Source organism: Rhinolophus sinicus, chromosome 16, assembly GCF_057876585.1.
Source record: "Rhinolophus sinicus isolate RSI-liver-muscle chromosome 16, RSI-T2T, whole genome shotgun sequence".
Taxonomy (NCBI): domain Eukaryota; kingdom Metazoa; phylum Chordata; class Mammalia; order Chiroptera; family Rhinolophidae; genus Rhinolophus; species Rhinolophus sinicus.
In genome coordinates, this window is record NC_142516.1 from 100,984,517 (window position 1) to 101,056,605 (window position 72,089).

The following is a 72,089-nucleotide window of genomic DNA, read 5'->3' on the forward strand; positions in this document are numbered from 1 at the left end:
TCCTTGCCAGAGCAATCAGGCAAGAGAAAGAAATAAAAGGCATCCAAATTGGGAATGAAGAAATTAAATTATCATTCTTTGCAGATGACATGATGCTATGTATAGAAAACCCTAAAGACTCCACCAAAAAGCTATCAGAAACAATCAACGAATACAGTAAAGTTGCTGGCTACAAAATCAACGTACAAAAGTCCATTGCTTTCCTATATACTAACAATGAAATCTCAGAAAAAGAAATACAAAAAACAATTCCTTTTGCAATTGCAACAAAAAGAATAAAATACCTAGGAATAAAGTTAACCAAGGATGTGAAGGACCTGTATGCTGAAAACTATAAGACATTTTTGAAAGAAATTGACGACACAAAGAAATGGAAAGACATTATGTGCTCATGGATTAGAAGAATCAACATAGTTAAAATGGCCATATTACCCAAAACAATATACAGATTTAATGCAATCCCCATCAAAATCCCAATGGCATTTTTTAAAGAAATAGAACAAAAAATCATCAGATTTGTTTGGAACCACAAAAAACCCCAAATAGCCAAAGCAATCTTAAGGAAAAAGAACAATACTGGAGGTATCACACTCCCTGACTTTAGATTGTACTACAGGGCAACAATAATCAAAACAGCATGATATTGGCAGAAAAGCAGACACATAGAACAATGGAATAGAATTGAGAACCCATAAATAAAACCACATAAATATGGATAATTTTTGACAAAGAAGCTAAAAACATACAATGGAGGAAAGACAGCCTCTTCAATAAATGGTGCTGGGAGAAGTGTATAGCCACATGCAAAAGAATGAAACTGGACTGCTATCTGTCACCATGTACCAAAATTAATTCAAACTGGATCAAAGACTTAAGCATAAGACCTGACACAATAAACTGCATAGGAGAAAACATAGGTACTAAACTTATGGAGCTTGAGTTCAAAGAGCATTTTATAAATTTGACTCCAAAGGCAATGGAAGTAAAAGCTAAAATAAACGAAAGCGGCTATATGAAACTCAAAAGCTTCTGCACAGCAAAAGGAACAATCGACAAAATAAAGAGGCAACCAACTGAATGGGAGAAGATTTTTGCAAACACTGCCTCCAATAAGGGGCTAATATCCAAAATGTACAAGGAACTCATGAAACTCAACAACAAAAAAACAAACAATCTAATTGAAAAATGGGCAGAGAACCTGAAGAGACATTTCTCCAAAGAGAATATACAAATGGCAAATAGACTTATGAAAAAATGTTCAACATCACTAATCATCAGAGATATGAAAATAAAAACCACAATGAGATGTCACCTCACCCCAGTCAGAATGGCTACCATCAACGAGACAAATAGTAACAAGTGTTGGAGAGGCTATGGAGAAAAAGGAACCCTCATACACTGTAGGTGGGAATGCAGACTGGTGCAGCCACTATGGAAGGCAGTATGGAGGTTTCTCAAAAAATTACGAATAGAATTACCATATGACCCAGCAATCCCTCTCCTTGGTATCTACCCAAAAAATCTGAAAACATTTATACGTAAAGACACGTGTGCTCCAGTGTTCATTGCAGCTTTGTTTACGGTGGCTAAGACATGGAAAGAACCAAAATGTCCTTCAATAGGTGAATGGATAAAGAAGTTGTGGTATATATATATATACAATGGAATACTATTCGGCGGTAAGAAAAGATGATATAGGAACATTTGTGACAATATGGATGGATCTTGAGAGTATTATGCTAAGCGAAATAAGTCAGACAGAAAAAGCAGAGAACCATATGATTTCGCTGACATGTGGTATATAAACCAAAAACAACAAAAGAACAAGACAAATGAGAAACAAAAATTCATAGACACAGACAATAGTTTAGTGGTTACCAGAAGGTAAGGGGGTGGGGGGTGGGGGGTGGGAGATGAGGGTAAGGGGGATCAAATATATGGTGATGAAAGGAGAACTGACTCTGGGTGGTGAACACACAATGGGATTTATAGATGATGTAATACAGACTTGTACACCTGAAATCTATGTAATTTTACTAACGATTGTCACCCCAATAAATTTAAAAAAAAAGTAAAAGAAAAGAAAAAGGTTGAAAAAAAAGTAATATAATTTTGGAAAAGCAAAAAAAAAAAAAACAAAAAAAAAAAACTGAAAAAGAAAACCCACATTATTATTTAATAGATGCAGAAAAAAGGTTTTGTGAAAACCAACTTTTATTCATGATTAAAAATTCTCAGGAAACTTTGAATAGAAGATACTTTCTTAAACCCGAAAGTGGATCATGAAAAATTCCGTAATTGCTAACATCAAATTAAACATCATACTTAAGGCTAAATGACTTACTGAATGTTTTCCCTCTAAGATCATGACAAAAAAGAATGGCTGCTCTTGCCACTTCTATTCAGCATTATACAACCATTCAACATCAACCAATAAAACAAAGCAAGAAAATATGAAAGGCATTGAGATTGCAAAGGAAGAAGTAAAATTGTCTTTATTTGCAGACAATATGGTGGTCAATGTAGAAAATATGATGCGATTTATGAAAAAGTTACTAGTGGAACTATCACAAAGTTACTATTAGAACTATTAAAGCACTAATAAGTGAGCTTAACAAGGTTTCAGAATACAAGATCAATACACAGAAAATGAACAATAAGCAATTGAAATAAAAGCAATGCTATTTATAAGACCATTAACAATATTAAGTATTTAAGGAGAATCTACAAAAGATGTGCAAGATCTGTACACTTAAAATGATAAAATATTGGAAAGGTAATTAAGGAAGGCCTATATAATCTGAGAAATTTACTATGTTCATGATTTGGAGTCTAAATTTGGTGAAGATTTTAATTATCCCCAAATTCATCCATAGATTCAACACAACCTCAATTAAAAGTCCAACATATGTCTTATTTTTTTTGTAGAAATTGCTAAGTTGATTTCAAAATTTATATGGAAATGCAAATGACTTAAAATAGCAACAACAACAAACAAACAAAAAACTGAAAAAAAGAGCAAATTTGGACTAATTGTACCTGATTTCATGACTTATTTTAAACCTACACTAATCCAGTAAGTGTGGCATTTCAATTAAGAGAGACAAATAGAATAATGGAACAGAATAAAAAGAATAAAAAAAAAAAAACGAACAGAAATAGAATCACAAATATATGGAATTTTGACAAAGGTGTAAAGGCAAATCAGTAGACAAAGAACAATCTTTTCAGAAAATGGTGCTGGAATAATTGGCTTTTTATAGGGAAAAAAAGAACTTCAGTTCATACCTGTATCATAAATAAAAATTAATTCAAAATAAATCATACACCTCAATGTAAAACTTAAATAAAACTTCTAAAAGAAAACATCAGAACATTTTTGTGACCTTCAGTTAATAAAGCATTTCTTAGATATTGCACCAAAAGTACAATTCATAAAAGGAAAAAAAGTTAAATGTGACTTTGATATCTTCAAAAACACTGCTAAGAGAATGAAAAGTCACATATTGGGAGAACATATTTGCACCTTATATAGCTGATAAAGGACTTGTATCCATAATATATAAGGAATCTCAAAACAATAATATTTTTTAAAACCAACCCAATTAAAATTTGGCAAAAGATTTGAAAAGAAACTTACTTCACCATAGAAGACACACAAATGTCAAATAAGCATATAGAAAACATACATTAGGGGAATGCAACTTAAATGTCACAATGAGATACTACTACACACCTATTAGAGTAGCTAAAATTAAAAAGATTGACCATGTCAAGTGTTGGCAAGAGAAACTGGAACTCTCATATACTTCTGTGGGAAATGCAAAATGAAGCTCCTTGGAGTATGATTTCGCCTTTTCCAAAAATGTTAATCATACACCTTTTGTATGGTCCTGCCATTCCATATCTACATATTAATCCCAAAGCCAGGAAAGCCAGACAAAGAAGCCATACATACTGAGTGATTCAATTTATATAAAAGTCTAGAAAATGCTGTTTTCTATAGTGATAGAAAGTGTACCAGTGATTGCTTGGAGACTTGTGGTATCAGCAGAAATTTCTAAAACAATATTTCTCAAAGTTAAGGCCGTGGGCCTCGTGCATCAGGATAAACTAAAGGGGCTTATTTTAAAATAGTCTTAAGTTCAGTGTGCTCGAACCTGCTAAATGCTACTTGTGCAGAAAATGGCTAGAAAAAAAGATGAAATCAGGTAGTATAGAGTCAGCACAAAGATGAAAACAAAATGCGTTTGCTTTGTCCTAGTTTGCACTTGGGTAATGGACATGTGGCAAGTTGGTGGCCTGATTTAAGTGTACAGAGCAAAACAAGAAAGAAAAGTTACGTAAACTCATTAAGCCTAACTTTTTTCATATAAAACTAGAGATACTAAAACTTTTCAGGATTTTTAAAAGATTAAATATTGTGTCTAAAAGTACACACTACTCCGCCTCTTCAATTTGAACAAAGTGAGTAGGACTGGTATCTATCTATATCATCTATCTATCGATCATCATCTGTCTACCTATCTATCTATTTTAAATGTTTAGGGTTTTAAATTATTCTTTATTTTCATGTATCTTAATATTATTTTTTGTATTATTGTGTAATTTTTTCTATTTTATTAATAATTCCTCTTGAAGTTTTATCTTTAAATGTATTTACATGTGCCATTTAAAAGACTGTGTCCTTTACCAGAGAGAGACATACTAGATTTTATGTGTATGGGCCAATACTGATTTCTTTATTCTTCTAGGGAAAAAAAAAAAAAGAAGCCTTTAAGTTAGAAGTCTTTAAAAATACTTCAACCTTTCAACCTCATTCCTGTTGTCCTGGATTATTGTGTTCAAAGTTTAACACTGGAACACCTGGCTTATCATCATCAATGAAAATCCTGAAGGAGGTGAATGAATGAATATATTTACTGTTTGTTCTATGCAATTAACTTGTGATCTTCTAGCACAGGGGTGTCCAAACTTTTTTCAACGTTTTTCACCAAGGGCCATATGCGGTAAAATACACAAAAAGCCGGGCCACTCATTCGAGGTGAAGTACATATTGCCTCACCTGGTTTATTTAAGTAAACTAAATATATTTTTGGACTTTGCTGCGAACCAATAAAAAATGGATTGCGGGCCGCAGTTTGGACACCCCTGTTCTAGCAGATCATGACAAACATGCTGTGTGTTTGGAATAGCCATCTGTGTTGATAGTTTAGTGTTTTCTACAATCCCCACCTTATGTCCGCCTCCTCTGAGTCATTTTGGGAAGATCACGGTCACACCCCATCCAGTTCAGACTGAAGTCCCAACATTCTCTCATGAGTACCGAGTTGTAGGACATTTTGTTTCCTGGCAGGGGTTGTATATGCTAGACATTAATCTCACCACTAGTCCCAGACTAGAAAGCATTCTGTAAAACCAAGACTATCTGGTACTATAAAAATTTTGTATCTCACTTCCTTATCCCAAGCCTCCCTCAAACGAAGAACCAATACTTTTTAATGAAAAGATGTAAAAGCCTGTAAGCTACCCAAACACCTTTCCAGGTTCTTTAGTGATACCTTAGAACTGAGCCTCTGATCCAAGGTGGACAGCTATTGTCACGACTGGTATCTTCCTCAGTTTTATAGCCTCCTAGTCATTGACTTCCAATGCATGGCATCATTTTATTACATAATCACCACTCAGTTTTTGTCACTGTGAATTCTATTCCTTAAATGCTCTTTTATCAATTAGTCCAAGCAAGCACGACACTTGTTGAGACCTGAGTAGATCAAACTGATACTTTTATCATTGTCAGCAAACAAGTAGTTTTCTTCCCCTCTTTTGTCCTGCAATGGACTCTAGTGTTACTTCAGTCTTAATTTAGAGCATCTCTCTGACTCCTCCTATGACTAGCCCAACCCTAGGAAAAGTAATTGACGTACTTGTGTTTGTGTAGTGCTGATTAAAGGACATGGTGCATTGTAAATTATTGATGGTTTGTCTCTTTACCCTTTGAGAACAGTAAAGGTCTAATAATCTTTTGAATCCTCACAACATAGTATAGTTCTGGGGTTATATTAGATACTCAGGTCGTGTTTAATTATTCCTTTATTGTATAATGATTCTTTATTATCATAATAGTTTAAAAATGCAAGAAACACTAAATTCATTCAATTTCCTTTAATGAGTATTTGTTATTAAAAAGGAGTATAAAGTCCCGTTCCCAAGTCCAAATTTATTAATTTAAACCTTGAGTTTTCTGAATTACCCAATTTGAAGTAATTCTCTTTATACCTGAAAAACGATTTTATTAAAATGTTTGAGATAAACATATGTATTGCAAGAAGCATATGACAAACATTTCAAGAGTACAAAATTAGTTGTAGAAGTAACATAATTTACCGGTAGATCCACATCGCATTAGAAATGTGCAAAACAGTTTGATGTAAGAGTTTTGTTTGCTTTTTGAATACTGATCACTCTTTTTTATAACTTAGCTTCCCATGGGGAGGTAACTGGTTGCACGCGTTTTATCTATCCTCTACAAAAACATTCAAGGCTCAATCTTCTCAGTGGGATAACCGCTCACCACTCTGAGATTTGAATTGTAATGAATCCTGTGATAAGGATTGTCTTTGATGATCCCAAAGTTAGCCAGAACTTCTAATGAAAAGATGTAAAAGCCTGTAAGGTATTCTAATTCCCTCAGTTCCCATCCCACAGGAGGCTAACTCCACAATTTCCCTCATGTTCCTCATCCAGGGGGGAAAAAATGTATTCTGAATTGTTCAATGATTGCTTTTTTGCACTGACAGTTCATTTCCTGAAGTCAAAGTGGCTCTTATAATTTTCCTTTAAGATCAGGTTATCAATTTAGGGTTGTATGAACTTTGTTGTCTCATCTGGATTTTTACTGAGAACGACCTTCTCTTGATCGTCTTCTAGATCCTGATTAGGAAGAAGGGAGAACATATAGATTGTAAATGTGATGAAACTTTACAGTTTAAAAATATGATATTCTATGCATACATATATCTATAAAAGACCATCATTCCTTATTGTAATAAACTTTAGATTATGTCTTAGTAATAAAATACTTCATTTATGATGATGAAATCAAGGTTATCCTCTGTTTAAAGGTATATGAAAATAATAATTAAAAATGATGATCTCAGTTCTTCAGAAAATTTGTATGAATTTGAATGTTTAGAAGAAATTACTCATAAATCCCTCAATTAGAAATTACGGGTACAATTGATTACTTAATTTTAAATATCTACAGTGGATTAACTTAAAATCAGATATACTCATAATGTATTTATAAGCCGTGCAAATTCTTTTGACTGTTACTATGTAATTACTTTAGAAATTCCAAACTTGTAATTTATTCTAAGTTCCACAAGGGGAATCTTTGCTTTTTGAATGTGAGAATGTAGGGTAACTTAAGTGGAAGATTAGAAAATGCACGTAAGAAGAGTAATGAAAAATATTGTAGTGCATGAGTGATATATACATGATTATAATCTACAAATTATATCAAAATGTTATACATATTATATTAACAATTTTCTGTATTTTATGCCTCAAACTGTAACATACAGTTATTATTTCAATTAATAACATTTAACAGAGTTCAGGTCCTCCTGAACCTATTTTTTCTTGGCTCTGATATTCAAGGATCTCTTTTCAGATTAACTCTATTTGAGTCTTCCTCAAGCGTTCAATATATCTAGCAGTTTACATGAGCATAATTGTCTTTCCTTTAACACTTGTTATTCTTAGATTTTAACGATAGTGCAGAACATGAACAAGTTATTTTCTGATTTTTGTCATTAAAATACTTTGCCCCCGACACTGGCTACCTTTTCTCCCTGACAGACTGAACAAAGTCCAATAAAATATATGAAAGCACTCTCCTTTTCTTTGGTTTTTCTTAACATAAAATAATGTACTATAGTCAGTACATTTACCTTGAACTCTTTTGTTGGCTTGCATCTTCCTCACAGGTGTGTCTAAAATTAAATAGTTGTAGTTAGAAAAAACTTTGAAATTATGGCTAACATCAGACAGGAGATCATAGTTAAGTGGAAAAGTATAAAGTTTTAAATAAACATCACTTAAACGTATGGCTTTTCTTCTGGAGTAGTGAATTTCACAAACATGAGACTTTTGCATTGACAACAAATCACACTTGTTATTTTCCATACAGCATGAAAATGTTTACTGTTGCAAACATATTATTTCATTATGGCATTTGGAGCCCCATATAATGTGAAACTTTTGCATGGAGTAAATAACTTACATGACTTTTTCATCTTTTTTGTAAAAAGCATGATTTTATGATGAAGGGATGTAAAGTTTAGCAGAAGTATCTTCCGAAAGATATCCACTAATTCTTATTTGTGACGTGCCAGACTTCTGCCTCTATAAATTCTCATTGTAAATTAATTCATGATTACTTTGTAGTACATGAAGACAACAAAATAGCATTGTCCTAATAAGTCTAGAAACAGATTTGAAATGTAATGAATTCAGTAATAAGAGTTTTTTTCAATGGATCCCAAAGTTAGCCAGAATTTCTAATACAAAGATGCAAAACCTTGTAAGGTTATGGTTATATAATAATAAGCAATTCAGGAAATGTGCAACAACATATCCCCAAATTTAATTCCAATCCAACACGACCTCTCAAAAAAGATTAATTAGTTAAAAGTGATAAAAGCTTTCTTAGTTAATAATCTCACGAGTCTATCACAATGCAGTTTTTGGTTGTGACAGTTGCAAAATATTTCTCAATTCCTTTGTTTTTCTTTTAATTCATCAATAATACTCAGCTGGTAGGCCGAGAGTCACAGTTTCACTCTGTTGTTGGGCATTTGAGATCAAAGATGTTCTTCTAGCAATTTCATTTTTTCTGTTTACCTTTATTTTTTCTCCAAATTTTGACTTGTTGCTTTTTATATATCATCCACATTAAACAATTAAGTCAAATTTTTTTTTCTATTATGTATATTTCTTAATTCTCTGAAATTCCACAAAATGTAAGGTATGCAATAGTCACCAACAGTAATTTTGGCTATACGACACCGAATAAAAAGAAAACATTTACAAATTTTTTTGAAGAATTCTCTTTCTGTCTATGTAACACATATGAAACATGTCCTTTTCTCTCCCAGACTATAAGATGAATAACCATATTAATGCTGTAATATAATACAGAACTGAAAACTTCATTAGATTGGATAATGGGGGAAAGTTTATATGATATAGGAAAGTCTGAATTTTGGAATATGCTCCAAGTTATATACGTTCTTTAACCTCAGATTTATTTGGTAACAAGTTATGGCTTATAAAATATTGTCAAGAAAAGATGGATCCAATCTTTAATTAGTGAATAAGATAACTGTTTATAATAGACTTATTAAATTCCAAATTACTGTTATTGTACAATTTAAAACAAGATCATAGAAGTATTCACAGCATTACTTTTCAAATCAAGCACTTACACTTAGATTTTCTTTCATACACTTGACAGCATCCAATTGATGAGCACCCAGTTAACTAATTCATTAATTTATTACTATTTTACTGTGATAATATCAAAATATATGTTCATTGTGACAAACAAACATCTTTAGAAGAAAACGTGAATAACATGCACAAAATCAGATTTCTTCCCACTGGCTCCCTGCTACCTCAAAATGAAGAGCGTTGTATCAGGTCATGTTTAGAAGAGCATGTTTTGTGAAACATGCGAAGTGCTTCAGCTCAATTATTTGCAACGTTTTTGCATTTTTATGTGGCTATCATTTTGGAAATTTTAAATACTGTGTAAAATATGACTGTATTGATCAGATTAATGTTAATTGAACATAATTCTGATAATATCTAACATTACTGAGAATTTATATATGCTGAACATTATTTCAAGCACTTTTCATATATTAACTCAGATTTAGATAACATTACTATCCCACTTTTCAGAAGAAGGACCAACGCAGGAAAGAATCAACTTACTTAAGTTGGTTTGAGTTGGAGCCCAGATTGGGAGTCAGATCTACAACCTGATCCCCTATTCACTACAGAAGCCATAAATCTTTACATGTTATATTTGCAGATTTGTCAAAACCTTCCAAAATGACTCTTTTTGGTTCCTTTCTCCATAGCCTAATATTCTCCCTTAATTACTTTAGCAGTTTCAGTAAAGGCAGTTCTACCTAAGAATGAAAATCTTTATGCATTTTGTGAGAACATTTTTTCAGTTAAGGGCTCTGAAGTGTTTCAGGGACAAATCACAATATTAGTACTGAAAGGACCAGTTAGCCATATTAAAAGTCACGACTTAAATGATTGAGGAATACACTCAGTTCATCAAAGTTTACTATATGTACCACAACATGAACAGTTTAGATAGAAAACTCTAAACTTAGAGATGAAGACCATAGTTTGGATATAGATCAATGATCTATCTCGAAAAAAGCCAGTGTCACATGACATAATCTTTATTCACACCAGCTTCTTTGTAAATCTGTGTCTCTTAGGATCTAGGCAAGAGCATACTTGTAACTCAGGGTTGACCTAATGACTTTACAGGGATGGAAGAAAGAAAAGTAACATGTCCAATCAATGTCCAGACATTAGTAGCTATACTGAATATACTGCTAACAAGAAAAACCTTGGAAATATTTTGGTAAAAATTTATGGTGTACATTGTGGAAACTGATGCTTTATAGATATGCAGAGAAACCGTATGTTAGCAACTACAGGAACCAACCTCTTCAATGAACAAAATCAGGAGTTAAAGGAACAGTTCATTAACTAAAAATCGAGTATCATATTCTTAACTTGTAGTAAGTATATCTTTTTTCTTGGCTGAAGCTATTCTTTTGTTCTTAGTTTATTGTTTATAATGGACTTGTTAACGGGGGCTCATTATAGGGAAGGAAACATACTTACCTGAAGTTTAAGCTTAAATAAATTAAAGCAATGTAAACAGGTACAGCTAGTAATCGATTCATTCTCTAAAAAGCACTGCCATTCTACAAAGCTGCTTACTATGGCAAGGACTGAAAAAAAAAGAATTCAATTTACTCTTCATAAAGTCTTTGCTTCTTCCCTCAAATTCGTATGTTTACCTAGCAGATTGTTAAGCATTTAGAGGTAGATGAGTGAATTCTGTATTATATCTGACAGAAAATTTTTGTTCCATTATGCTTTGGGTGTGTCATATACTCCCTGCCTGAAAGGAAATCCTGTAATTTTCAGATACATATCTTTCTATTGGGGGAAAATTCAATCATGGGTTGAATTAAAATTATTTATTTTTACTATTGCTGAACAGTTTTAACACTATATACGAGATTTTATTTATATAAAACTAAGGACTAAAGAAACAATAATTGCTGAATATGCAAATGGTCCCCAGATAATTTACATTTTTTTGGACATAGTGATACAATTTTTAAAATTTTAAGCAGAAAAGCCTTCTAGACCATACTTTGGATAAGTATCAAACTGCAGGTGTGTTTCCCAATTCACAGCATATTTCAAGGAGCATATTTGATTTTTCTATATAATTTAAATACTTGTTTCTCTAAAACAATGTCATCTAAATGATTTTGTTAATAAAATGGGCTAGAAATTCATTTATTCAAATGAAAATTATCCAAATTATATTTATAACATTTACTATTTCTTTGAATAATTACTGTTTTGAGTTTGCAGTAAGATTTTGAATTCTTTTTTTTCCTCTTTTGCTTTTAAAAGTAGGTCCTTTTAATGCCATAGACAGAGAACATTCCATACTTTAAAGATTAAGATTATTTCATGTGCAAAATAATTTACATCTCCAGATATAGATTATTACTCAAACTGTTAGAAGAAACAGATACCCATTCCCAAGAATGTAGTTTTAGAAAAGAAAATTACTAAATGCACTTTTTTTTCTAGATCTATGCACTTAAAAAATCCATAAACATGCCTTTATTATTGTTGTGGGGGCAGTGAATACATTTTTTTTAAATATAAAAAGTATGTCAATTTGGGCTTGTTTAAACAACTATCAATTTAAAAAGTTTTCCCCTTTCACATACTTAAAATGTCCTTACAATTATCTGTATCAAAGCAGAAAAAAATATTCATTGCTCCCCAAGCTTTGTACCATAGAACTTTTTAAAGACTGCTTAAACTAGTAACATTTCTTTATAAATATGAATTAAACTGCCATTGAACAAATCATAGTGTTAAGACAGTACATGATGCCATCTTAAAAAAAAAAAAAAAAAAAATCCTGAATGCTCAGTCTTTAAAAAGTTGAACTCAGTCACCAGAACCTGTTAACGGGTTAGTTATTTCCCTTTTACTAACCTCCCTGAAGCAGTCTTTTAATATCTTCATCTTCAAATAAATGACCATCACCACCTTCAATGAATTTGGTGACCTTGGTGACCTCTGAGAGGATATATGTTTATAGCAGAAATAGGTTTATGTAACAAAAAGACAGGACACTTGATGTGATATATAACGGCATCTGCCCAACAATGAATTCCAGACCAACATTTGGTTCTTTCTCAGTTTTCAGTGCTGTCTTTTGATAAACCAATTTTCTTATAAAGCTGTTGAACAATATATAACAAATATATAACATAACAATCAATATGACTGTCATTTAAGTTTCATTGTGTATCTTTGGACTTTTTCCTTAAGTTGGTATGGAACTTAAACAAAGAAATGATATAGAATAGAAAACATATATGAGGTCTCAAAGATTATTTAGACTTTGATACAAGTAGCTTAAGTAAAATCATGTTCTTATTTTTTTTTAGAATGCTGACCTTCTTGCAATAGTTTCTTCAGAGTTTCTTCTGTTTCTCCACCACCAGTAGTAATCCTAGTATATTTTATTTCAGGACCTAAAATAAAGACAATTACAAAAAAAGTGTCTAATACCGGTAGGCAAACTTCCTCTAGAAAGAGCCAGACAGTAAGCGTTTCAGATTTTGTGGGCATTATGGCCTGTGTTGCAACCATTCAATGGTATCACTATAGTGTGAAAACAACCATAAACTTTAAATAAATGAATGGACACTCTGTGTTCCAGTAAAACTTTATTTACATATGTAGGTGGCACAGGCCGTAACTGCTGACTGTTCATTTAAACAAATGTTTATAGAACAGATGTATTCAGAATTTTAGGCTAATTTACTGGTAGGAGACTGATACGGAGGTTAACTAAAATTATTGATTGATAGTTTTATACAAACTTGCATATATTTTGGTACATAGATGTGTAAACCTTAAGATTAATGGAAAATCAAAGGAGGGAAAGGTTTTGATTCTAGGTTATAATAGTATATTATATATTATTTATGAATACATATAATAAAAGTACTTAGAGTTGTCTAAAATTTTCTAGTTCAAGGGGGATCGAATATATGGTGATGGAAGGAGAACTGACTCTGGGTGATGAACACACAACGGGATTTATAGATGATGTAATACAGAATTGTACACCTGAAATCTATGTAATTTTACTAACAACTGTCACCTCAATAAATTTAATAAAAAAAAAAAAAAAAAAAAAAAAAAAAAAAAATTTTCTAGTTCAGAGAAAAACATAGATTACATACAGGTAACCCCTGTATAACATGGCACTTCTATAGCACGGTTTCACTCTAACACGGTTTGAGAATTGGGGAAAACCCTTGTATAACAGGGCACCCAAGAAAACGGTTTCACTCTAACACGGTTTGAAAATTAGAGAAATCCCCGAACAACACGGAACACAATAAAAGCTTTTAAGAGCAAAAGATATCTCATTGAAATTTTTCATTCAAGCATGAATGTCGTATCAGATTTGACTGCAGAATTTTAAAATGTATTAGAATTTTAAATCCATTTTGTTCGCGGAGTATTAAGTTCAGAGGATGAATGTATTTTATCAAAAAGAAAATGCCCTCGGTTAATGGTGCTTAGTAGTGATGATGAAGAAAATATTATTTTATACATATTAATATGTTATTCTTTTGGTGAAAATTGCTTTAATAAAGATTATTCTCTTAATTATAAAAACATAATATATATTTTTTTAATTTTTGGAACCTAACCCCCTTTTTTGTACTAGTTGTTTGTTTTGTATAACACGAATTTGTATAACATGGCATTTTAAGGAAACTAACGACCGTGTTATATGGGACATTGTATTTAGAATATTATATATGAAAAAAAGGTGATGAAATAACTTCAGTAACCACCATGAAAATGACTTACTCTGCTTCTCAAATGATTCTATAGAGATATTTTAGGTTAACTATAACTTGCTCTCTATAATCCAAGTATAGTTCCATGTATAGAATTAAAGATTACCTGTAATGATTCGTTCTTCTCTTGTCTCTTTTTCAGTTATTTCCATAGGCACTCCATCAATGATTTTGGTGTATTTTTTAATAATTGGCTCTGAAAGTAGGGGAAGAAGAATGCATTTGATTTATCACCTGATGGTATCTAAACCGTCATAAACTAGACATTTGATTAAATATATTTTTCAAAACAATGCCATTTGGAATGAAATCATAATCATTTTAGGGACATATCTTAAATAAATTCAGATCAACAGAGGTCTAAAAGGTACTAGTTATGTCCTGAATCTTAGGTGAGGTTAAGAGGCAGCTGGCAGGCTAACTCTCCGTGTCATGTTTGTTTCCTGACTGTGGAATGAGTATTTAGTGAGAATCCAGAATCATTAGAATGAGAACCCTGTGATAAGTCCTAACAGTGGCTTACTAGTCTTATACAATGGCCTTTTTTTTTCTTCTAAGTCCAATATGTTCTTTTGTATTAACATTATTGTTACTATATTTCATTGTCATCATTGCATATGCAGAAGTAATGACAGTTTATTGAAAGGATGACTTAATGGGTAAGTTAATTCCAACTAGATCCATTGAAAGGTAAGCTATAATTTACCTTTACAGGTCCATAACTAAGAAAAGTAGTCTCACAATTCATATAAAACAAAATTCCAGAGAAAACATCACATGTTCAGTATATTTAAACCAACAGTATTTTAAAATAATCACAGTAATGCCAACTAGGCACCAGGAAACACATTAACACACCTCCATGGATCACTTCAGTTACTGTTTCACCTTCTTTTATCAGCCTGAATTCAGGTTCACCTTCAATTTTCACCTTTGTTATTGTGGGTCCTGAGACATTGTTTTAGGAGACAAATTGTCATGTTAAAGCAGTCCTTTAAATGTACCAGAAGAGGAAATTTATTGCAACTTTTGGTGTTACTGCAACATCAGAGTGGCTTCCGGCTTCATGAAATCCATTTAAAACATTTCCCAGTTTTTTCAAATTTGGCAGTATTTATGAGAACAAATGCCTCAGTCTATTGGTGTACTGCTAAAATTACTTTCATCTGAAATTAGCATTTAAACTAATATATATGTCCATCTACTCATTCTTAGTTGTAAAGTATGATCACACAAAATATTATGTGTAAGTATACTATGTGAATCATATAATATGTAAAATTTGAGTTGCTCTAATGATAACTGATATAAATCTTACTTACCATACTGAGATTGTCTATTACTCCTTCCTTATTAAAATTTTATTTTAATTTAATCATTCAGTATCTTACACTTTTTATCTAATGGGCATAAGATTGAACATAAAAAAATCCCAACTTTATGCCTACCTGTAAGATACTGAATTTCAGGTTTTATGAGAAAATGGATTTGAGTACTTACCTTCTATATGCAAACGATGTAAAATTTTACTAATTAATAGTTAAACAGTCCTTCAAATGCAAAGTTAAACAAGTGTTGCATTTGATTTGCAAAATGATTTTACTTCCAGCAAAAATCATTTTGAATGTTAGAAAGCTGATTATTACATTAGTTAATCAAGACTGTTTCACAGAGAAGAAAAATGAAGTTCAGTACATTTAACTCATACTGTAACACCCTTCAACAGTCGAATGTAACTGTATTTGCTATCTTTGAGAGGGTTTATTTGCTTGTCAGTGTACACCATTACCCAGAACGAAATAGTCTAGAACAATTTAAAATAATGAAACTAAAAGTATAGTTCTTTCAAACAATAAACACTTCACACCGTGATATTTGATCTATGGGGCTAAGACATATTAAATATCAAAGCATAAGGCTAGGTTTTTAAGATGTAGTAATTTCAAAAGGAAAGCACACTTAAGGAGTTTAAAAACAGGAAATGAGTAAATAAATTATCCAAATCAACATTTATTTAAAAGAATCTAAATTGACATTTCAAAAATATCCTCTCTATAGTTAAACTCCATGAAGGCAGGATTTTTATAATTTCTTTTTCATATTTATTTATAGCATCTAGGAGAGAAATCAGCACAGTTCTCAGTAAGTATGTGTTGAATTGAGTTTCAGTTGCTTTATTCTTAATTCTAAAATTTTACTAAGTATCTTTTTAAAATAAGAAACATCTCAAAATTGTGTCTTGGAGTCTAATTTACTTAGTGAGTATTCAAGAATTGATCAATTAATCTGCAAAAGTACTAACAGTGAGAAACAAATGCCAGTAGCAGTCTTAGAGCTCAGCAATTGTAAATGGCTGCCAAGGTAAGTATTTGTTTCCTTCATTATGTTATACAGAAACAGAACTTCTGAATTTTTGGATTGAAGAGTTGTTAATGCTTAGGTGACATGACTCCATTTTTCATCCTTGTTCTCCTTATAGGAAGAACCCAAATAAAGTTGATGCTCCACTGTGTTCTTAATTGAAGAAAGATTAATACAATAGAATACCACTGACAAAGACTGGGAAAACAAATGGATTGAATGAAGAAGCTTGAAATAAAAGATAGGAATCTCTGAATATAAGCACAGCAGCAGATGTGAATGATTTCGATATAGAAGCTATACACTAGTGATTATATAAAATTTAGGGAATCTAATTTTTAAAAACTGTACATGAATTTTAAAATGAAATGTATTTCAAAGGATCAAGAAACATTTTCTCAACAAAAATGTCGGTGATTTAATTTCTTCTTAAGACACCTAATTCTCTTCATCAATATATAAAAGGAATAAAATGATCATAGTATAGTATTTTTAAGAAAAGAAGCACAGATTTCAAAGAATACCTTAATTTTAGGTCTCAAAATGTAGATAACTAATTAGGTAGGGAATAAACTTTTACATATGTTTTTCCAATGTCCAAGTTTTAAGTCATGACTAGTTTTTAAAGGCTTAGACAAAAGTATTCAAGAATTTTCCATTTCAATTCAGAGAATGGGAAAAAATACCAAAATCAAAGATAATTAAAATAATGGTTTTCTTGAGATTCAATTGAGAACATGATATATATATATATATATATATATATATATATATATATATATATATATATATATATTGGAAGCCTGTTTCTATCCTTTTTACAGAATAAATAAGATAACATGGTCTTTTCTCTGTGGCAAGTTGCCACATTATGATATTTAGGCATGGAAATAAAAATTTCTGTTTAGTGGTTACCAGAGGGTAAGGGCAGAGGGTAGTAGAAGCGGGTAAAGAGAGTCAAATATACGGTGATGGAAGGAGAACTGACTCCGGGTGGTAAACACACAATGCAATATATAGATGATATATTACAGAATTGTACACTTCAAACATATAATTTTACTAACCAATGTCATCCCAATAAATGTAATTAAAAAGGAAAACTTAAGCAATGTAAAAAGGCTTAAAATTAAAACAATTGTCTCCCCCCTCACCAAAAAACAAAAGATGTTTAGACATGGAAATAAAACTTCTTAAGGTCTGACCCTTAGCAATAATTAACATACATGAAATAAAGGTGGCATCAACAATGTTGAAGTTGAAGTTGAATGTCGAACATAGACAGTAGGTTAGAGAGGAAAGTGTTTATTTAATGTTGTAGTCTGAACATCAGGAGAGATGTTTAACATACATATTATATATTATGTAATACATAATATATAATATATATGTCCTCATATATATAAATTCAGGGCTGGAATTAAGGATTCTAAGGTTTGACTCACTGCACCCGCAGCTAGTACTTATTCCCTCTTCTGTTTTTGGTGATCTAATTTCAAAATATATCATGTGTGGTTGTAATTTTCAAAGCTTTCATCAATGTGCAGCTTCTGTGCTTTCTTTCTTAAGTTGTTGAATGAAAAATGCCTGCACTTTTTGGAAGAGGTTCTTGTAACAGTACAAAAGAAATCCACATGGGAAGATTGGAAATAAAGTGACAAAAAGAGTATATTCTCTGAAGGAGTCTAACTGCAATAAAAAAAAGCTCAGGATTTACTTGTTTAGCAAGTATCTGGGTACTAGTGCTAATGCAATGGCCAATTAGGTTCATTTGAAACTGATGTTCTGTCTCAGTACAGAACAAGCAAATGTACTGAAAGTATTAGGAATGCACCATCTGTTCTGCTAAACGATTTGCATTCCGCATTCTGCAATAACATGAGCATGCCACTGGTATAGAAATATTTAGCATGTTAGTTTCAAAAAGAATGTAGATACATTCATAGAAATCAGTCTATTATATGGATTTTTTCACAATAAAAGGAACCATATATAACATTGATATTTTTACCTTCAGTTTTGATAATAGGCTGAAGACTGCCTTCAATCACTTTAATTTTTGGTTCCACAACTTTGGTTATAATTTTAGTTGCTGAAAGTATAGAAAGTGGAACATAAATGATGTTTACATATAAAACATCCTTAAGAAAATTGTTCTTTTTATTTATTTATTTTTTTTGTCTTTGGTGGGTACTGAGATATTTGATATGGTAAGATGATGGGGCAGTCAGATACAGGAATTATTCGTGGTACATTATCTAGTATTATCTTCTCATGTCCAGATGGTGAACTCTGACGTCCAGTGACTTGGATTTGTTCCAGTGAAATATACACTCACTAAGTGAGGAAGTCTATCTAGAAATCTAAGTTTGAACTGCACCACTAAAGCTCTTTACCTTCTTTTGTACTTCTTGAAAATATTGGCTGCATAGCAACAGAAGACAAATAAACATGATTAATTTCATGCAATTCATAATATCTCAAATTGCATTGTTGAATTCTTTCTCAATTAAAAGAAAAAAACTAAAGGAAAAAGACTCAAAATAGTTTTCATGCATTTTATAACAGTAATGGGAAAAGAAAATGTGAATAATAGATCACTATACTTAAAAGTAAAAATAAATTTCAGCCAGCCAGATATGAGCTCTATGCAACAAGCACAATACGATCAATATTTAAGTTACAGGCTAAAATGTCTTTAATTTTCAGCATTATCATCATCATCATTTTTAAAAAAATGTAAAGGTATGTTTCTTGAATGTATGTCATCCACCCAACAAAGATAATAATGTGCTAAATTTACTTAAGGTAACAGCCAACGATTTGGTTGGCTTTTGGTTGTACAGACTAACTGGAAAGGGGCCTCTGGAGCCACACAACCAGAGCTACTGGCTTTTTGTCATTTCTAATTAGAAGCCTGAAAAGATGGCTCCATTAGGAAACAGGCTGCACTAAAGCTAAACCTTACAGTTGTAACAGATTGTGTTGACACTGTAGAGATGAGATGTTAGCATAGTTTAGGATACTGTCACATTTTACCTCAGGTTTCTGCGATGTTTAGCTGGGTTCTGGACCTTAATTGTGACTATGTTTTGGTAATATAAGATTTTATATCTTGATATCTCAAATTATGAAGCTCTAAAATATATCAAATCTCTGTATTCAAGACCACCTGTGTATTGATTCCACAGGTGGTCTTACTATAGAGGAACCTTTCTATGAAGGTCAAATTCACAGGTCAAATCTTCTGCTACTATCAGAATGGGTTAATTACTTTTATCTTAAATCTTTACTTCACGTTAAGGAACTTGAAGTTTACGATGTTTAGTCGATTGTCAGTTTTGTTTCAATCTTGCTATTCTTAGGACTTAAATATTTTGACAGGTCACAGGCTGAGAAGAAAATGCTGATTTTACTCCTCTCCACCTCAACTGTTATATATTTCACATACTAAAGAGCATTTTCCCCAAAAAACAATTTAAAATGTATGGTATTTGGGGAACAAGAATAATACATAGCAAGGAAATTTTATAGACAAGTCAAGAAAGGAACATTAAAATGAAATCTTTGGTTAATTGGTCTCTACCTCTATTTGAAGTATGCCTAAATAACAGCATACCCATCTGGAGAGGAGTTAAATAAACATCGACACCAGAATGTAAACCTCAGAGCTATTTCAAGAGCTCTGAGTTGGTAGGTGAGTTTCATTAGACTTGCATCACTTCATAAAGAGTAACTTATTTTCTGTGAGTGAGGATTCCATTTCAGTAGAGGAAAATAAAGGAATTATAATATGTTGGCTCATTGTAAGCAAAATATTGCATTGACATATATGGAAAGTGATGGACCTATTATGGATAAAGTAGGAAAAATAAAAAAATGTAGTGCAGATATATATCTTTAGTGGAGAAAGATGACATAACATTTCTGATGAATAGAGCCCATAATTTGTTATAAAATATATCTTTAACAATATTGTGTACTTCCATACTGAAATTTACACGATGTTGAATCATAACTATTCCAACTATATCTTTAAAACACTGTTGGGCTGGCCTGATACTGGATTTGCATATGCTATTATTACATAATTGAAATCAGGAAGAGCAGCAGACATTTTGTTTTGCTCCTTACATTATTTTTACTCCTTTTCCATATCTAGTGTAAATCTTAAGAAAATTTTTCTTAATTAAATAACAGGATATTCATGTTGTAAAAGAGAATAATTTTCTAGCCAAGATAAATGTTGGAATTGATGTAATGCTTTAGCTACTGATACATTTTGAGTGTTTAATTGTAGAGTCAAAACAAAATGAAATGAATTTCTGCTTTGAAAGCTACAAGAAAGAAAGAAAAAAGACAAATGAAGAAAAGTCACTTTGACAAAGAAATACCATGAGTTATGTTTATGAGAATGAAATACCCTTTACCATTGTTAAGTAGTAGAGGTTTAATTTTGATAATCTGGTAGTCAGGGATAAAAGGATCTTGGGATCTAGAAACTTTAGGTTTATTACCTAGCAATTTTTTTATTCTTTTATACAATTTTTTGGATGAAGAGAGCTTCTTAACCTCCAACTCAGACACATTAGGATTCTTTGGCACACTGTCTCCCTATCTGCCCTTAGATGGCTGAGGGCTTGAGAGTGGAATGAGTGACAAACCCTTCAGCAATGTTATTTATGTGTCCACACATCTGAATTTGCAGATTGCTCTGGAGCACCTTTTAGTTATCTCTTCCCTTTTATGATTGTATGCCTTTTTTTCTGCTTCTTTGTCATGATAGCTATTATACTTTACTGATATTCTTACATGTCTTATCACTCCTGTTTTTTGGATGAGTAAGGAACTGGTTGGAGGTGGAGATTAAGGCTAGGTCTGAGAGGCCTCATCCAGACCCCAAGCCCTGGTTCAAGTGGGATGAAATTTGCCATTGTTTGGAATTCTAAATACCAGATTATCAATAATCTCTGTTTGTAAATACAAAAAATACTATTATTATTTTAATTTTGTTACTTATATGTGACAAACATACATTATGTACTTACTATAGACAGTCATGGGGATTTCTTTGAAGGTGCTGCCACGAACAAACTGAAAATAAATGTTTATACTGAGTAACATGAAATTTAGTAGTTATATTAACAAAATCATGGCACTACTTTAATTTTTACTAAAATAAATAAAGTGAAGCTATCATTACACTTAGAAATGAAGTCTTCATATGTATCATCTTTCAATTTCCTACTATGGTTAGATGGCATAAAAATTATTGGATTCATTACTCAATTACAAAAATTATAGAATAGTAAATCAAAAGTTAAATAGATTTATAAAATAATATTTCATATATTTTCTGACACTTTGATCTTATACAGATAAAGAAGCAAAACATTCCTTTGTCTTTAACTACTGTGATTAGTGACAACTTTTTGTAAGTAAATATTATATCTTTTCTTTATATTCAGTAGCAAAGACACTTGATGATAGAAAGATTATAGTTTTGTTTTTTTTAATGTATGTATCTTAGCTGCCCAACTGCACTGTAAATTTTTTGAAAAAAGGATCCTATCTGATTTAACTTAATTTTTCCATAACATGTAATACACTGCTTGGCACCATGTAGATTTGAATAGGTATTCATTGAATAAAACCATAAAGAAATTATGTCACTTCTTTATAGGTGGGCTAGCAGTGCATGATCAACAGAGACCAATCCAAGGTTAGTGTACATCTACTCATTAATGTATACATTTCTAGTCTCTTATGTTCAACACATTAGAAATAAATCCAATAACATTCTTTACCTTAATTTGAATGTATTTGATCAGTTTATTAAGTATTTCCAGCAGCTGATCATTTCCAATAGGTGCGTCTATGAAGAGGAATATTAAATGAATATTGGCAAGAATATGTTAAATAAAAATCTAGGTTTTTATTGAAAAAAATCTAGTCCATTAATAAATTCAATAATGACCAACCTGCTGGATAGAGGAGTTTATCTACAACATGAATGACACCATTTGTTGTCATGATATCAGATTCTTTTGATTTCAATTCATTCACCAGAAGCGTGTCATTTACCTATCAAAATAAGGGATAATGTCAATGAGAAATTTAATGAAAAATGAACATTAAGATAATTAAATGATGGGTGAACATTATCATAAATTCATTCTAGAAAACTTACTCCTTTCAAATAGATTTTGCTTCCTTGTGTGGTCTTTAGAATGTTAGTAACACCAGGTTCAAACCCCTTTCCAATGAAGACTCCTGGTGTCAGGTGATAAAGGATGATGTTTTGAAGGGCATTTTTGTCCCCTATTGGGAAAAAATATATTTATTTAATAACATGTCATTATTTTTTTCACATTTTGATACTATGAAGACTAAAGAGAAAAACATTTCTTTGTCTTTATTTTTTCCACACTGTAATTTCTCATAATGTCATTGTTTTCTCAAATTGATATCAATGCTATGTCAAAATATACAGTCACTTCAATCAGCTCAATCAAAATATTATCCAACTTACTAGGAGAAAAACAAAATTTTTGAAATTGTGACTGTTTCCTTCTTTTTCACCTAATTATGTGGCCAACATAAGTGAACATCTAGCCCAACAATATGACAGTATGAAGTTAGTTAAGAACATTAATGAGTGGCCCTCCACATACCCCAAGTGAAATTAAACTAAGGCTAGACAAGAGACATTTTGGAGGCTGATGTCTGGGCAGGTATACTTGAGGAAGAAATGAGATCCTGAAATCAAGGGGCAAATATCTTCTACTTACGAATGAGAACTTCCTTTTCTTCATTAGTCATTCCCTTAAAGGCATCATTAGTTGGAACAAACAAAGTCCAATCCCCAGGTTGTGTCAGGAGCTCTTTCAAGTCTGCAGCTTCTAGAAGGCTGAGGAAGATGCTAAGCAGGAAGAACATATGTTTATTGTGTTAGATTTAGATTTAGATATGGTATCCTCAGCCACAATGCATGGAATAGAATAGATTCCATGTATTGCATAAAGCAACCTAATAAATTTCCTATGTTTTGTTTTTATCCTATAAAACTTAGCAAGGTCACACTTTATAACAAATCAGAAGCATTTTTTAAAATTTAATATTTCACAAAATAGTCTTTGCTGGTATATATTATCCTTAAAAAAAACTTAATTATAGAAAATGTGCAAGGAACAGTTCAGTTTATGAGGTTGTTTTTATCACTCACCAAATTATATGTATTATGGTACACCAGGAGGCAACATTGTGCTAAGGACGTATTCCAATTTTGAAAATACTTCATAGACTTCTCATTCTAAATTCTATTTTTAGCAATACTGAATACTAAATACAGTTTGGAATGCTAACTGTGAAACAAAAATATGCCAATAACTCTCATTCTTTTGTGGAGGTAGAACCAATGAGCTCACCTAAAGCGTTTATCTTGTTTTAATTTTTCATGGAGGGATTTCTCTGCTGGTTTGATGATCTCTCGGAATATGTGAATGGCACCATTTCTTCCTTGCTTGCTTCCTCTCACCATGCATGAATTTTCAATGCAGACAGCCTAGCAAAGAAAAGGAAGATACAGCTGTCCATTTCCTTACTTGAAATTTCCTATGTGGAAATAGTTGCATAATTACATTTCTGCATTGACTCTTTTAAGAGGTCACCTGAACTCTCTGGCCAGAGGAAATAGCTTCTCTTCTCTGTTTTTAAGATATTGTACAACCTGACATCACACTTCTTATTCAACCAGGTTTTTTACTAGTCAAGGTTTTTTTACTTCTATTTTATATCATTCCTCTCCATGTTCTAACCATTTTTCTAACTCTCTTAGGAAACTTTAACCATTTAATTCTTTAGGACCCTCTTTAACCATTAAGTTTCATGACCAGTGCCTCTTGTGGTCTTCAGAAATATTTACTATATTTTCTTGACTGTAGGATCAATTAGAAGTGAAATTATTGATTTTATTACAGTATTTTTGAACAAACATATATATATAAAATTTAGAGTGGACCCATATTCTGCACCTTTAAAATGTGTGTCTTGGAATTGTGAAACTGACGAGCAGCTGCTGGGTGTCACATTCAGTGCTAGGTAATACTTAACTTCCTGTGAAATATTTTGGCTGCAGCCACATGTGTTGCCCAGACAGAAAGTGAACAGCACCACTAGTTGCATTGTAATTTTGATAAGCAATATTTTCTAGAAATTTTTCTTTAGATAATTACACTAGAACCATTTTATAGCATTCAGGATTTTTACGTGTCTAGAAAAGTTTACCTTGAAAGTCATTCAAAAGAGATTCAGTAGCTGAATCGTGATCTTACAGTAAAAGATCATCCTACATATTTGATTCTATATAAAAATTACCTAATTATCTTGTAAACAGTAAAGGATGCTATACATCGACATGCAGATGGCCAACAGACATATGAAAAGATGCTCAACATCACTAATCATCAGAGAAATGCAAATCAAAACCACAATGAGATATGACCTCACTCTAGTCAACTAATAACATGTATTGGTGAAGATGTGGAGAAAAGAGAACCCTTGTGCACTCTTAATGGGACTGCAAATTACTGCAGCCACTATGGAAAACAGTATGAAATTTCCTCAAAAAATTAAAAACAGAACTACCATATCACCTAGAAGTACCACTTCTGGGTATTTACTTGAAGAAATCCAAAACACTAATTTGTAAGGATATATGCATCCTAGTTCATTGCAGCATTATTTATAACATCCAAGATATCAAAGCAACTTAGGTGCCCATCACTAAGTGAATGGATGAAGAAGATGTGGTATATACATACAATGGAATAATACTCAGCAATAAAAAGAATGAAATCTTGCCATTGCTGACAACCTGGATGGACCTAGAGGGTATTATGCTAAGTGAAATAAGTCAGACAAAGACAAATACCATATAGTTTCACTTATATGTGGAATATAAAACAAAAACAGACACTTAGAAACGTGGATCAAACCGATAGTTTCCAGGGGTGGGGGAAATGAGTACAAAAAGAGTTGGGGAATATAGTCAATAATATTGTGATATGTTTGCAAGGTGACAGGTGATTACTAGACTTAGTGCAGCAATCACACTGTAAGGTACATGAATGTTGAAACACTATATTGTACACCTGAAACAAATTTGCATACCACCTATACTTACATTTTAAAAAAGCTTATTTTAGAGGAGTTTTAGTGACTTCTTTAATTGAAATAATTAATACTTTAGAACATAAAATTATTTATAATGAAACAAATGCAAATCTTCTGAATTATTAATACGTAGCACTTTTTGTGTAATTTTCTTAGTCATTTCACACATTACTCAGTTTCTGATCTTCCTATGCATATTTATTATTAAAATCACATGATAAAATTCTGAGAAACATTTGTTGTAACACCATTCTTTGATAAGGGCACATCATTTGACATTTAAGCCAATGTGGATATTTTAATTATTCTGATTCACTTACTGTACGATACACGAAGACTCTGAGATGTTTGCCTCCAATGGTCTCAAGTGTTTGTCCATTGTAAAGCTCATTAAGGCCAACTTTGACTTTCAATATGTGATTCTGCAGAATTAATTTAAGAAGGCGCTGATCCATGCTCAGAGTATCATCTATAAATACAGTTTTAAAGAAAAAAGATGATTTTATTTAGAAAGCATTAAAGTTTCTCCTGGTAAGGGAAAATTATGAAAATGGATAATTCCTAATACTATTGGTATTGTGGAGTCTACACTCATATAATATAGGACTCAGCTAGATGCTCAAGGCAATGAATTCTATGTACCAGCAGAAGCTCTATGAGCTCTTCTATCAAGTGACTACAACATGACTCCAAGCAGTCCAAACAATGGGTTTCATTTCTATGAGGGCTACATAGTTTTATGTGGTCATTGGCAAAAGTTAAACTGTAATGCTGGTCAAGATATTTTCTGAGAATTAGATACCCATTAGTCACATGAAAGACTACTGATGAATCATTTGTTAATTTATCTTTATAACTGAACAGAAAACCAAAGCACACAACCTGTTAAAGATGGGTTAATGTCAACACATATGGACATTGTTATTACAAAGAGGAAAAATGGCATTTCTAGGAATTTGAATTTTTATTAATAATCTCTATGTCACAATTTGGTATTTGGAAAAATGTGGAAAAAAAATGATGCTTATTTGTTTTTTTAATTACTAAATTGGACCTAACAATTTAAATAGGTCTCTGTGAATCACTTTTCTGGAAAAAATGGCAGATTGCATTAATGTAAACACTGCCCTTGAATAGCAGTTACTAGGAAAAATACTTATAATAATAGTTCACATCATTTATGAAAGTGAATAATAGTCTCTTGTTTTTATTTGTTTATAATTTAACATCTTAAATAAGATGTGTTAAATAAGAAAATCAAATTTATTTTTCTTAACATCAATTATGTGTGCTGGAAATATGGTTATGTTCAGAGAATAAATGAATACTTCTCATCAAAAACTTTCACTCCCTATAGTCTATTATCTGTTATTATGAAATGTTTTGAAATGAAAAGCATTTTAAAAGTGACTACATAGTACTACGTACACACACCGTATGTGTCGCCAGTGCAGAAACTAATAAATACCTTGTAAAATATCTATTATTCTTATTACAAACAATTATGGTGAAGAAAAAAGGTATGCATGGGTAGAGGGGGTGTGGAGAACAGGAATGACAGTGTCCAGTACATACCAGTAAATGCGTTATTCACAGGGGCCAGCAAAGTGTATTCTCCATCTGGCCTCAGAGTGGATGCCAAACCTAATTGGGCCACGAGGTCTGTGAAAGTGGTTTGCTGATTTCCAGCCAGCTCAATAACTTGTTTGGCTGTAAAATAAACCATCACCATTCCCCAAATGTCATCATTGTTATTATCATCATCATGAAATTAGTAAATCAATTTTTGGCTGTTTTCTATAAGCTATTTGCTGCACTGACAATGTGATGAGACATTCTGCCTTGCCCGAGTAAGAATTTCAACTTCCCTTTTTTGGGTTTGATAATCACAAAATGTTTCAGAAGGAAAATGTCTTTGTCTTCTTACTTTTCATTTTCTTTGGTTCTCTATTGCTTATCTCTTGACTCTACTCTTGTGAGAGCCATAGCTCTTTCGTTTATCCAAAGCTGACCATTTGGTTCTATCTTGCCTTCTGTTTTCCAGAAAATTTTGGCACTGTGAGAATCTTTATAAATATTAGACGTTAGAAACCCTAGAAAACCAAAGTTCCATGCATGGAATGCCCATGACTATGCAGGCTACCTAATTAGCAGTCATCACATACTATTCCTTATACTACATACTCATTTTTCATGGACTTACTCCTGAGGCATCACAATTCATAAACAATAGTAAGTAAAAGAATATGAAACTGTTGCTCACCAGAATCAGGAATTAGGACCTGATCAATCAAATGGATAACACCATTATTTGTCACAATGTCTTTTTTGTTCACCATTTTGATTCCATTTACTGTTATGCTGTCACCATCACATCCTATCTCAATTGTGTTTCCTTCCAAAGTCTCAAACACTGCTCCTCCCATAATAGCCTCAGAACACTGGAGAGTGTTTAAAATGTGGAACTTCATGAGAGCTGGAAGACAAAATAAAAAGAACATGCATTTAGATCAAGGGAAAGAGCATTTGACCCTTAAGATGTGTTTCACTGTGGAACTAAGTATTCCCAATAATACAATGCATATGTAAGACCTAAGTATTGACTGAAAGTTTTTAAATACTGTTTAAGTTATAGAATGTTTTTTTTTTTTTTTTTTTTTCATCAAATACATAATCAAAAAAGCTTAGTTTGGTAGGAAGTAGAAGAGAAGATCAATTTCATGAAATGATTTGTGTAGTACTAAATAATGTTAGAGATCAAGTTCCCGCTGTCTTAAGGAAGTAATTTCTGATGCGGAAGCAAAAAAATAGTTTCACTCAGAAGGCCTGTAAAGTTATTCATGCAGTGCTACCTGTTCCAAAACACCCAAGCAATATCTTGCAATAGTCACTCTTAATAGAACAGCTGTACATAATTTGTAAACAGTTTAATAGAGGCTGAAGTAAGACAAATAATTCCCAATATCTAGAAAGTAGCCAAAACTATAGCCAACTATAGGCAACAACATCTAGGAAGTAGCCAAACTGTAGATGATTTCTTGAAGGAATCTATGCGTCAACTATATTTTATTGATATCTACATCCTCAAAATTCCTCAAATTGGTTAAATGTATTTTGGCATAGCCTGAGTAAGTGAAATGTACTAGTCACAATTGAAATCTATTTGAAAAATTCTGTGTATCAGTAAGTAATGGTCCAAGAGAACCACGCAATTTTCTTAACTCAATTGTATCTTTTAGCATAAATTTAGAATTAAGAGCATATGTATATGATATTAAAATTTGATCTTATATTTCTTTTCAACACTTGCTAATCCTTTTTAGTGTTGCTACTTTTTTACTTGAAAGCAATACAAAAATGTGGTCTTTAGGATATTCTTATTATTTTAGTTACTTTAATTAATTATTAAGTTAATTAATTACTCTGCATGCTTTTCCAAGGACTTTGTTTTTTAAGATTTTTATAGTCCACCTCAAAAAATGTTTTCTTTGTCTTTACTTATCAAAGCTGATAACATTGGCATGATAATCTCTTTTTCATTTCTTTTTCTTGGAATTCTGGGAGGCTTCTCATAGAGGAAGACATTTTTGTACCTTCAGAAGCCACTTTATCTCCCATGATCCTTTCTAGGACACCTCGTGGAAGTTTCTCAAAAGCCTCATTGGTGGGAGCAAAGAGTGTGAAGTGACCATCTCTTCCAAGGGCTTCCAATATATCAGACGTGATGGCAGCTGCCTGAAACATAAACATGCTTTTCAGGACCTTGTGCTTAGCAAATCCAAAAGAAAATTACAACACACTTAGCTTAGGCTGACATGAAGAAGCTCATTCTACAGGAAACTATGAAACTATGATGTTTAAGACATTATTTTTTGGCACACCAACTATGTCCTCTCCAACTTTTCTCAAACTATGTTTGTAAGAATGAAAATGTTGTCAACCATACATATAATAACTGAAACGGACACATTCTAAATGCACTAAATATATTACAGTCTCATAACTTACCACTCTGTATTTATATCATCCACATAAGTAGTATTATTTCATACTAGGAGATGATTTCTTGTGTGTAATATGAAAATCTTTTCAGTTCAAGAAATATATTTGTTATATTTCTGCTAGATTTAACAGCATTTTTAAAATTATTTTTAGATTCTGACAGGGAAAAGGAAGAAATTTCAATGATTCAAGACAATCTACTGTTACTTCTAGGTATTTACCCTAAAAGATGAGAGGTCATCTTCTGCTTCGATGAAGTCTTGAATTGAGGTACCAATTTGTGTAAGGACACGGTCAATGACATGTACAACACCATTTGTTGCAATCTGGTTCCCATGGATGATTCGAGCACAGTTAACAGTGACAACCTATAATTATTTGGGAAAATCAAAGTGCAGAAATCAGGACTATCTATCCATTGACCACTGAGACAGCAAGCCTTTTCCCTATTTTTTATTTATACTAGTAAAAGTAATAGTGAAGGAACTGACATTCTGATATAAACACTGAGAATGAAGAGTTACATGTTATTATGTCTAAAAAAAAAAATAAATAAGGGAAAACAGAGCTGGTAGAGAACCCAAGTTCAGTTACACTGATCATATCATGAAATATAAGGCTAAAGTATTTTTTCATTTGAATTATTGCTTTTATTCTTATCTTTCTTTTATAGATATAGTAATCAAATATTTCCAATGTAGATCAATGAATTATATAAAGAAGTCTAAATAGTCCTAAAATAAATTCTGAGAGGAAAAAACAGATAATTATTGCATAAATATAACAAGTTTTATTATAGTAATTTCCTAAATACTGCCTTATCGGTGACCCTTTTTGTCCCTGGAAATTTGACTATTGAAAGATCCCTATGAACTTTTAAGTTTTACACAAAGACTCTTATCTAAATACACAAGAACCTAAATAAGTTTAGTAGCCAGAGGGTGAATAAAAGAATACTTATTCTCTGATAATTCTTTGACAAATTCTCTGATAAATTCTTATTTATTATTTTTTTCAAACACATCAACTAATAAAATGTCCTTTTTTAGAACATTGAAGTCTACTATCAATGAACTGTCAATTTAATTTCTTCCTCACAATCACTCTTTAGTAAAAATCAGTCCCTGAATCAGAAGTTTACATGCCCTAAATGTGGGGGAAAGTCTTGATGTTGCACTTAAATTCACTAATTTTTATTATTGCTGTGAACCTTATACAGAAAAACTACTCATAAATGTACTGCTTATTAATGAAACTTACCCCATTAGGATAATGGTTAATGAAAAGCCCCAAATCGTTGTACATCGAAGGAACGATCATGCCATTTTTTAAGTCCTTGGTTAACATTCTCTTATTAACCATGTGGCTATGTAAAGCATTCAATAATTCGACATTTACATTGCTCTCCAAACCTCTACGGATATCCTAGAATAAATCATAATGATACAAGTTTATTTTATTGCAGTTCATTATTAATGTTCTTATAATTATCCTATTTCTACTCTAAATATTTTCTGATTGCATTGTCCAGCTGGGCAAACCAATTGACATAAATGACTTAATATTATCTTACTTTAATCGATTAAGGAATTTTGTAAATTCTGGTACTCAGTTAAAGGTTCTGAATGCTTGGGCATTTTTGGAGTCAAAATGAATTTTTTAAATGAATAATTGACAGAGACAATCTTGATATAAAGATTTAAGGTAAAATGAAAATTATCAGATATTTAAATTCTTTTGAGTTGTAAACAAAACAAAAAACACTATATTTGTACACATTTGAATTTAAACAAGGATTTTATGTTTATTCAAAAACAAATTTAAGAATTCAACCATTCTGCACTCTTTTATTTATCCAATACCATATATTCTATCGTATTGTACATGGTTTTATGGGAAATACAATAGCAAGTAAGGTAAAGTTTCTGCCTTTAAGGTCCTTATCATGTAACAGCATATAAAAATAAACAGAGTAACATAAAGGGCAGAAGGAGGAAAAAGTGTTTTCAGAGGTCAAATGAAGAAAGCCAGCTATTCAAGGTATGGAGATAGGCCTTCCAGAGTAGATAGGATAGGAATGGCGTAATGATCATTCTAAGTCCAATGGCTGACACAGGATGAATATTGGGAGGGCAGAAATTGTCCAGTGTAGTTAGTATATACTTCTAGGTTTCTCAGGTAATATTAAGAAAGAAATTTAGAAAAGTATGTGGGACAATAACATGTAAGACTTTAATACTTGAGTAAAGCATAAATTAAACTGGCAATGGGAAGCCACTGACAATTTTGTGGCATTGGAACATAAAAATTAGACTGGGCTTTGAGAAGGTTAATATGGTGGTAATGCATAGTAGAAATGAGGGTATTAAGAGGATGAAACATGGGATATGGGTGACTAACAGTAGTAGGTTGTAAGCATTGGAGAGAGCAGTGGTGAGGATGACTCACAGTTTTCAAGTCTGAACACCCAGATTACCACTGCCAATTATGGAAAAATAGGCAGCTGAAAAGCAATTGTTTGTTTACGGGGATAAAAGAGCGTCATATATTTTAGATACTTTTTTGTTGAAAAATACAGATGGCGTATCCAAGGAGAAATATTAAGATAGATGTTAGAAATAGTCTCCTGGGTTTCCAAGGGTACCAAGTACAAGAAACACAGATTTCATGGTTACATGCACTACAGTGATAGCTGAAGCTATCAGAAGTGCACATAAAGAGCCAAGTCTACTTCTGCAGAGACTTTAATAAGACTCATTCTTAAGGCAAGGAGGAAGGGGAGTCAGGAAAAGAAAGCAGAAAGGTGGTTAGAGATGTGGTTAAAGGTAACCAGAAGAGAGAGAGTGTGTTCTACAAAGCAAGCAATTAACAACTACACAGTTAATGTCGCAAGATCATATCTAGAGGAATCTACCTAAGTTTTACGAAATATTATTTGACTCTAGTAGTAATTATTAATTCATCTTCATATCAAGTAGAAGGTAGGAATATATTTCTACACTGGTTTTACAGATTTGGAAAATGAGTCATAATGTAGTGCGTTGTAAATCAAACTATGCACAAAAATCTGATAATGAAATGAATTTTTACAAACTTCATTTAAATATGCACACACATGTTTATATATCTGTCAGTCTCTGAACAGCCATATATATTTACATATAATTAAAATAATAATTATCTCTATAAAATATAGCTCATAATAAATGTTAAATTCCACGAGGCTTCTTAACATACCTTTCTATTAGATATGTCATTTAAAATTACGTACATTTTCTCACTACCAAAAAGGAAGGAGGCAAGGAGTAAAATAGAATAATAATAAGTGCTTATTCAGTCCATTCTTGGTTTGCTTTTTCTTTATTAGGCTATGAACCTGCTGGAAAGTTATTTCATTTATGGACATATGAAACTGATTTACTCCTTACCCTCAATAACTTATCCTTTTATCTTCATATATGTATAATAGAAAGGTAAAATTTCTATTTATTTCCAAGTTTATAAAGCAATTAAAAAACAATAAAAATAACAGCAAAAATAATTATATTAATAAAAATAATGAATTACAGGATCCAAGTTGTCCCAAGCCTCATTGCTTGGTGCGAAGTAAGTGAATGATCCCTTTCCTTCTATCTCTTCCCTCAGTTTTGAGACATCAGAATAGCGCTGCGTTGTGGTGGCTCCCACAATGCCCAGAGTACCGTACACATGGTCAATAGGCATAACTGAAATAGCAAAGAAAAGAATAAGTACTTAGGATTTTATGTCAAGAGTACTATTTCACAATCATTTGAACTTTACACTAAGTTTCCCAATACAGTGAGCTGATAATTTTAACAATAAAATTCTATGAGTCACCAATTTTATATGAAAGTTGCCTTTTGAGCACTAAATAATGAAATATTATTGAAAATTATTACTTCATATGTTCCTTGTTTTGAGGGAAAATGAATTTTAAATTATCATCTTGGTTTAACACTTAATCTATTTCCGTGTCAAGCAGCTCAACTATAATTATCAGTAAATATCTGATTATTTCATGGCAAAGGTAGTATTTTTCTTTCATGTTGGCTTAAAGTTCCTAAATAGTATAATAATGTTAAATATAGGGATATAATTTTTTATAGATATGGGTCCCTAAAAGAAATATGTAGACCTGCTTCTTTTCATCATAATTTTAGGAAGGAAAATAGATCAAAGTATTTAACATTTCAAGAACAGTTTTCTTGAACTTCAGAAGAAAGAGTAATATATGAATGTCAACCTATTTTGTTATAATTCTATCTTATTTGATATATTGGTGCAGCCAACTTATTTTGTTATAACTCTATCTTATTTGAGAATTTGTCTGATTTGGACAATATCATAGGAGAAACAATTACTAGATTTGTGAATATAACAATGCTAGGTGATATGATTAATACATTAAATTATAAAATCAGGATTTAAAAGGACCTCAACAGGGTGAGAAAAATGAGTCAAAATTAACAGATTAAGTAGAGGAGTGTTCCATGTAAGTTCTATGCTTCGGTTGAAAAAAAAAAGAAATTCTAGAAAAAGATCTGACTTGATAGTGTTCATGTAAACAAGACCTGTAATCAAGTTTAATTGAGTGCAAATTCCATATGAGCTAATGATATGACATGGTAACCTATGACATTAACCAAAGTTCAGCAGCCCCCAAAATGGAGGTATGTCTTAATATCTCTCAGTTTCTTGGATCCACATGAACTGTAAACACCAGTCTGGGAAAAAAAAAAAGACTGGACTAAAGGCTTTTTATAGGTTGGTGCCATGATGATAAGGATCCGAAGTCTATGTAATTTTAGAGGAAGTGGGGATGCCAAGCCCAGAGAAGAGAAGAGATTCTGGTGGGGAAGTCAAGGTAGTTGGAGGAAGGGTGTGATGATTGGTACTAAATATCAGAATGTCTCTCATTTCAAAGAGGAAAAAAAATGAACTATTTTTTTCTCTAATTGGCAGAGTTATAGGAAACTGACTTTCAATATGAAGAACATTATAAAATCAGAGCTGTTCAATTAAGAAAGATGATGCTTTGCCAAGTAGCCAGCTACATGTCTCTAGACAACTCCAAAGAAAGGAATTTTGTAGAGAGAAGTTTTCTTCATGAAGGAAAGTTAAACTAATTTAAATTTATGACTGAACTTCTGTTGTATTGTCCATCATTCAGTGCATGAGAACTGTATCTTTTAATACTTTAGCACCGTGATAAATTCAAGATTAACACCAAAATATGGGGTGTATCTAGGATTTATCATGATCACACACACACACACACACACACACACACACACACACACACACACACACTTGGCTTCTCTATAAACTACCTCAAACTTTTTTCCTCACACAAGAAAAATTCCTCATTTAATTCAGTAATTGAGATTTTACCTGCTGGGCAGCCTTTCATTCCTTCCATTCTCATATAACCAGGGCAACATTCATATAACACAGTCCTGTACATTGGAAGAAAATTAATATTAAAATGGGGACCTAAGTAGGATATATTTTTACATAAACATAGTAAAACACATCACTATTGCCATGATTTTTTTAGAATCCAGAAATCAGTTCTTTTTCCAACACCAAGGATTTATATTGGTTTTCTTTTTCTCTATAGCCTCATGGCATTATAGGAAAGTTCCAGGATCTTGAGCCAAAACAATGGAGTTTGGTTCCCAGTTCCTACTTGGTAGATGTATGACCTTGAGCAAGTCATTTAACAAAGTTGAATCTCAGTTTTTCCAACTGTTTAACATGGATATAGTAGCTATAATACCTATAGTAGTTGTGAATCTAAAATTATGGTTTGGAAATCATTTTGTAAACTACAAATAGTTAAAAATATTTATTAGTATAAATTTATTAAAAACTAGAAACATCAGGAAATGAATTAACCCATTCCAATCAATAAAAGTTATCTCATTGCTAAATACAATAATGCTTTTTTAAAGAAAATCTTTAAAATCTTCTTTATTTTTGTAGAGTTTGAAAAGACAATTTAAATGTTTGTTTCAAGTTGTTAGAATAACATATTCAAGAAAAGGCTACCTCATTCAAAGTTAGCAAAGTGTGTTAAGTTATATACAGGCAATAATTAATTAAGGCAACAAGTCAGAAAATTTAAGCAAACAAAGATATATACAAAATAACTTGTTAATTTACTGTATTTTCTGGGAAAATAGTAATCTGAAATCATCTATGTAATTTCTTTTATTTTTTTACTTTACTAAAAATTTCATCCTGATCTTCATTTTATTAAATTCCATTTGACACTTTCTGGACTTCTTCAAGATCTATTATAAGTAGTATTTTTAATTAAAATTTTACATAATGCTTTGCTTCCTCTCCATAGAAGTATGAAGAGGAATATATAAAACAATTGGAAATATAGCGATGTTACAAGAGGAAGTACAGATAATTTTGTAATTTTTAATTGATAAATTTCATGTCATACCACTTAAGATAATTACTTATGGACAAAATACCTTGCAATTTAATAATTAAGCATATATTAGTTTATCCAGATATTATTTCATTCTGGTTAATTATCTGTGATAATTATATTCAAGAAGCATGAATGAATGAAAGAGTTTGGATATATTTAGGAGAAAGATTGCCAAATATAAGAATAAAAGACTTTTTCTTAGTATGATAAAAATTACAATAAGCAAATCTCCAAAAAGCATAACTTCTAATGATGTAAGAAATAATCTTATGTAGTTAACAAAAAGCAAATAAGCTTTTCAAATTGAAACCAGGTCCATTAATTGTTTATCTATGATTTGTGGTCCTGCTTATGATCTTGGTTGGATTCTTATTTCTCTATTTTCTTAATGTAAATTTTAAGAGCATAATGTAATATTGTTTATGTATATACATACACTTATACTTAGTAAAATATGAAAATATGGATAAAAAATTCTGGCAAGAATATTGGCTTAAGAATATTCAATAGATAATATGATATAGACAAAGTTAAGTGGGAAATGACAATTTAAAATTGTTCTCTGATTTTAAAATAATGTCAAGATTAGTTGGTATGGGAGACATATGCAAAACTAGGGAACCATTATGTAAATCCTAATATAGCTCTTGAAACAATTTTATTTACATAGATCCCCATATAAACATTTCAATATTTGAATGTCAAGGCACTAATTAAAAATTACTTAGACATTCACTTTATCATATACTGTAAACAATAAAAAATGAGATACATATTTTATAGTCTATGACTAAAAATACTTACTTGAAATAAAAAAAGTGAATGGAAGAGGAAAATGTTAATGTAACAAAACTTTCTGTAACAAATGCTAATATAAACCAAGGATCAGTCTTAATGTAGAGTGTTAATATACCAGATAAATTAGAATTTCAAAACAGTAAATTGCAAATTCAGCTGATAGTTTAACCATATGGTTATTTGAGTTGACATTTTAAAAAGAGAAAAAATAATGTTTTTCAGGAGAACTTTTATGCTACACGAAATTCAAAGTTCCCACATGATCAATAGGACAAATAAGAGAAAAGAAAAAAAAATTACTGCTATGAACATATATGAAAGTGGGAAATTTATTCTCATTTTCAGAATAGTATTTAAAATCTCATGGAAATGCCAACTGAAAATGTCACTGACATTCTTTAAAGGAAGTCTATAAAATACTATATTACTTCATCAATTATATTTTGGGAAATATCTTAAACCTAGGAAACCTCATGTTTTTCATTAGACCTGCCCAGCTACTACCCCCATATCCCCAAAGCAGCTGTTCAACCAGAAGACAAAATTTCTATCAACTGATACATAAAATCCTGAAGATGTCATCGGAAACTTTAGCACCTGCAAACAGATGGCAAATTAGGCATTCTTCCTATCAATATTATTGATTTATTTGGTTATTTAAAACTAGCAACTAGCATTTATATTTATCCCAGAGCACAGATATAAATGTGTTTGTGAAAAAAGAAGTTACTTGAGAGGAATAAACTAACATAATTAAACAAAGCAGGCATTGTTATATTTATGGTAAAAAGCCAGACTTCAAAGCAGAAAACAATTTTTTAGTAGATAGCAAAAAAGAATCTTGGCATATGTTTTGTACAAGCTTTGGCATCTCTAATATATTTGGATGGTTAAAGATTATATCGCACTTCTTAACGTCCAGGAAGGATGAAATAAAGATTTTCCCTAAATATTTCAGAGAACATGTCCTTTCTTATGTAGTTAGTGTGCTTTTCAAAATGCCTCATGGTAACCAAGAATATAAAGAACAAAGAGAAGAGAATCCAGAGCCTTCGAGTTCCCAGCTGGGGCCTGGCCTGACTCATGGCCAAGATCATTGTCACCACTGACTTATAATTGTAAATGTGTGAATGACTCACAAGTCTGGCAGATGTCTGCAAACTAATAAGAATAACGTCCAGGTCAAAATTTAACATCAGTTGAAACTCTGTTAAGCCAATAAGTGAGTTAGATCTGGTTACCATGGGGAGGTACAGTCCACCTAAAGTTATATGCCTTGAATACACGATTCTTACACAGATATAAAGACAATCTTATGGATTTTAAACAGGCTCTTCTCACAACTCCTTTTCCCACCTGCATGTATCCATTTGTTTAAAATAGTTAAAATTTAAGGACAATTGATATTGGCAGTTAATTACTTAGCAATTTCACATTCGTCCATTCAGTTTACCTTCAGAAACTCTATAAGTATTAAATCAACATTTCACAGTAAAGAAAATGAAGACTGCAAGAGGTTAAATAATTCCATATTTATTATTTGTACCAATATTATTAAGCTAGGAATACGTTTTTAACAGTGCTCCAATCCTTCCACCCTTTTTAGGGTGACTGATGGTTAACGCTGACGTGCTAAACAGGTCCTCCTTGAGCTACTCTTGTTCTCAAGGTGCCCTCACTGAGGGTGGGGTCCAAATTAATAGGAAGCAAGAAGGGGCTATTTTCTTGACTGGGGAGAACATCTCTACTCTTTTTGACCTAGTAACTAATTCTCTCTGTGACTCAGCCCCTTCATTTTTAAAATGAAGAATTTGGCTCACATGAGATTTGTGTGTCCAGGCTCGTATTTTTCTACTAAAATTTATTGATAGATTAAACCAATAAGCATGCCTATCAAGTAATAAAAAATGTTTTCCAATTTTAAGTTAATCAATGAAATATCTAGCTAAGTTAAAAAGTAATTGTCTTTTTGGCTATTGAAACAGTAACTAGAGTGGTGGACTTTCTCACCTTTGTGGACTCCTGGGCATCTGGCATTTTGGAATAGAATGACTGGATTAGATGAAGAGATAAAATTTCAGTCCTTTCCAACTTTAAGCTCTGATCAAAACTCTGAGATAAATTCCAGTACTTTGGATAATTTCCAAATGACTATAGGCAAACATTAATTTGTTCCTCAAAAACTCTGATGTTTCAGCTTATTTTGTGTGGTTTTTTTTTTGCATATATATATATGTGTATGTGTGTGTATATATGTATATATATTGCGAAAACTGAGGCATAGAGGTTAATTGACTTACCTAAGAGAAAAGAGGGCCAAATCAGGAGTAGAAATGACATAGTCAACCTCTCACACTAATTCTATACCAAACCACATTGCCATGCAATTTGCCTCCTTTGGACTTCCATGACACACAGGTTCAGGAAGGAGAGTTCCACAGGTATTTGGAGAAATGTAGGGGTAATTTCTTTAGTTATGTATGTGATTTATTTTTTTAAAGCTCACAATTTTGGAGAGAATTTTCAAGAAAAATGGAGCGTATGCCCAAGGAAAGGCACAGAGATCAGGATGTAGCCTTTGGAACTGGCACATTAAGAAAAAGATGAGACTTACGTTTTCTTTCCGCAGATGGCACCTTGATACCAGTTCCTACAAGTGCTGAAGTATTTCCTTTTGGTTCCTAAAATCTGTTGAAGGGCACAGACATTTGGGCTAAAAGATATAGGGAAAGAAAGACAGTCAATGTCCCAGTGATGACGAGTTTTCTATATCAAATGATCAAATGGTTAAAAAAAAAAGAAAAAGAAAAGAAAAAGAAAAAAAAGAAAAGGAAAAAGTAAATATGGGGATTTGATTTTCAAAGAAGTGATTCTAGTCTTGCACAAATCTGATTCTTAATCCAATCTTACTGACTCATTGGAACTAGAGAGAAGAAATTATACATCCCTGAGAGTAAAATGCCAGTGATCCAAAAGATAATCTAATAGGAATATAAAGGCAGCATTAAATTTAACATAATTTTGTTTTCATGTGTCTTACTACTTTTAATAGTAAATAATCCATTGGCCCTTTTAAAACCAAACGTGCTCATTTTGGGTGTTGGGGAGCCTTTGGGCTCTGGAACAATAAGGAATCAGAGATAAAAAGAGACAAGTTTTACCATGTCTACAGACAGCATACTGTGTAATTTTTTAGGTAAGTCATCACAGAAATAAAAGAGTGCTAAAATTAACTTAAATAATGTGGCTGCACAAAGGAAAATTTATTTCTTTGAATGGAAGTACATTCTCTGCCAGAATTTTAAGTGTTTTCTCTCTTAAAGAAATAGAAGTCTTATTTGCACTGTTAGGCAAAGGAGCTTTGGGGAATTATGAATATCCCTTTAAGACATAGGAAGAAGTGCCAAGATCCACTTTACAAAAATTATAAGTAGTTGGTTAAGAGACTAAATTATGATTGATAACTAAAAATGCTAAATTGTAGTTAAATTTATTTCAAGACATATAAATTGTTTTTGTAATTTTACAGAATGTAAAATTTAAAAGCTTTGTTCAAAAATTCAGAGAAATGGTTACATAACCCATTATTTAGTTTTCATATACTATTTAAATAAAATTTTCCTTAATGTCATGTGAGATATTGCAAAGCTGTCTACATAATAAGAGGCTTTAACCATAGATTCTTTAAGTTTGAAAACTTCATTCCAGATTTTTGGAAGGAAAAAAACACACAAATAAACTGAATCATAAAGAAATGCTCTGTTTAATGTTATTAATTGATTAAAATTATATAATGTTTCATAAAAAGCAATTATGCATGTTATTGTGACAGTAACTCTTAAAGTTTAAAACACATATCACAAAATAATTATTTTTCCTTTTTATTCTTACTTTGTAATAAGTAGAAAAAACTTTATGTATACTTGTACATAACAAGCTAAAGGCAAACAAAAGGTTTATAACCATGACTTACCCCTGATCTCGGCCCCTGATTCGGCTGTGAGCCAAAATCTTGTCATAATGACCATTGGCATTTGCAGGGTTAACAACAACCAGCAAGAGTAGAGAAAATATGGCTAAGAAAGGAATCATCTTTAGTCTCTCCGCTGCAGTTTGTCCCCGAAGAGAACTGGCAGTGGGCTTTGGAGAGCTCAGAGTTTATATACATGTCAGAGTTGTGGGAGGGAGCACTGTATCAACCTTGGGAATCTGAACTCTGCAAAACACACCAGCAACTTAAGTTGCCAGCTAAAATCTGCTTTTGTTAGTTAGGTTTACTGAACTCATTGAGCCACTTTTTCTTCTCATTATGAAGAAGATATTTACTTTTATATTATTTGTACTTTTCTTTATTTTTAATAGCTGGCTCATTGCATGTTCATATTTCAGTTTTATTCTTTGGTAATGTAGCAGAGGTTTTTTGATGGAAAATGATTTTGTTCAGGTTTGAAGGAATATTCTGCAATCCGTCCCTTTCAGGGTACTCGTCCCTGTGCTCGATGAGATCATTATTTGTTCTTATCACATCTTGTCACATTCAATTCACATCAGAAGTGAACAGTTACTGTTTTATTCACCAGAAAACAAAGGTAGATGTAAGTTTGATAATCACAAAGGAGTAATAGCTATTGGTTAAAAACAAAAGTTGAATGGATCTAAAACTTGCATAAAGTTTGGAATAAGAATTCTAACTTGCTGACAAAACATGTAAGAGAGACTAATTTTCCTTGCAATTCTACTTAACTGAGGAGACCCTTCCCACTTCACTTCTCTCTTTAAATATCAAGGAATGGAGTTAACATAAATCTACTTACTTCTGGCAAGTTTCCCTGGCTCTTGAAATGAAGCAGAAAAGAAAAACATTTGTGCTTTATTGTTTTTTCATCACATACTTCACATGACGTTGAAAATCTCCAGGCAGCACATCTACTGATAACCACTGGTCAAAAGCATCCCCTATTGGAAACAAGTATTACCCATCTAACAATAATAGAATAATTAGACACATATTAAGAAACAGGGACATTGCCAGATTTAGTCTTCTGATATTTTTCAAGAGTAACTGAAGTCTTTTAATATTACACTATGCAATTCCTAGCCAAGGAAATACGTATTCTCACCACTCCACTCATGATATATCAAATCTTCAGAACATTTTGGATAAAAGAAATCAGAAGTTCAGAAGTCAACAATAAGTTCAAATGATAGCTGCTATGAGTCTCCTTGAATAAACAAGTTATATGAGTACACCATCCTATAGTCAAAGTGTAATTCAGGTATTTCTTGTGACAAAGTTCTCATGCTGTAATAGCACATCAATGTTGTTTCCTCACGTGTTATAAAGAGAAATTTTTACACCAAATTTCTATGTTGTCCAATTGGAAGGGCTCTTATGGAAGGTTGGATTGGGCCAGAGAGAATCTTGACTGTCAGGAAAGTTATATTAAGCTTGTTACAAGATTCTGTCTTGGGGAAATAAATAATTCTGTAACTTGCTCCTAGTATATTAAAAAACACATACACAATGAAAAAATAAATTCTGAAATATGATTCAGAGGCTTCTTCTCAATTTGAAAATCTTGGTAGTAAGGTATAGAAAATGATAGAGCAATTCAAAAGGAGAGCTGGAGAGAAGATATCATAAGAGCTAAATTATATTTTTTCCCTGTCCCCAGTGGGCAGAAGAGAATTAGCCTATCACCTATATTTCTCTGAATGTAATTATTCTAACTTCATCTGTATGTCACTGGCATGGTTTATATAATAGATTTCTATTACTCTTATGTTGTACAAAGAGTAGTTGATCAGTAATTGCATATTGACGAGGATGGAAAGATTTTATGAAAACAAGGTCTATTTAATATCAGCAAATTAGATGTGAGAACATTATTAATAACATAGTTATATACAAGTCTTCAATTCTAGACTGGTTAGACATTATAATGTAGATTATTCATTTTCTTAAGACACAAAAATAAAATTTTGAAATTTCAGAAAAATACATCAAACTTAAAACACAGAAATCTCTCTAACATCACCACTAAAAATAATAATTTACTCTTCCCTGGATGCTCACTACTATTAATACAACCCTTTTTGTTTTAGACAGCTGTAACTATTTATAAGTTTTTCTGTAATGAAGCTGAAATCTGTTGAAAACCAGTGTGATTTGATTGGAGAGGAAGGAATGGGGTATACAGATAAAGAGATACAGACTTGGAAAATTATGTATCAAGAGTAAAAGAGCTCTTTAAATACAGGCCAGAGTGATAGCAGATAAACTTGATTATGAGTATAGGGGTGAAGGAAGAGTCGATAATTTCCTGCCGTGTCACCTACTTTCTTACTAGTGCCTGCAATAAATTAAAAATATATTGATTTTTTCATGATCAATTTTGACTTAGTTGTTCCTTGTGATCACAGTTTTAGCATTTGGAATCAATGGCTTCCATTCATCTTGTTTCTTTCAGTGGTCTAAATGGACAAATAATTGCATGAGATGAGTAGTGAAAATGGAAATGTATTGGTATTTCAAAAGAGGGCTGCTCTCTTCCGACAGGAGATACAGGTTTCCTTTCTGTAAAAACCATGATATATACACATACACTAGAGAGAAAGTTCTTAAATCTTCCTTTTCAGGGCTTCAAATAATAGAGTCTTCAGTCTATCCATCCTGAACATCCTATCTTGAGCTTGAATAAGTCCCATGGAAGTCAACAAATGCCTCAACAAATATTCACACTCAAGATGAATGTAACAAATATTTACACTCAAAGAGAATCTTGAAAATGAGGGCCGGATTGGGCGTATAAACTACATGTAAATTTAGAGGTTGGAGAATATTCCAAGAGAAGGAAAATTTTAGGGTAAATATAAAAACATTAAAGCACTGCAACTTAAAAAGCTGAGCCAAGCCCAGAAATGTGATATAGTGGGAGAAAATCCAAGCAACTGCTTTAACTAGAATCCTGGCTTCATGGAGGCTAATAATTAAATCCTACTCCATAGCTGACAGTTTGGGGTAGGGTGAGGGAAGGAATGGGAAGTTCCAAAGAATGAATGGGAAGAAAAAATAGTCTAAGTTACAGAGAAAAGACTGAAAAATTCTGAAAGGAACACAGTTCTCTTCTTTCAGAGCCCTCATCAAGAGTCTGTCTCTCTCTTTCTCCCCACATAGGACCCTTATTCTTCAGCTTCGATCTTGCCCCTGGGTTGGCTACATAATTTTCTTAGCAGTTTGGAGGAAAATTGAAATCCCAGCAATTAAATCTGAGTTTCAGGGTTGCAAAGTCTGACCCAGAAATGGAAGTCATTAACGAAAAAGAAACCATTTATTATGCAATCAGAAATAATGTGTCTGAAAGACAGAGACATTTGTTTCTAGCTATCAGGATGCTAATTTATTGGTAGTTCCCAAATTATCCGGTGGATCTTCGTAGCAAGTAGCCTCTGGAGACTGTGAGGTCATTGTAATATTATGCTTACTGTCACTAGCATGTAATCAACATTAAACTTGTTCTACACTGTCTAGGATTGGACACGGTCTATGGAGTCAACAAACCTGGATACTCAAGCCAAAAGTAGATTTTTAGGACAGAATTTCCTTGGTTTTGAATGATCCAGAGTGGTTATCTGCCCAAAGTTTATGTACCCCTGCTTTTTAACATATGGTCTATGGAATCCTGACATTTTTTAAATATCACTTTCCTATCTTACTGCTCTGGAAAAGACTCAGTGATCATTGTTTCTTTTAAGTGAGGAGAAAAGTTTTCTTAAAATTACTAGATTATTACTGAACAAAGCCAACAATAGAAGGAATTCAAAGTAAGCAAAAATTAAATTTTGTGATTTTTTTTTCCTTTTATAAATTTTCATACAGCTAAACTCAAATTAAATATCAATGACCAACTTAAACACGTGAGAAGGTCAATATACAGGCTCAGATATTTGTGGCTGACACATTGTAGAACCTAAAAGAAGTGAGGCCTCCTGAGCCCTCCTCCCAATATTTTCCTCTACTCCCATAGCTCTTCCATAGATTTTCTGGCCTAACATATCTAAGATAGTGAAATCATATTCAGAGAAAGAGATGACTAACTTGACCCCTAAGTAAACATCAAATGATGTCTCTTTAATGTTAAGTCATTTAGAAGCAGAACAAAAGGCTTTCTTTGATAAATGTAGGTAGTAAGCTATCAAGTGACAGAGGTCACTCTCATACTAAGTAATCAATGTAACTATTTGTCCCTAGTTGAGCTGAGTACTTTTGAATCTTAAAACTGGGTGCGTAATAACAGCATTTCTTATTAGCAGTATTTACTTGTATTTCTCTGGAGACATCTAGTGGAGAAAGTACAGTATACATTTATGGTATCGCAGACACCATCTATTACATTTTGATTAAAATAGTAATATGAAATTGATATGAAAAATTCTTAATTATTTTACATGCATTTCGAAATGCCAAACAACTGAAGATTAATAATTGTCTCTTATGTAAAATATTTTAAAGTTGATTTAGGTTGACCTCAATAAATGATATCAATTCTGGAAAAAAGTGAACAAACTAGTTTGTTTTTGTATGTAAGTGACTGAAGAATAAATTGCTTTACCTTTTATCTGAGTTTGTTGTTGCTGTTCTACACCACATAGAGATACGAATAAGAAATTTTGACTAAGGAGTTGTGATGGATTTTTCTACTTCAAATAAGTGATTAGAAATAATCACTTCTGCAGTCTGTTCTCACTCATTGGTTCCCCTCACATTTATACACCCAGTATTTATCATCACTGGCCTGCTTGGTACTGCTAATATTGTTCCTTTCATCTTTTCTCTCATTTAGATCTGGACATTTTGTTTCAGAGGCAATTAAGACTCATCATCATCTGTTTCCCACTTACAAATAACTTCCAATATTTCTTCAGATCAGACCCTATGATAAGGGGATGGGTAATTGCTGCAATTAAAAGAACTCTGTAGACATTCATCCCTTATAGTACTAGAATTTCAACATCTGGCCCATTTGGTCTGCTGAAACAATGGTCTGAATTATGGTAACTCCATAATTCATGATCATTCATTTATCACCCTCTTTGGAACCTGTCCTTCTGGAATAGAAACATTCTCAAGTCCCATATTTAGCCCGTCTGTCTGCTGATATCGCCTTTGTTTATTTGATCAAGTCAACATTGTCCTCAAATTCTCTTCATCTTCTGTTCCCAGTGTTTGTAATACATGTTCTGTACTCTCTGCACATCTGAAAACTGGCTTGCACTTCGTCCCAGGAAAAATGGCGACCAAAATTGAGTTACTTCTCATTTGTTAACCAAAATCTGTCTGCTCTCCTCAAAGACATTGAATATATTCTACCCTAAAATAAACTGTTTCTCCTCTTCTCCAGATATTAATCATATGTAATTAATTTCCAATTGCAGGGATTCAGCCTTACTACTATTAGAGGTTCTTTTTTCTTGTTCTCCCCATACATCATGAGGGTTTCTGCTTTCCTTGTTCACGTTTACTCAAAAATGTAATTTCTTCTCTAAATATATGCATCTAATGAAGGTTTGTATTCATTACAATTTTCCTATATGCAAACCAATCTTGGAGTACTTTGTTAATACCGTCAAAAAATGGAAAAAAACTATTATTCTTTGTTAACGAATGTCTAACATTCTTTACATTTCTATTCTTGTTCCCAGAGATACCCATACTTGTGGAAAGGGTAATTAGACAAGTCACAGGACCTCAGGTCATGTCTGTATGCATGACCTGAGCAGAGCTTCCCAGTATTTAATGAACAAGAAAAGAGACGGTGATCTCATTAGAAAAAAACTCTTGGGAAGAAAAATTATTCCAGTGGACATAGAGACTAATTTTACCGTGTTTCCCCAAAAATAAGACCTAACTGGACAATCAGCTCTAATGCATCTTTTGGAGCAAAAATTAATATAAGACCTGGTCTTATTTTACTATAAGACCGGGTCTATATAATATAATACAATGTAATGTAACGTAATATAATTAATATAATATAATACCAGTTCTTATATAATATAAGACCAGGTCTTATATTAATTTTTGCTCCAAAAGATGCATTAGAGCTGATTGTCTGACTAGGTTTTATTTTCGGGAAAACAGGGTATGGTGCTTACTCAGAAAACAAAAAGACCTATAATAGTTAATGAACCCTTTGACCTTTAAATGAGAAAAGAATCTTTGATTTTTTAATAGTTTTTAAGTCTCAGAAACAGACACATACACAGTTGTACATTTTTGCATTTAGCAAATTATTTTCAGTTTAATTAAAATAAACACTTAGGTATGTAGAAATTGGTTAAAATAAAAACAGTAATAGCAGATATTCATTATAATGACTATATTCATGTACATTAGCAGTGTTTGGAATTCATACACAAAGTAAAATATGGTAGAAAAACAATTATTTTGGGTGGGAGTTGATATACTGGTATGAAAAGAAATTTTAGTAGCCAAGCAGTGTTAAGCCATAAAAGTTGTAAATTAATAATTCTTCAGCCTGAGAAAATATTTGGGGAACTTCAGTTTTGAAGCAGATTATGTTAATTTTTCAGTTGTATTTAAATATCTACCACCACATGTTTTTACCAAAAGCAGCAGCATTTTCTTCAGTTTTTTTTTTTTTTTCTCTTTTTCTTCTCACTGCCATTGCATAGTCAGAGGGTAATTGAGAAGAACAAACAAATCACTTACCCAGGTTGACCTTCATTTTGAGTATTTCTGCTTTGACAAAAGCCCAGTTGAAGAGAGGGAGTTCAGGAAATTTCATTGGGTTTTCTAATTATCTGTTCCTGCCTAACACATCACTAAAAACTTATTGGCATAAAATGGCAATCAATTTATTACACTCATGGTTTCTATGGGTCATAGATTGCAACAGTGCATAATGGGGATTGCTTGTAAGCCATCCTGCTCTGTCATGTCTGTGGCTTAAGCTGGGAAGACCAGAATGGCAACTCCAGTGACCACCAGGTGCCACCTGGAACGTCTCAGAAAGGAGGAGGCTTCACTCCCAAATTGGCATCTTCACTCACATGTCTAGCATGTTAGCAACGATACTGGAAGGCTGTGCTCAGGTGAGACTGTCAGCTATAGCATCTCCATGTGGCCTCGCTAGCATGGTGGCCTCAGAGTATTTGCATCTTGTACATGCTAGCTTGGTGAGCCACCTAACAAGCAGAATATGCATGATCTTTTATTAGCTAGCCAAAGACCACACATGGTGATGTTCTGCTACATATACATACTAACGGTTGAAGATGTCACAAGTCCACCCAAATATAACAGAACACATAGACTCCACCCCTCAATGACAGGAGAATAAAAATATTTGTGGTTATAGGAGAATGGCATTTAGGCCCTGGGACTCCTGGTAAACCTAAAAATGCCTACAGAGTCCTCTAACCATGAGTAAATTAGATCATGTATGTGGAAGTACTATACAACTAATAGTTACTTTATTATTATTGTATTTTCAGAAAATTTATGTTCAGACCATGCTATAGTGCTTTGTCTTTCTGAATTTCTGGATTACATTTCTCTTTGGAATTCTGCAGCTTGGATTAAACATAGTATAAAAGACGTATCCACACAGTCTTTGAGCTTTATGAAAGGAAATGACTTTTAATAATGGAAGAAAATTTAGAAAATATTTTGAAAATCAGGGTACAGAATTCTAGACTGGATGAATTTTAGTGTTTGAGCATCATATTGCACTTAAATGTCTGACCTCTAGTGGTTGCAACTAATTTTTGCAACTGTGAATTTGTATGCATTTTTTAAAGTTGTGTCTTCACAAAGTGTTTTATGCTTGATGCTATCACAAATGGTAGATTTTTTCAATTGTTCATTGCATATATATATATATATATATATATATATATATATATATATATAATTGATTTTGTATAGATCTTGTATTGTGTAACCTTGGATATTTTATATATGTCTTATTGATTTCTGTCTAATTTCATCCTGGTCATAGAAAATACTATGTACGCTTTCAATTTTTTTATATTAACTGTGACTTTTTATGGTCCAACATATGATTTATCTTGGTAAATGTTTCATGTCAATAAATGTTAAATGTCAATAAAGTCAAATTGGTGGATGGTATTAATCCTTCAATATCCTCATTAATTGCGTGATTACATATATTTTTAATCATTCTTGAGAACAGAGTGTTAAAAGCTCTTCTAATTAGTCCCCCCAGAGACAGGTATGATTGTCCACTGAGGAATTTATTTGGATGTTGACAATGATAACACATGCCATCTCCAATAAATAAGAATAAAGTTTACTTAGTACTCACAAAAGTTGGGGGATTCCCAAATATGAGGAGGGCTCATCAAGGATCTGATAAGTAGGTAAATTGTGGGAGGTGGCTTTTATTATGTTTAGGAGGTAAGGCCCTCAAGAAGCTGCCCTATTTGAAATCCCAACAAGGTGGAGAGCATACCTTTAGTCTTTCTTGACAGTTCACACAGGTGGTCTTGGTTATAGGAAAGGGGAGATAAGCTTCTTCTTGATTGCAAACTTTCTAACTATTTTGACTTGTTCACGCCTCAATTCAGCTGTTTCCATTTTTGTTTCATGTATTTTGAAGCTCTGAGATTGAGTACACTTTTTTAGGATTTTTATGTCTACTTTATGAATTGACCGTTTGATAATTATGAATTCTAAGTCTTTATCTCTGATCATTATCCTAGTTTTTAATTTTGCTTTCACATTATTAAATTAGCTACACCAGTTTGCTGTAGATTCATTTTTAAACAGTATATCTTTTTAAAGAACAGTGTGTCTTTATGTTCTTTTTTCCTTTTATTTCTAACCTAATAGAAACATAATTGACATATAACTTTATGTAAGTTTAAGGTGTACAATGTGATGATTTGATATACATATGAATTGTGAAATATTACCACAATAAGGTTAGCTACATATCCTTCACTTCATATGATTACCATTTTGTTATTGTTATGGTGAGAATATTAAAGCTTCACTCTCACTGCCACTTTCTCTTTTTTTTTTTAAGGATAAAGTAAAGTTTGTTAAGGAAAAACTTTTACGCAAAGAAGCAGTAGAGTGCACAATCCCTTTGCTCTCATTATCTCACAGAGAGTTTGTCGTGCGGGAGACCCTGCTCGCTGCGCCATTTGTCGTGCGGGGAGGCCTGCGAGGTCTCTGCTCCCGCTCCCCACACAAGAACACAGGACATGGTGAGGCCAAAAAGGAACACCCACGGAGCCATAGGTAGGGGAGTCATACCACTATATTCTCTCTGGCAGCACTATACTCTCACTGGAGGCTGGATCCACACTGTCCGCAAACCACCATCCATGCTTGCCAGCCCAGCCGCCATCTTCTTGCTAGCCCCATTCTTTCTCTCTCCCTCTCCTTCTTCCTGCTAGCATAGCCACAGCAGTTATATTAGTGGCCAATGGCTCACTGGTTACAGCTGACGGCCAACTAGCCACAGCTGATGGCCATGCAATCACAGTTGGCCATTTACTACCTGAGCCAACACCTTTCTATGTGAGGCCGAGAGCCTGGAAACTGCTTTTTGGGGCTCTGCCCCCACACTCCACCCCTACAGGCTCTTGCCTCACAATCTACGCGACAAGCGTCTTCCGCGAGGGGACCTGTGCGAGGAGCCTGGGGGTGAATGCAATATCCTGGACATAGCCAGGCTCTCTGGGCACAGCCAGGGTTTCTCAGGGCACCACCAGTGCTTCTGGGCACGGCCAGACTTCCTGGACTTCTTAGGGTACCACCTGTCTTCCCGGACACAGCCAGGGTTTCTCAGGGCACCACCAGTGCTTCTGGGCACAGCCAGACTTCCTAGGCTTCTTAGGGTACCACCTGTCTTCCTGGACACAGCCAGGGTTTCTCAGGGCACCACCAGTGCTTCTGGGCACAGCCAGACTTCCTAGGCTTCTTAGGGTACCACCTGTCTTCCTGGACACAGCCAGGGTTTCTCAGGGCACCACCAGTGCTTCTGGGCACGGCCAGACTTCCTGGACTTCTTAGAGTACCACTAGTTTCCCCGGGCACAGCTAGGATTTCTCAGGGCACTGCCACTCTCTGTGGGCACAGCCACACTTCCTGGACACAGCCAGGGCTGTCAGGGCACTGCCACTCTCTGTGGGCACAGCCACACTTCCTGGACTCAGCCAGGGCTCTCAGGGCACTGCCACTCTCTCTGGGAACAGCCCGACTTCCTGGGCACAGCCAGAGCATCTTCAGGGCACAGCCAGACTTCCTGGACTCAGCCAGGGCTCTCAGGGCACTGCCACTCTCTCTGTGCCTCTCAGGGTACCCTGCTGGAACAACAGCAACTCACAATCAAGGTGCTTACATATTCTCAATGGCGGCCAGTCAAGAGACTAAAGCAAATATCCCCCAGTTCCACTAACAACAGTTCCCAAACAAACAGTCAAGCGGTCCATTAAATTAGGGATGGAAGGCAATTCCCCATAGTCCATAGTCATTCACCAGGGCTGTCCTGGGGGTGAGGGACGACCTTGACCTCACCCTCATCTCCCACGGAGGACTCAGCAAGCGTTACCTCCTGGGACTATAAGTCCTGCATCCGGGCTGCCTGAGCAGGAACTGCCCCGGCCCACAGGGCTGCAACGACCTTCGCTTTCTCCGGCCTGTGCTGGTTGGGGAACCATCCACATCTTTCCACCTCTCCACCGGGCTCCATCTCTCCAGCAGCTGCATGGCTTTTCCTGTGCTGGTGGGAGAACTGTCCACGTCCTCCCACCCCTCCACGGGGGTACAGCTCTCCGGCAGCTGCTCCTCCTGGTCTTCCTCAGACTGAGTGTTCATACACACAAACTGCTCCACCGTCCTTTGGAGAGCTTTGGCCGGCACCATACCCTGCTCGCTGCGCCATTTGTCATGCGGGGAGGCCTGCGAGATCTCTGCTCCCGCTCCCCACAGAAGAACACAGGACATGGTGAGGCCAAAAAGGAACACCCACGGAGCCATAGGTAGGGGAGTCATACCACTATATTCTCTCTGGCAGCACTATACTCTCACTGGAGGCTGGATCCACACTGTCCGCAAACCACCATCCATGCTTGCCAGCCCAGCCGCCATCTTCTTGCTAGCCCCATTCTTTCTCTCTCCCTCTCCTTCTTCCTGCTAGCATAGCCACAGCAGTTATATTAGTGGCCAATGGCTCACTGGTTACAGCTGACGGCCAACTAGCCACAGCTGATGGCCATGCAATCACAGTTGATGGCCATTTACTACCTGAGCCAGCACCTGTCTATGTGAGGCCGAGAGCCTGGAAACTACTTTCTGGGGCTCTGCCCCCACAGAGTTGCTTACAGGTGGACACATTGACAGAAATGCTCCAGGAGAGAGACCTGTCCCCATGCTACCGCTATTTATAGGGGAATGGGAATGGCAACAATGAAAGGTTTCAGGTTGAGAGAATGCCTTTGTTGGGTAAGGGGTCTTCTAGAGCTTAGCAAAGGGAATTTACATACAACAGCCAAGATCTTGTTGTTGAGTATAGCTGGCCTAGTGCCCCTGAGCCAGCTCTTCCATGCTTCCAAAAGCGGGGGAGGAAAAGAAGTACCATCCATTACCTAAAAGCTTTGTCTATCTACTGTGGGGACAGAGCCCATAAAAGCAGTTTCCAGGCTCTCGGCCTCACATAGACAGGTGCTGGCTCAGGTAGTAAATGGCCATCAACTGTGATTGGATGGCCATCAGCTGTGGCTAGCTGGCCATCAGCTGTAACCAGTGAGCCATTGGCCACTAATATAACTGCTGCAGCTACACTAGCAGAAAAAATGGGAGCTAGCAAGAAGATGGTGGCTGAGCCTGCAAGCGGCGCAATGAGGGTTGAGAATTGTGTGGCTCCTGTTTCCCGTGTCTCCAACCCAGCCTCCAGCGAGAGTATAGTGGCATGACTCCCATATCTATGGCTCCATGGGTGTTCCTTTTGGGCCTGGCCACATCCTGCATTCTTATGTGGGGAGCGGGAGCAGAGACCCCGCAGGCTGCCCCGCATGACACCTGTGTTCCTGTGCAGGGAGTGGGAGCAGAGACCCTGCATGACTCCCCGCACGACAAATGGCACAGCGAGCAGGGTCCCCCGCACGACATCTACAAAAAGTGAAAACATGAAGAAACGCTCATGATCTGAAGTAAATTTGAAAAAGTGGATATAAAGTTATATACACTGGATAGGTTAAACTATACATTGTTTAAATCATAGGAAAAATCCTGTAAGAACACATAATGTGCTTGTCTGGATAATGAGATCATTGGTGTTTGGTCTTTCAAGTATCTATATTTTGCAATTTTTATTTAATTAATATATCTTCTTTAATATATCTCAGGGTATATAATAGCTCTTTAAAGATTTTTTAAATTAAAAATACAGCTAACATACAACATTGCATCATTTTCAGGTGTACACCATAGTTATGGTCAGAGAAGACGCTTGATATGATTTCAATCTTCTTAAATTTATTCAGACTTCTGTGGCCTACCATGTAGTCTGTCTTGGAAAATGTTTCATGTACACTTGGGAACAATGTATATTCTGCTTCTCTGTGGTGAAATGCTCTGAAAATACTAATTAAATCCATCAGATCTAGTGTGTCATTTAACACCACTCTTTCCATGTTGATTTTCTGTCTGGAAGATCTGTCCATTTGGTGTCAGTGGGGTGTTAAAGTCTCATGTTATGATTGTGTTACTGTTGATCTCTGACTTTACGTAGGTCGTAGGTCAGTATTTGTTTATGTATTTAGGTGCTCCTATGTTGGGTGCATAAATGTTTACCAGGGTTATGTCCTCTTGTTGGATTGATCTTTTTATTATTATGTAATGTCTTTCTTTGTCTCTTATTATAGTCTTTGTTTTAAAGTCTATTTTGTCTGGATATTGCTAGCCCAGTTTTTTTTGTTGTTGTTTCCATTTTCATGAATTATCTTTTTGCATCCCTTTCCTTTCAGTCTGTATGTGTCTTTTGATTGAGGTGGTTCTCTTGTAGACAGCATATGCATGGGTCTTGTCAGCTACCCTATGTCTTTTGATAGGAGAACTTAACCCATTTACATTGAAAGTGATTACTGATAGGTACATAGTTATTGCATTTTATTCATATTTTTGATATTCATTTGTTTTCTCCTTTCTTCTGCTTAAAGAAGTTCTTTTAATATTTCTTGTGATACTGACTTGGTGGTAATGAACTTCATTAGCTTTTTCTTGTCTGGGAAGTTCATTATCTCTCCTTCAGTTGTCAGTGATAGTCTTGCTGGGTAGAGTAGTCTTGGTTGTAGGCCCTTGTTTTTCATCACTTTGAATATTTCCTGCCACTCCCTTCTGACCTGCAAAGTTTCTATTGACACATCTCCTGATAGTATTATGGGAGCTCCTGTGTAGGTAATTAGTTGTCTTTCTCGTGCTACTTTTAGGATTCTCTCCTTGCCTTTAACCTTGGCATTCTAATTATAATGTGTCTTGTGTGGGTGTCTTTGGGCTTATCTTGTTTGAGACTCTTGATGTGTATGTCTATTTCCTTTGCCAAGTTAGGAAAGTTTTCTGTCTTTATTTCTTTAAATAGGTTCTTGATCCCTTGGTCTTCTCTTCTCCATCTGGTACCCTATGATGTGATTGTTTTTATGCTTAATGTTATCTCACAGGTCCCTTTAAATTATCTTCAGTTTTTAAAATTCTTTTTTGTTTTTGTTGTTCAGATTTTGTGTTTTCTGCTACCTCATCTTCTAAATCGTTGAATCAATCCTCTGCTTCTTCGTATCTGGTGTTGATTTTTTCTAGTGTATTCTTATTTCAGTTATTGTATTCTTTATTTCTGACTGATTCTTCTTTACGGTTTCTGTGTCTTTCTTTACTCATACTATCTCTTTGCTGAAATCCTCACTAAGTTCCTTAAGCATTCTTATAACCAGTGTTTAAACTCTGTCTTTGGTGCATTTGTTTCCTCCATTTCATTTAATTCTATTTCTGAAGGTTTCTCCTGTTCTTTTCTTTGGGACATGTTTCTTTGTTTCCTCATTCTGGCTGCCTCTCTGTGTTTGCTTGTATGTGTTAGGTAGATCTCCTATTGCTGGGTGGCCTTATGTGTCCTGTGTGGTCCAGTGGCCCAATCTGCCTGATCAACTGTGCATGTGTTCCTGGAGTGTCTCTTGTGTGTGTTGTGTGTATTCTCTTATTATAGTTGAGCTTTTATTACTTTTGGAGTGTCAGTGAAAGGGATTGTCTCCCAGGCTGACTGGCTGAGGATTGGCTATGCCTGCAATGTATGATCAGCTGTGTGGAGAGGTGAGCTTTCAGAGGGGGATTCACCCCCACAGTCTCTTGTCTCTGTTAAGACCACCCTTTTGGGTGTGCTGTTTGTGGGGTTAACCAGGTAGTGTTCTGCTGTGGTCTGAAGCTATACTCTGGGTCTATTGTTTCTGGTGTCTCTTGGGAGGGTTCCCATGCAAGCCATTGGAGCTTTGACTGTGTCCAGCCCGAGGCTACCTGGTAAGAGTTACACAGCTATATGTGGTTGGTTGCTGTCTGTGCTGGACCTAGAGGCATGTAGGGGTGGCCTCACTGTGAACTGAGGCCAACTGCCACTAGTATTGGACCTGGGTCAGCTCAGCAGGAGGCCCAGGTCTCCCCTACACCTGTTGCCAGCTGCCTGTAAGGCTCAGCCATTGAAAGAGCCCCCTTTGCTGCAAAGGTGGACTGGTTGAGCTGGTGTTGAGAGTGCCTCTGGCGATGCAGCACTGGCTGGGCAGGGTGGGGTCCCAGGGAGTCACAAGTCATGACTTTTTACAAGGTTAATGCAAATCAAGTTCTTGTGCCAGTGCCTGGGCTGTGATCACTTCACAAAATGCCATGAGAATACTGCAGCCAGCCACTGTTCACCTCAGGCTCACAGGTACCTGAGAACTGCCCAAGCGAGGCTGTGGTGCAAATTATGGCTCACTGTTCAGGGAAGAAATTATTTTGGCCACTGCCTAGCAAATTTGGAATCTAAAGTACTATTATATAAAATGTAGATCAGTGGTTGTCAACCCTAGTTGCACATTAGACTGACCTGAAAAGCTTTAAAAATATAGATAGCTAGAAACTACCTAAAAAAAAAAAAATCAATTCTTCGTGAAAAGCAGCCAGAATTGAGAAACCTTAGTTCAGGTGATTCTGGCATTAAGTGTGTCAGTGGATTCAGTTGTTGTTTCCTTTCAGTTAAACAAACAAATACTTCTTGCTTCTAATTAATTTGGGATGTAAACATCTTTACTAGATAACATATTTAGAACTCAAGATAAAGATTTCTTTTTTTTTCCTTTTGAGGTTAGTTCAAAATAAAGCAATGAAATTAGATGATTCTTAGGATCACTTTTTTGTTCAGTGTTATATAGCTTCACACAGTTGAAAAGTATAAAGGTGAGATGGATGGTGTTTAGGGTTAGCCCATATGGTAATGACCCAAACCATATACCTACTGAGTATGTTTCAGACACTAGTGCAGACACTCTTTCCTTCCATTCCAAATTCTTCATCCTTTAAATGTCCACCACTGTTTGATGTAACATGAAATTCCACTGTATGGAAGTCTTTTCTTTTAAGAATTTTATGTTAAGCAGATTCATAGATACAAGAACAAACAGAGGGTTGCCAGATGGGAGGGGAGTTGAGGGACAGGGTGAAAAAGGTAAAGGTATTCAGAAATATAATTGGTAGTTACAAAATAGTCATGGGGATGTAAAGTACAACATAGGGAATACAGTCAATAATATGGTAATAACTATGTATGGTGCCAAGTGAGTACTGGATTGATTGGAAGGATCACTTCGGAAATTATATGGATGGCTGACCACTGAGCTGTACATCTGAAACTAATATAAAGTAGTGTTGGATGTCAACTGTAATTGAAAAGTTAAAAAAAAAAAGGAATTTCGTCTTTTAAAGTACATCTCTGAGAGGTAGGAGCAAAACTTTTATCTGTTATCAGCTGTTTAATTTTTAAGGTAAAAGTGAGCTTATCTCTGTCTATTTGAGATCAGATTCTCATTAAAAAAATTAGGAAAAACTCTAAGTAAACTTATGAGATTGGCACCAATTCTATCCCTTAGTAAAGATCATTTGCTCTTTACTCCTCTTTTTTTCATTCCTCTCTATAACCTTTGTATTAGATCATTTTTCATAGAAATTTATATATTACTGTTAAAATTTAAAGGGATACTTGGATATTAATGAAAGTAAAAAGACAGAGTAAACAAATTAAAACTTAAAGCCTCAAGGCAAAGAGAGAGACATAAAATATATAGATATTTTAAAGTGGCTGCTATTAGGACATCTGGTAGCCCGGGTTGAACAATCCCTTGAACAATCTCAGTTGTCAGCTGTGAGATCACTGGGAAAATCACTTAGCATCCCTGTGCCTCATTTTCCTTAGCTGAACAATCAGCTAAAAATATCTGCCCTTTCAACCCTTTAGAGATGTTTTAGGAGTTATTTTTAAAATAGGAGGAAGTTTTTAAGTAAATGTCCAAATGGAATAAATTCTGTGTCTTTTCAAAGTTGACAAAAGTGAACATCACTCTCAAAATCGCCAACTCCATATTAATGTCAAGTGCAACCTCAGAAGGTACTAAGCGATACCTTTTTTTCAGCCTTTACAGGTGCAGTGATTGACCTCAAGAAACTGTCATACGATAGCACCAAAAATGACAGTGAAAATATCTACTGTTATTTTTCATTGTTGAAGATGAAGTGAACTGTGTGTGAAAGTGCTTTTTAAACTGTAAAGTAGGTGCAGGAAGATTTGGAATTCTAGGATTAAGACTGCTGAAGGGAGGAAAATATGTAGGGGTACCTACTCAACCTACTGAGGAAGTCAACATTGGGGGAGACAGAGAGAGAAATACTTGCTCAATAATTTTACTGTGAGAGTTGTATGATTAGGTCCTGGTGACATGGAGATATTAAATTAACAAGTCTTCAAAATGGAACATATCCAAATTAAAAAGAAATATATATGAATATGAATATTATTCAGTATATCAGGATGATATACAATCATTTTCCACATTTGTTTGTAAACAAATGTAAATTAAATTTTAAAACTCCCCTTTTAGTATTTTGTCTACATAGGTACAAGATACTTCTTGTTGTTTGGGTTTCGTTTTGTTTTTTGCTTGTTTTTGCCTGCCAGGAGACATAAATAGTTGCCACTGATTTTAAAAATTTAAGGAGTGCCTGCTGGGGTTTCTATTCTGCTTGTGTGCCCTGAAAAAGCAACTGTGCTCTGTATTCCTCATCAATATATAAAATGAACAGTCCAGAAAGCAGTTTTTGATTATATCGCATGGTGACTTTTCATGGCAAAGCTTTATATAACCTCATTATAAGGTTGCATTAAAGTGCAGCTTAGGTGTTCTGCTTAAGGTCGTGCAGGTCTTATCTGCATACCACTGAGAAAATTAATCCTATGTCAAGATCAGTGTTACTATTTCTGTTGGGGATCATGTTACCATAGTAATACATTTCCTGTGAGTTAGAAAAGACTTATTTTGCTTAAGTGCTATTTTTGAATTATTCAAAATGAAATAGAGATAAAATTTAAAAATGTTTTTCTTTTGCCTTTAGCCTTAATAGTAATTTTAGGAAGAAGGAAAAAGTAACCTATGTATACGTCTTTTTAGCAACTTTTTTACTATGTGCTGGTTCCTCAGGCCAGCATCATCATTACAATGACCTCACGAGTGGAAACTGGTACCTGTTTATATTTTATTTTCCCTTTTCGTTTGTGATTGTCCTGAGGGGAGGCAGAATTGACTCCACTATTCAAATTTGGTCTGTACAGCAAGACTGATGATGCCACATATGCATGAAGAAGCATAAAGAAATTTATTGCTTACATACCAAGGCTTTCTCTGGAGAGCAGGGTAGTCTCTCAGATCGTTCAAAAGTGGCTCGAGTGAGCAGGAAGGCAGAACTGACTTTGACTTTCATTGGAGTTAAATTCTGGGGCCAGGATGAGTAGTTTCACACAAGGCCTGGGTTTGTTTAGTTTGAATGTCCCATCAACACCAACGGAGGAAGTAAGTGCTTGTAATCTTTCTTATTGGCTTGTCTAGATGTGCGTCAGGAGGGGGAAAAGGAAGAGTGAGGCTTGAAAGTGCTCAAACATCAAAAATACAGTCAGACTATTTTCAGCTCTTTATTAAACCTCTATTATCTGAGCAGACATTAAAGATGTGAGTGGAAAAAAGTGTGTGTGTGTGTGTGTGTGTGTGTGTGTGTAGATATGTATGAATACAAATATCAATAAGAGAAAGTGATGTATTATTGGGATGGTTACTGTTGAACCGTCATAGGATGCTTTTCTGCAGTGAAGACAGGTGAAGCATACTCTAATTTTAAGCAGCACTCCCTACTTTCCTCATCCTTTCTATTTTCCTGATCTTCCTTTCTTTTCTTCATCAAATTAGTGGATTAAAGATAACAATATTCCTTTGTTCATGAAACATTATAATGGGGAAGTTTAAGGCTCTTCCCTTGTTCAGTTTATTATTGTTTTCTTTTTTTTTAAGCTCATACCACATGGCATTCCTCTTATTCCAATAGAAACTCAATTGATTATAAATATATGGTGTGTAAGCAAAAATATTTTGGTTTTGTGTATGTCCCCATTATGAATTTATGCAAATAATATTTTGCTATGGATATGTATGTATTTTACTCAGTGCTATGGTATGTTTTAAGAATTGATCCATATAGCTATATATAGATTTAGTTTGTACTTTTGACTACTGCATAACATTCAATTTTATGCTTATAGGATATTATACGTATCCATTCCGTTAGTGATAGACATCTAGAAATCTCTTCTTCAGTCTACGTTCTTTCTATAATATCCTAGACTACTATTCTGTCCCCAATCTTAAAAATAAAAATGTTTTCTTCTCCAAGAATCTGTGTGTGTGTGTGTGTGTGTGTGTGTGTGTGTGAGAGAGAGAGAGAGAGAGAGAGAGAGAGAGAGAGAGAGAGAGAGAGAGAGAGAGAGATATTCTGGCATCTTTCAATCTCTTTCTTGCTTCTGTGGCATCTATAAGTTCAGTCGGGCAAGAGAACCATCAGCTTATGTTTGTTTACATTTTTGCACCTCCAAGAACTTTCAAACACCTGACTTCATTTGATTCTCATAGTTCAGTAAATCAAGTATTACGATTAACTCCATTTTAGTGCTATGGCAACCAGCTCTTAGTGAAGGTAAGTTAGAATAAGGCCTAAATGATGGATTCTGAGATAATTCTAATGTCTTCTGACTTTTTGCACTGCTGTAAATTAGCCAAAATAAGGCACTACCAATCAAATAGTAATAAATGCGTCCCAGATAGTGGTAAACATTTTAGTGTGGTAAGTGGTGCTTAGTAGTGCCCAGAACAAGTTCTACAAGTAGATGAAATACTGTAAATCAACACAGTATACAAATTCATTCTTCAACTTCCTGAATATGACTTAGTATAAATATCATGTCTCTCATACTACAACATAGTCTCTAAGCACGATCTAGTTATAGCTCTGAGGTATTAGCCTACCATAGGATCACAGCAAGTCAGCAACCCAATCAGGTCTCATGTAGAATGAGAGGTTTATATAGGAATCTCCAAAATATAGTATTTAATCAGGGGTAGGTGCCATTCAGTATAATTTCTCAAGGCTGATCATATAGGTTGGACTTAAGATGGGAATCTGTGAACCTGGGTTCCAGTGTTGCTTCCATCTCTAATTGACTGTAACCTTGTAAATACATTTTCACTTCACAAAGACTCAGTTGAAATTTGAGTGCTGGGTAGATGACTTTAAAGATTTCCTCTAACTTGAAATTCTATAACTAAGCTACAACACACAGTTAATTTAAGCAAGATACAATCCTCAAATATTCTTCTGAACAAGGAATTTTTTAAATGACTTGTATTTTCATATATGTTGGCATAAGACAGAAGTGCCAATGATTCTCTATTGTTTGATAAATAATTTTGATAAAGTCTGTGCATTTTAGAATATATTGATTAAACTATTACTGTGTACTGATGTGTTAGGTAAGATAATCAATTACGATGACAGAATTTTTAGAGCTAATAACTTACTTCTCAATTTCTGATGTTCAGAGAAAGGTATACAAACTGCACATTAAAGAACAGTTTTATAATACAAGAATACAAAGCAGGAAGTTAATAGCTATAAGGTTTCACAAATGTCTCCATACTGGAGAGGAAAAAAACAAAAATTGATATTGATTCACCACCTATTACTTGAGATTCTTTTAATTAGTTTTATGACTCAGAATGGTGTGTCCCTACTAAAGCTGCGGGGGGGAGAAGGATCATCCACTCCTTCAGATATTTCTGAGATTTCTTTCATTAGCAACATTCTCAAATTTAAACACTGGATTCCCATTGGCAACCATGGACAGGAGAGAGCAGGACTGGGAAGCTCAAAGCATGTACTGCGTAAAAGAAAAATGGTAGAGAGTTTATTTTTAACAGTATAGAATATGTGGTATTCATTTATAATACTCAAAAAACTATTACATGAAACAGAGAATTAGAATCCAGGCACAAGTTCCACCGGCTGTTTGATGTTGGAAGACCCTTAGTTTCATCATCTTTACAATGAGAATAATAGCACATATTATTTGGAAATAATGAGACTAAGTATTTTGAAAAGATGTGCAGAGCCTGAGTCAAATTTTATAGCTTTTCTTATTACATTTAATAGTAATATATCATATAGGGAATTTCATGGTACTAATAGAGAGAATGGAAAGATCTTTTATGTCCACTACAGTAAGCTTATACATCACCTGAGTTTTTGCCATTGCCAAATTTTTCCTCTCTGGGAAGAATTACCTTTGATAATTTTCTCTGCATTGGGAGCCAGACTGTGATTACTCCCTGCCTATGACACAGAGATGCATGCGCCGATGCACAAACTCACACTCAAATATATGTTTGAGGCCAAAATAAGTTTGAAGTCATCCTTGTAGCACTCTCTTCCTGATTGGAGTTCACATTTCCCCTCTATACGCATGATCAAAGGCTTTGGACCTGGACACATCACATTTTGTCTCTTCTGTAAAACAATTCTCTCAGAGAATTGTTGACAGGGAGTGAAAGATTGGAAATAAATACATTACTGTTGCAATAACCTGTGAGCTAAAGAGTTAAACTGTGACAATTGCCATTATTTCTCTACTTGAGTCAGGTCAAGAGAGCATTATGATGTGAGATAAAAAGATTTTGAGAGCTAGTGACTCGAGTGGGTGAGAGAATGAAGGACAAAAGCAGAGAGGAAAAGATAAAGAGCATTCGTGTCCCTATTTGTTCTCATCCAATCAGCCAATAGCCAATTTTGTTCAAAAGCTGAAATCATAATCATCCTGCACAGAGTATGGCATGAATATTTATTTTATTTTAGAGCCAGGCAATAGCTATGTATAAAAAGTTTCATAACAGAAATCTCTAAAATATGATACTTTAAAAACTTCAAGCAAAAGCAGTACTTGTTAAATTTATTAGATCAAATTATTAGATCAAATTAGATTATCAGATCAAATGTATTAGACAAACCTTTGTAAAACATCATGTCATGACAACAGACTCTGCCTTGACTCTATGTTGATGCAATTGTTTCCCCCCCCCCTTTTTTTTTTCTGCCCACAAAGCTAATGCTGGCTTCTGTAGCTTTGGATGTTTCAGCCTATGCTATTATATGCATCACTTACTCAATAATCAGATGATGGAAACGTTTATGAGAGTGTATAATGATTATTGCAGGTGATGACATGAAATGAATGAAACAGCGTGAAAGCTCAGGAAGACAGACAGATGTGAAAGGTTAGAGTAGGCAGGCACAGCCCATTAAAATTGCTCTGCTTTTATTAACTGAAAATGCAGTGCTTTAAATATATCTTTAATGAAAAATGTACTAAATATCATATTGAATATCGTTCCATTTTTCATCACAAAGATCACTCCTGGGGTAACTTTCAGGGTGGATTTCTTTAGAATCACATGGCAACTCTACACGTGAGTCTGTAGAGACAGAAAGCAAAGGAAAAAAGTCTTTTTGTTTCTGTTTATACAATAGTTCTCTGACAGGTTCTCCAATGTGACAGGAAACAATTACCCCTATGATGGTAATTATATATGTAAGGAATAATAGCTTATTAATCATAAGTTCCTCATAATTTCATTTTTAGTGTAATATGAATATGTGAATGCAAACAATATAACTCACCAACTGAATCATGGGGACTTGTGGAAAAGAAGGAACACCGTGTCCTTCAATTTCTCATGACTGTAAGAACCAGCCCAAATAGAATAGTCTACAGTCAGTTTGGGTTCTAAATGAAACTGAGTATGTTCTGTATTTCTGTCAAAATCTTTGATATAATCAGAAGAACATGGGCTTTGGGATTCAGGTCCCAGCTGCACTACCGTTTAGCTATGAATCACTTGGAAAAATCACAAAACACTATAATCATCGGTTTTGCATGAGGGAGGAATGGTGTTTGTCATGTCTAATTCTTGTGAAAATTATGACGTAAATGTTTATCTCAAGAAGTGTAGTTCTTTTTCCGTATAATTTTTCTCCTCTCTTCTTTATCCTCCTCCTCTCCCTCTTCTTCCTTTTCCTCCTTGTTTTTCTTTTTCTTTGAAGTGAGGTGCATATGTTTAAATCCATCTTATTCCACAAACATATCATTTGAAACAAGGCAAAATGCTAAACTTTCCTCAATCTCTTTTTCCTTCACCTACAAAACTTACTCAATAACCTTTATGAACTACATTAAATAAAATATGTGTGAAAGTCTCCTGATAAAAGTTAAGTGTTCAAAAATAGATGTCTTTTCTTTCCTTTATTTCTTTGTTAAATTTTCTATAAAAATTGTGATTTTAGAACACCATTGAATTTATATACATTTTACTCTTCCTACTTGTTTGACTATCGATAGAGGAAATTGGGGTGGCAAATGAATGACCTGGTAGTATGAAGGAACATTTCAAAACTTTATTCAAAATTATGTATTAGGGGTACCCTAATATCCCAAGAACTCTTCTAGGTACTAGAAACATAAGAGTGAACAAGATGGATAAAGCCCCTGCCTTTACCGAGTAGTATTTTGGAGACAAAGAAGCAGAAAATGCAAAGAGAAGCAACAAATAAACAAGTTCCTGGCTAGGAAAAATTTTAGATGGTATGGTGATTTTTGAAAACTGTTATAAAAATTGAGAGCTGCAAATTAACTTATCCAATCTCCTGTAAAATTTTCACTGGATCCTTTAATCCCTTTTCAATAAGCTTATGTCACCAGCTCAACCAAGTTAATATTTTCTTTCCTGATTTTCAGAAATAATTCTCAAGATACAAAATGAAATGTTGATTTCAGTTCCTCTTTTCATTCAACAAATGAATAAATATATTGCTATTTAGAACTCCTGATTAGACTCTTAATCTTTAATTTAACCTGTAACATAACATACCTGCTCACCTGGGCTAAGGTCCCTTCAGAAACACAATTAGGATGAGGCTGATTTTTCCCAGAAAGAGGATTAATATAAGTAATGCTCCCTGCCTACATGAAGAAGCCTCCATAAAAATCCCAATAGCTGAGGTCCAGAGAGGTTTTAGTTTGGTAAACATATCCATATACCAGGAGGGTGATGCATCTCACCTCCACAGGACAGAAGCTTCTGTGCTCAGGACCCTCCCAGACCTCGTTCATTTTATCTCTTGTTCATCTGTGGCCTTTATCACATCCTTTAATAAACTGGTAAGTTAAAAAAAAAAAAAAAAGTAATGCTCTCACTATCTTCCCAAATCCACTAGAAACTTGGAAAATCAATTATTTTAGGTAATCTTGCAACACATTAGAACCACCATTTGATATCCTTGTTCTATTGTTAACTACTCTTAATGTTATTCTTCCCAGTCATTTATTTTCTTTTATGATGTCTTCCCTTCTAGTTTAAACTGTGGAACAATTTTTTTGTTTGTTTGTTTTTTATTTCATTGTAAAGAAATGAGTTTAAAATAATCACCCTCTACATTGAAAATAATTTCCACCAATTTTCCACTGTTGAATCTTTGGTTCCCTCCTGAGGAAACCATCTCCCCATATAGCTCTGTCATGGGGGTGTGGTTCATTCTCTACATCCCATGTATCTTGAGAGGAGAAAGCTGGAAGTGTGAAATCTTTTCAATTTTCAATGCACCTTTCAGAATATTACTCCTCCACCCTGTAAATCTCATTTTAACTTAACTCTAACCTACTGTTATACATTTTTGTTGTTCCCAGAGAAATTCTATCTTTACGTTATTGGATCTTATGTCAGTGTAAGCCATTTTCTCTTTAAAATGCTTTCCTTTCTTATATTGCCTGATTTTCCATTATCTTTTCTGGCTGTAGCTATTTAGGTTGTTCGGTCATTTCCTTTCATCTGCCCATCCCTTATACTATTCATTTTCTCATATCAGAGATGTGAGTATGCTTCTTGATGACCCATCTTTCTCACCACCAGCTTAACCTTTTCTCTGCATTAATTTATTTCAAGTTTTTTCTCCAAAATGTGTCAAAAATCCACCAAAAACAATTACAGTATTTATATTTTTAAGTAAATAGAGTTAAGGCACTACATTTTGTTAAAATAAATGATTATTTTAAAGCATAAAAATTTCCTATTGTTATTCATTCTTGAAAAACACAAAAATATAGAAAAATGTACATCTGCTTTCTTAAACTTCCTTTCTGAAACACTGAGCCCCGGGGTAAAGTTGAAGGCCGCAGTCAGCAGCATGGAAATATCATTCGACTATAGAGGTTTATCGCAAAAATATTAAGTTGATCTTTAAAATCAAACACTAGAGTATTCATAGGTTGTGTTAGCATATACATTCTTTTTATTTCTGTAAATTTCAGAATCAGATCTAAATCCAAGTAGGACTTTTTATTTTTTTGGTGTTGAGTAACTAAGGTCTTCAAAGGTCCCATCTCTCACACACTGAAGTTACTTAAGTTAGAAGCTTGCTTTCTGTAATCAAAATGCCTACTTATTATTTCCATGGTTATAGCTGTCACATAAACAAAACGCATGACTCAACATTAGTACAGCATTTGCTCCATGAATAAAACTATAATGGGGACCTCACTAGTATTAAAAAGTGAAATTTAGGCATGATATCAGAGCCATCTAGCTAACATACCTTCATTCATTTATCTCCACAACTGGGTCAGCTTTACCCATGGGATCTGAGTGATCCAAGCCCATGGGCTAAGAATCCTTCTTTTCCGGGGCCATAGGTGACTGCAAAATACAAAAACTGGCTGTTCTGACACTCCTTTCCCTTTTCTCTATGACATTTCTCCAATTGTGGCTGTCACCCCCACTCTGACATATATATTATTTGTTTTGCCACATTAATACATTTGATTAGGTTGCAATGAAAGCTTGACCTGCAGCTCATTCTGCTTCCTTAATGTGATTTCATAGTTTTTCTTTGATCCAAGTTATGAGAGGAAACTTACATATCACTTAATCCTAAATTCTTTGGTGCTCCTTAGTGGTATTATCTTCAGGGAATGAAAAGAAAATCATGCATATATAGTTCCTTATACTTAAAAAAATGTTTTTCATTTATTTTTGCATTTTTAATCATAATGATAATTGAGCTCCTTGGTCAGGAGTAGTAAGTTGCTATTTTCTCATTTTACAAATGAGCCAATAAAAACTAGGATGAAGCTGGAAACTGAACTTCTTGCTTTCAAGTCCAGTCGTCAAGCAGAGGAGTCCAGTTAACAAATTGGGGCTGGAGCTTTGGCTATTTTTATTTGTGAAACATAATTACAAACAAATTCCCACTCAGTTTAATGCCATGTAGATATATATATATATATATATATATATATATATATATATATATATATATATATATATAAAGTCAGCATATTTGTATCTGTGATTGGCCTATTTGATTTCTTCAATACATTTTTATTTCTCTTTAAATTCCTTGTAGGAACAGAAAAAGCAAATGAAGGCCTATGAGTAAGTAAGGCATTGTCAGGAGCATCAATCCTAACCATTCCTCTACTGAGATGTGGATGTAAAGCTGTGCTATTGCCATCTTCCTTCTCCCTTTTTTTCCCCCATCATCCATAGTACAATCTTAATTTTCAGATACGTGGACCAAGTTTTCCAATACAGCCCACTCATCTTTTTCTTTTAATCTCACTTTTTCAACTAATGCAACCAATTAGTCTAGTTATGGCCTTGTCTAAGAAGTAATTTGAGCACTGATTCTCCAAAGTATCTAGATTTATCTTTCTTCCTGTCATATATAAAAGATTAATGGAATATGTTGATTCTGAAAATGGGTAAAACTTGTGGGCATGCTTTCCATATTAGTAAAAAACTAAGTATAGTATAATTACAAATGTGAAAAATAAGAGTAAGTATTTTAGTTTACTTCCCTACTCCTCACTCCTCATTGCTCACTAGGATTATAATTAGATATCTGTGAGTTCTCCTATAATGGTTACTTAGTGTATAATAGAATCAATAAGCTACAATATGTACATACATAAAACCCAGTACAGCTTGAAAGATCCTGCTTAAAAATGAACCATGGGTAGTTTGGGTTCATACTATGATATGGTGAGATAGACGACAATGCCAGGTTTAGGTGTAAGTACAATCATGTTATTAACACATGTAACCATACTGCAATTTAAATTGACAAAAGTTATGTAGATACTACACAGAATAATTAAAATGAGACCATTTAGCAGAAATCTGAACAGGAATGGAGAATTCCTATGCTTAAATACATAATACATTTTATTATTGGCTTTTATATATACCATCTTCAAAATAATTCAAGCCATTAAATCACTTTATTAATAAAAAAGATTGAATCTTCAGAGATTGCATTATTAATCAAAAGTTTCTAAGGTAACAGGGGATAGAAATTTCACTTTATCCAGTTTTTAATTAATGTAATTATATCAATGAATTTATTTATATGTATTTGTGTGTCAATAATTTCTGACTTGAGAATCTTAAGTAGTAATTAAAATTTCAATCACAATAGCATCAAAAAATAAAGTGCTTATGAATAAATTTAACAAAAGAAGTACCAAACTTATGTTCTGAAAACTATAAAACATTGTTGAAAGAAATTAAAGAAGATCTAAAAAAAATGGGAAAACATCCCATGTTCATGGATCAGAAGATTAAATGTTAAATACTCCCCAAACTGACCTACACATTCCATAAAATCCCTACCGAAACCTCAGTTAATTTATTTGGAGAAATTGAGAAGTTGATTCTAAAATTCATGTAGAATTTTAAGGGACTTATAATAGCTAAAACAATGTTTAAAAACAAGATTAAAGTAAGAGGACTCAAACTTTCTGATTTCAAAACTACAAAGCAATAGTAATCAAGACAGTGTAGTAATAGTACACAGATAAACATATATATCAATGAAATAGAATTGACAGTCCAGAAATAAGTCCACAGATACATCTATGGTCAACTGATTTTTGACAGGAGTGCCAAGACTTTTTGATGGGGAAAGAATAGTCTTTTCAACAAACCATGCAGAGGCAACTGGATAGACACTTGAAAAAGAATGAAGTTCTTACCTCAATGCACATTCAAAAATTAGTTCAAAATGGATCAAAGACCTAAATGTAAGGGCTAAAGCTATAAAACTATAAAACTGTACCCAAACAGGGTTGGGTGACCCTCCTAGATGCTCCCCAGGGCAACCGTGCTTATCATATTGAATTGTTATTTCCAGAAATTAACCTTTTTTTGGGTCAGGGACTTCTTGTTTTATTATTTTATTCTCAACATGCATGAAAATGCCTGTCACAAAGTGTGTGCTTAATCAATGTTTGTGAATGGAGTAATTGTTGCAAAAAGCAGTTTATCAAGTGGCTGGGTAAAAATATGAAGATGAAAGTTGATCAATGTATCACCAATTAAATAAATTTATTGTAGGCATGAAATTAAAGACTGTTTTTCTGTATTTCTCATATTTTTGTCTCAAAGAAAACTAAAAAAACATACCTCATTTTTAAAAAGTCTCTTTTCACATGGCTTGACAGATGATGAAGAAGAAATTCAGTCTACAAACCTTGACTGCTAAGCACCAGCTGTATGAAAAATAATAATGTTTCTAATCTCCTATAATGTGGAATGTAAGTGAGATTTTCCAGATTTGACTTTGTGAGCTCCTCTAGAAAATATACTTTATCTTTTTATCCCTGTTGTTTATCAATGGGCAAATCTCTAATTGGGGGTGTGTGTGTGTGTGTATGTGTGTGTGTGGTGGGGGATGGAAATGATAGAAAGTAAAAGCAAAATTAAAGATAGTTCATTTTACAAACTAAGTTACAATTTACAATTCTGTGCTTTGTAAGTGGTAACTTGCAATTTATAGAAAAATTCCCATTGTTCCCACTGATTAAGCAATTCAGTTAATTACTGTATCTCCATTTGAGAATCAAAATATTGTGATGTTATATATCATAATGACTTAGTCAAAAATTCTAGTCCACATTTTTGTAGGTATTATTGATAATTTTACTTTCTAATGCAAGCCTCAGAAATTATTTTAATTAACTTGGGAATTTTATGCCACATTCTATTATTCAATTGTTATTTTTTGTGTGTGCACTAAATTGCTTTGTTTCTAAATTGCTTCATATATTCTCATGTAGTCATAATTTTATTATGCTAGTTTATTAAGTGTACACCAATGGGTTACATTGCTTTTATACCCAAATTACTTTTTGTTGTTGTGCACTTCTTTGTTGTTAAAGCCAAAAAAATCATTTTAAACAAATGATTGGTTGTTTTAATGATATCTACATACTAACTTCAAATGTAGTAAATTTCCTTCAGAAAATAGAGGGGCAGATCATGTTTCAACAAGCCTAGCTTTTTTCAAATAGCAATTGGATTTCATGAAGAGGGATGCATTTGAAATTTTGTTGTATTTCTGGCTTCCAGTTTCATTATAGCAGTTTTGTTCATCAGCCTCTCCATCTGATTCAGGAAGTTGGGGAAAATGTAATGGAGTTGAAATATTATTTGAGCTTTTTATTTTTCAAGCTTCAAGAAAGTCTGGTTATAATTTCAGGATAACTAAGTCAGTTGCTAGCTCATAAAAATGATTTACCTTTCTTGTTGTCCCATTTCACTACTACCAGCAGGTTTGCTTCTCAACAACCCTCCTTATCATGTCCTTTCTATATATGTATGTGATCCCATTCTTCAAAATGACTTTTCTTCTGTAAATGTGTCTACATGCTAAAGTATTTGGAAGAAAAGAGATAGGAAAAACAACATAGTTCAATGTAAAACATAACAGTATAAAGCTTTTAGAAAAATACAGGAGAAAATATTCATGACATAGGTCTGCAAAATGACTTGTTAGAATCGCCATAAAATGTAAGATTGATCAAAATTGAACTTAGTCAAAATTTAAAAATTTTTCTCTGTGAAAGACCCTGTTAAGAGGATGAAAAGATGAGTTCCAGACTGGGAGAAAATGTGTGCAAAATACATATCTATCAAAAGACTAGTATCTAGAATAAATGAAAAAAACTCTCAAAACTCAACGTTAAAAAAAACACCATAAATAATCTACTTAGAAAATGTACAAACTGTATGATTCTATTGATATAACAATCTTTAAATGACACAGTTATAAAAGTGGAGAACAAGTTAGTGGTTTTCAGGGATTTGGAACTGGGGTTGTTAGGAGATGGGTGTGGTTAAAATAGGGCAATGCCAGGGATCCTTGTGGCAGTAGAAATGCTCTGTATATTGACTATGGTTGTGGATACACAAACCGATGCATGTGGTAAAATTCAGTAAAACTAAATGCTCGTACACACACAAGCCAAGCCAAACAAGTACCAGTAAAACTGCAGAAATCTGAATAAGATCGGTGGATTCTATCTATGTTAATTTTGTACTATAGTTTCAAAAATATTTCCATTGGGGGAAAATGGGTCAACGGTCCATGAGATACCTTTGTATTATTCTTACAACTGCACATGAATCTATAACGATCTCAAAATTAAAACAAAACAAAACAAGTCTAATTAAAAAAAAAAAAAAAAACAGAAGAAATAACTAGTAACTGAATATTTTATGGTGCCTTTATTTTTCCTGAATTTTCACTCTCCTGTTTGTTTGATTCTTCTCACTTTAGAAAGGTAATTTAGCATAGTTCAATATTTTAAAGGTAGATAGGACACTTTCATCCAGAAACTTTATCAGCCAATGAGGTCTAAATGAGTGAAATGCCTGATTTGGGGTCACTCCACAGCAGCTATAAAAAGATGCCAGCTTCCTGCTGTCCTCCAGACCACAGGGTATTTTGCATTCTGAATGCTGAAGTAACACTGTGAGTTATTTCCTGGGAGTAAATGAAACCACTCTAAGTACACTGATGCCCTGAAAGGAATTTAATACAGATAACTTATTCCCAGCATGGGGAAACCCGGTTCATTATCTGCAGGTTTAGGAAAAGATAATCTTTAAGAAAAAAGATATCTGGTAAAACATTAGATCTAAAGGAAACCCTAAAAACATATCATTTGTAAATAATTAAAATCCTGGACTAAAGCAAATTCTTTAAAGTAATACCATTTCAGTCCAATTCTGAGCCAAGCCTGGAGAAACAGTATCTGCAAATGTTGGAGAAAGGGAAATATTGTCCTAAATAGATAAAAGGACTCCAGAATGGCTGAAGTTTAGTGTGTTTGAAAGAATGATGCTGAGAAATGATGCCGGTATCACAAAGTGAGGTCACTTTAGAAAGCTCATGCTATGGAATCTGCACTTAATCGCAAGGAAAATAGAGAGCTCTGCAGGATTGTAAACAGGAGAGAAATGAGCTTATTTGTCTTTCAGAAACATTGTGTCTC

General features: G+C 33.8%; 1 protein-coding gene across 8 annotated transcripts; it reads right to left on the reverse strand.

Moving 5' to 3' along the window:
- Positions 1 to 6,150: 6,150 nt before the first annotated feature.
- Positions 6,151 to 41,179, reverse strand: POSTN (periostin). 8 transcript variants are annotated; one of them, XM_019736588.3, is made up of 23 exons: positions 41,021 to 41,179; positions 39,662 to 39,760; positions 35,193 to 35,257; positions 33,348 to 33,505; positions 31,041 to 31,205; positions 30,002 to 30,148; positions 29,372 to 29,513; positions 28,042 to 28,254; positions 27,354 to 27,488; positions 26,099 to 26,247; positions 24,032 to 24,168; positions 23,396 to 23,526; positions 22,795 to 22,925; positions 22,586 to 22,688; positions 22,412 to 22,479; positions 21,653 to 21,698; positions 18,616 to 18,696; positions 15,102 to 15,191; positions 14,350 to 14,439; positions 12,819 to 12,896; positions 12,352 to 12,435; positions 7,956 to 7,997; positions 6,762 to 6,933 (listed from the first exon to the last, which is right to left on the reverse strand). In XM_019736588.3, the coding sequence occupies exons 1-23, from the start codon at positions 41,137 to 41,139 to the stop codon at positions 6,896 to 6,898; spliced, it is 2,511 nt and encodes an 836-aa protein (XP_019592147.1). In that variant the 5' UTR covers positions 41,140 to 41,179; the 3' UTR covers positions 6,762 to 6,895. The 8 variants fall into 8 exon arrangements, with proteins under 8 accessions (XP_019592148.1, XP_019592153.1, XP_019592147.1 ...); XM_019736589.3 differs by lacking the exon at positions 18,616 to 18,696 and having other exon boundaries at positions 6,151 to 6,933; XM_019736590.3 differs by lacking the exon at positions 12,352 to 12,435.
- Positions 41,180 to 72,089: the final 30,910 nt, after the last annotated feature.

What these genes read in the sequence shown, in the direction of transcription:
- POSTN (XM_019736588.3), bottom strand. Translation starts at nt 41,139, where the DNA reads ATGATTCCTTTCTTAGCCATATTTTCTCTACTCTTGCTGGTTGTTGTT. An exon ending in AACTGAAGTGATCCATGGAG is followed by an intron (nt 14,440 to 15,101) that starts GTGTGTTAATGT and finishes CCCTACTTTCAG; the next exon opens with AGCCAATTATTAAAAAATAC. An exon ending in TAAAAGACTGCTTCAGGGAG is followed by an intron (nt 7,998 to 12,351) that starts GTTAGTAAAAGG and finishes ATTTAATTTTAG; the next exon opens with ACACACCTGTGAGGAAGATG.